At 40.6% G+C, this 71,234-nt stretch overlaps 5 protein-coding genes across 10 annotated transcripts in view; 2 read left to right on the top strand and 3 right to left on the bottom strand.

The window, feature by feature from the left end:
• itsn2a (intersectin 2a) overlaps positions 1-4,693 on the top strand; it is a 78,950-nt gene extending 74,257 nt beyond the window's left edge. For 4 of the 5 annotated variants that reach the window (XM_078173749.1, XM_033649223.2, XM_033649222.2 and 1 more), the window contains 3 exons: positions 2,422-2,505; positions 2,622-2,795; positions 3,163-4,693. In XM_078173749.1, the coding sequence (XP_078029875.1) occupies positions 2,422-2,505; positions 2,622-2,795; positions 3,163-3,314 (410 nt within the window). In that variant the 3' untranslated portion in view covers positions 3,315-4,693. The remainder of the gene's footprint in view (positions 1-2,421; positions 2,506-2,621; positions 2,796-3,162) is intronic. The other variant, XM_033649224.2, reaches the window with a different exon arrangement.
• A 130-nt stretch (positions 4,694-4,823) lies between these two features.
• Positions 4,824-13,771, bottom strand: fam228a (family with sequence similarity 228 member A). The gene is made up of 9 exons (XM_033649227.2): positions 13,639-13,771; positions 13,314-13,396; positions 10,291-10,461; positions 10,137-10,214; positions 9,838-10,032; positions 9,587-9,667; positions 9,379-9,466; positions 6,392-6,563; positions 4,824-4,985 (listed from the first exon to the last, which is right to left on the bottom strand). The coding sequence occupies exons 2-9, from the start codon at positions 13,392-13,394 to the stop codon at positions 4,871-4,873; spliced, it is 981 nt and encodes a 326-aa protein (XP_033505118.1). The 5' UTR covers positions 13,395-13,396; positions 13,639-13,771; the 3' UTR covers positions 4,824-4,870.
• A 2,006-nt stretch (positions 13,772-15,777) lies between these two features.
• On the top strand, positions 15,778-17,378 carry LOC144466522 (uncharacterized). Its single transcript, XM_078173750.1, has 2 exons — positions 15,778-15,936; positions 16,709-17,378. The coding sequence occupies exons 1-2, from the start codon at positions 15,873-15,875 to the stop codon at positions 17,227-17,229; spliced, it is 585 nt and encodes a 194-aa protein (XP_078029876.1). The 5' UTR covers positions 15,778-15,872; the 3' UTR covers positions 17,230-17,378.
• A 1,391-nt stretch (positions 17,379-18,769) lies between these two features.
• On the bottom strand, positions 18,770-36,468 carry gnpat2 (glyceronephosphate O-acyltransferase 2). The gene is made up of 16 exons (XM_033649225.2): positions 36,315-36,468; positions 32,099-32,293; positions 31,828-32,004; positions 28,555-28,684; positions 28,292-28,419; positions 28,066-28,141; positions 26,567-26,718; positions 26,161-26,291; positions 24,226-24,467; positions 23,481-23,738; positions 23,322-23,401; positions 22,898-23,038; positions 20,783-20,882; positions 20,606-20,699; positions 20,412-20,473; positions 18,770-20,235 (listed from the first exon to the last, which is right to left on the bottom strand). Exons 1-16 carry the CDS (start codon positions 36,324-36,326, stop codon positions 20,183-20,185), a joined length of 2,031 nt encoding a protein of 676 aa, XP_033505116.2. The 5' UTR covers positions 36,327-36,468; the 3' UTR covers positions 18,770-20,182.
• Positions 36,469-41,012: 4,544 nt separating this feature from the next.
• lpin1b (lipin 1b) lies at positions 41,013-70,879 on the bottom strand. 2 transcript variants are annotated; one of them, XM_033647802.2, is made up of 20 exons: positions 70,672-70,879; positions 54,529-54,732; positions 54,347-54,442; positions 51,404-51,693; positions 50,357-50,470; positions 49,109-49,232; positions 48,709-49,018; positions 47,868-47,961; positions 47,594-47,778; positions 47,298-47,391; positions 46,968-47,037; positions 44,367-44,459; positions 44,203-44,264; positions 43,976-44,105; positions 43,698-43,846; positions 42,832-42,918; positions 42,530-42,682; positions 42,289-42,403; positions 42,077-42,180; positions 41,013-41,971 (listed from the first exon to the last, which is right to left on the bottom strand). In XM_033647802.2, the coding sequence occupies exons 1-20, from the start codon at positions 70,741-70,743 to the stop codon at positions 41,797-41,799; spliced, it is 2,721 nt and encodes a 906-aa protein (XP_033503693.2). In that variant the 5' UTR covers positions 70,744-70,879; the 3' UTR covers positions 41,013-41,796. The 2 variants fall into 2 exon arrangements, with proteins under 2 accessions (XP_033503693.2, XP_033503694.2); XM_033647803.2 differs by lacking the exon at positions 70,672-70,879 and adding an exon at positions 59,411-59,653.
• Positions 70,880-71,234: the final 355 nt, after the last annotated feature.

The raw sequence follows: 71,234 nt of genomic DNA, 5'->3' as shown, positions 1-71,234 counted from the left end.
TGAAGGGAGGGTTCATTCATTTAATTTTTTCCAAGTCCAGACTGGTAGAGAAGATTTAAGCACACTTACATCTATGCAGTGTTACAAGGGACGGTCCATTGTTGCCTCATGTTTGCTCTGATGAAATTCTAATAGGCTGAAAGCTCAACAATAAAGTGAAACTCTGCATAGATGTAAGTGTGCAGAAATCTTTTCTTCCAGTCTGGACTTATTGATATTCCCAGCATGTTGCCAAGATCAAGCTGGGTGGAGCGGTGGTTGTTCTACATCACTTTTTAAAAAAGGAAAAACCTCCCCTGAGAGCATTATTAATATTATCTCTGGAGCCTCCCCTTCACTTGGAAACACTGCAACGCCCTCCCTTAATAACTCATCATGAGCTGATACAACTTGTCTCATCTTTAATCAAAAGAGGAAAAGTGTAACATGTTAAGATATTGCAATTTAATTAAAACAATGTTAATGGAATTTTCAGAAATTGTAATTATATTGTAGTCTCTCTATGTTAAAAAAACGTTATACTTAATAAAAGGCTAAACTATTATATATTATAACTAGTCCATACTGGCTTCCATGATTATGTACAGCATACCATACCATGACTTAGTCATACCAAAAATTAGGAAAACATTGGTCCACAGGGGGAGCCACAGTGATCGGTTGTTGTTATAGCGCCACCCAGTTGCCAATTAGAGTTAAATTTCTCCAGTCACCTTGAGGCGTCCTGTGCTACATATCTACCAAGTTTAGTAAAAATCAATTTGGCGGTTAGGCCTAGATAAGAAATTAGCTCTCTAGCGCCCCCATTTTGTTTGATGGGGTCAATAATGGAGGGGTCCCCTCAGATTATGTGTGGTCATATGCCTACAAAGTTGTGTGGTGATGGGTGAAACCCTTGAGATGTTATACACCTTTATGTGATGAGCCACGCCCTCAGCAATATTCATTGCCTTATAGAAGCTCAGTTTTAGTAAGTTTTCCAACTTTTGCCAAGAGGGAACTTTAGATATTGGTCCCTAGATTATGTTCATCGAGTTTCATGCAGATCGGTCAAACTTCTGCATAACTGCATAAATCTATATAACCGGAAGTTATGGGTTCTTGAGGCAAATTTGTTCTTCATGAGGAGAGGCATCTCTGTGCAAAGTTTCATGTCTCTACGACATGCAGGGCATGAGATATGTCCATTCAAAGTTTGCAATTTCAATCGGTTGCTATAGCGCCCCCCTTTGGCCAATTGATGTAATATTGCTCCATTCGCATCCTCCCATGACCCTCTACCACTGTGCCAAATTTCACATGGATTGACCAAGTCAGTGAGGAGAAAAACGCAGAACAGACACACAGACAGAGTTTTCATCATTATATAGTAAGATCAATGAAAATCAACAGTTCACTTTGACGGGAAAAGTAGTTATTAGATTGTTTTTATTTTTGTGACAGAGGCATTATGTTTTCGGGTTGTCTATCCCATTCTTGTGAACGTCATCCCTCACCAACGCCTTGAGGGAGTTTCTTCAAATTTGGCACAAACGTCCACTTGGACTCAGAAGTGAACTGATTTGATTTTGGTGGTCAAAGTCAAGATGACTGGGGCCTCACAAAACATTTTTGGCTACAAAGAAAGAATTCATGAGCTAATCATGATAAAATTATACGGAAATGTCTAATTGGATAAAATAATGAAGTGATGGCATTTTACACCCAAAAGGTCAAAGGTCATCTTCACTGTGACATCATAATGTTCTGCAAAAAAACTTTCCCAGCGATTATTCAGTGTCATAACTCAGGAACAGAAGGGGAGACATTTGGTTAGATATGAATTGGTGACACTCACCTTGAAATTGTGCTGATTGTATAGACCTTCTGCGCTGTCGGGGGGAAGATGTGTGTGACGCATCCACGTTTTGCCAAAAAATGCACTTAATATGTTTTATTAAATTCCTGGTGTACAACAACCGCAAGGCTGTAATTCTAGTTTGTTTGTCAGTGTTGTCTGCTACTCAGCCACATAATTGTTTAACCTTTTTTTTGTACCCAATGTTTCCTGTCTGTCAGCTTGTACACTGCCACAGGATGTATCAGATGTGATGTCTTGCCCTCGTTCAAAAAGTAAAACAATAAAAACTACTGATCACAAAAAAAGACCCACTCCAGCTCTATTCAGAAAAAAAATCCATAACAGCACCCAATACCCAAATACATTTCCCTTACTCATAAAAAGGATATTTTTCACGTTAAGCAGAGCACACACAGGCACATAAATGCGCGAGCACACACCAAGCATACACCAAATGTGGTCTGCATTGTATAAGCACCTGTATCTGCGTATTGTTCACACATTATTCAAAAGATCAGCTGTTTCAGCTGGCACACTATGGAGTGTTGTAAGTTTACATTTAACGTCTGTGTTTGTTTCAGCACGTTCCCTGAAGAGCAGCGGTATTGGCCGACTGCTGGTAACAGTCACTGAAGCTCAGGAGCTCAAAGCCTGTAAACCAAACGGTAAGGCCTTGTAAAGGAACACACATCCTGTCACTCTGCTCTCCGTCTATCCATCCATACACTATGTATTGCATAAATGGCTCATTAATTTAAAAACCCATGTCATCTCTCTCCAGGTAAGAGCAACCCGTACTGTGAGCTGACGATGGGAGCTCAGTGCTACACCTCCCGACCCATCAGCGACACTCTAAACCCAAAGTGGAATTTCAACTGCCAGTTCTTCATCAAAGACCTCTACCAGGACGTCCTGTGTATCACTGTGTTTGAGAAAGACCAGTTCTCACCAGATGGTCAGTGAATAAGAGACACACACAGCACAGAGACGCTCACATAAACAGATTGTTAGACTTTTGTCCAATTTGTCCTGCCTGTACAAAACAAAGGGAACACACATACGCACTAGCTGCACGCCAGGTTCTCATGTCTGCTTTTGACTTGTTTTAACAGATTCTTTAAAAGCAATAGACATCCCTCTTTTTACCCTCTGTTCTGTGTACACTGCTGTCGCTTTTTTTCTGTGTTGTAGTCTCAAAATCCAGGCATCTATGAGGCTTTAATAAGAGTTAAAATCCCTTGAAGAAGTGTCCTTCTTTGCCCCAGAACACGCAGGTATTTGTTTCATCAATTTTACTAAGTGACCATTTTCTGCCTCTTTAGACTTCCTGGGTCGCACTGAAGTCCCCGTGGCAACCATAAAGAAAGAGATGGAGAGCAAAGGTGCTGCAAACCGTCGCCTGCTACTGCACGAGGTCCCCACTGGAGAAGTTTGGGTCAAACTGGACCTGCAGCTTTACGAGCCGACCAAATGAGGATGATACACAGCCGAACGCACCCTCAGGCACACACACATGCACACACCACTTAATTGTATGGCAATGAAGAGAAACATTTTGCATAAACAGCCACACACACCTTTAAGTGCCTATTTGTAATGAAAAATTATCAATTTTACTGCCACTGTCTTATTCTGCCTTGAGCCATTCAGACCCATTTAAGTGACCTTTAATATAAAAGGGAAGGAGATCCTGCCAAAAATGTAGAGTGACACACTGATTATCAGATGTAGAAATGTATTTGTGGAAAAAATGTGGTCTCGTTATCGACAAACCAGCTAAAAAGTGCACAATCATGCCTTGAAATGTACCAGTTAGATTTGCTACATGGTCGAGTTTTGTACTACTCATATTCGCAGATTTGTACGCAATACTTTTTTACTCTTAAAGGAATTACTTCAGCCCCCAAATGACCATTTGTATATCAGTTACTCGCCCCGTGTTATGTTGAATTCATGAAGAAAATTTTCTTTTCTGGCATGGCTCCATGGTGACCGAAGAATCCAAAAACTGGGAAAATTCTTGATGAATTGAATTAAAAGGGGTCAGTGTGTTCAACAACAGCAAAACTATATCAAAACATCAATTTACAAACTTGTCTTCAGTTGTTTCTGACGGGGAACTAAAAGTGAAACTTGTCTATGCTCACTTAAAAGCCAATCTCCATTGACAAAAGCAGTGATTTTACTTTGCTGAACACAGGAGCTGCTGCTCTCCCGTACATTTGTTTTTGTTATTGTGTGACTTTGGTGTATTAAAGGGTTAATTTGGATTCACTAAAGTCACACAAATGCACAAACAAATTGACTGATCGAGGCAGCTTTAGACCAGCGACTCCTGTGTTCAGCAAGGTAAAATCACAATTTTTGTCAATGGAGTCTGGCTTTGAAGAGAGCATAGATACATTTTGTTTTCAATTCAGTTTCCTATTGGAAAGGACTGGACCAATGACACTCGGATTATACTGCATGACTTGTTAAACACACGGACCCCATGACTTTAATTCATCACAAATTTTCCGCATTTTTGGATTCTTCGTTCACCTGAAGCATGCAAGACAAACAGTTATCTGCAAGGATTCAGCTTAACACGGGGTGTGTAATTAAAATACAAATGGTCATTTGGGGAGTGAAGTATTATTATTAATGGAGGGATACACCCTGTCCAACATGTCTTCATTTGTTTGAATAAAGACACACACACTCTTTATACAATTGCCTGCACACTGCCACACACATCCTTGTTATACTATCATTTCAAATGTTGCACACTACTGTAAAATATAATGTCAACGTTAACTCTGAGTGTTCCATTAAGTCCCAAAAATGGCATGAATAAAATGTACATACAGTCAACATGTTTCTCTGCTGTGGGTGACTTTCTCAACACGTTCCTGGTTTCCAGTAGTCTTACACAAAAACCCTTTCACATATCATGCCTGGGGAAATTTGAGGTAGCGAGGTTGGGAACAGAGGTGAAGATAAACACGGAAAAGTATGGATTTTATTTAGATGAAGCAACAAGTGAAATTGCTATAAATTTGCTGGTTGTTGGTGACATCCACATCTGGAGATCCAGCAGCCGGTCTGATGGCACCTTCCATCTGGTTGGGCAGTGGCACTGATGTGTTGTGGTATGGTGTTGAGCCTGGATGAGATAAATATGCACGACGTTACTTCTCACATAACTCTACCTTAAAAACTTTGCTGGGATCCCTCAGTGGCATTGTGCTGCAGCTGTAACACACAGTCACTGTGGAGCCTGCAGTGTTATAGAAAATATGGTTTAAAAATAAAACGTAATAAATAATAAAACGACCTTGAGGCGAGGCTGAACTCACACAGAGAGAACAAAGAGATTCAGACTGGAGTTTGGGTTTTTAATTGCTCTTATTTACATACTGGGGCTGTACAAACTGTAAGGAAAGTGCGAACGTGTCAGTCCATGTCAAGGCTGTTACAGGAAGGCTGGGACATGCTCTTGGACCCTATGGGGGCTATGGGCCATGACACAAGCACAAGGTTAATCCCAATATCCCCCCTCGACTCCTCTATCCTCAGTCACTTGATCGCTTGACTCAGAAATTGAGTTCCTGAGTGTCAGGTTGATTTTCAATTTTCCCTGAAACAAATGGCCTAATAAATTAATTCCAGTGTTCAAAAGACACCATGATCATTTTCTGGGTTATTAAATAATGAACTCACAATCAGAATATCAATAAATACAAATGCAAATAATGAATACAGAACACAGGTTGTTATTCATGTGCAGGTGTTTGTTAGACAGAAAACGCTGCTGCTCTGCCACTGATAACTGTATCTTCATCTGTCTGAGTCTCATCCCCGCATCTCTCCCCTGTGTCTTACCTTACTTGATTGTGAACCCACAATTGAAGTGGAACTGCAGTGTTGGACGGTTACAGCAGACAGCACTAGAAATAAATGGACTGTGTCCGCTCAGGCGCTCCTTGAGCGTGTTCTTTTTAGTCTCCTTGGGAGCACGCAGTCTGACAGAACTTTTTGGGTGCGCTCTAATGGATGACGGCCGATATACAGTAGAACATTTGCATATAGAAAGCATTTGTTTATGGTCTTATATTATGGACTTTTTTATGGACAGTGATTACAAATGATATTTCTCACCCATAACTTTATTTCATGGGACGTCTCAGTAAAACAACTCGATCACCCTCCTTGTTCTATGATAGTGCCTTTCAGCAAGTGCAGACCAAAATGTGTGTTGTACCCCATTGGTATGATGGGATATGACCCTGTGACTTCTCCTCTTTTAACCTCCTTGGTCCATGTTGGACTTCCCTCAGTGCAAAATGAGGCGTGCATGTTGAGTCTACTTGTATGCAAGTCACTCCATAAGTGCACCTACTCAGTCATCAAGGCTTGACTGAACACACATGAAGCCAACTGAAAAACATACCAAAACAGCTTTTCCCTGACTACAGCATCACAGAAGAATATAGTTTAGTTTTTAAGGTGTAGCTCAACTCCTGTGAACCAGTGAAAAATGAAACGTATTATAATCCTATATATTTGTACCTGCTGGACTTCCTCCCCGCAGACTGATCGTCTGTTGGAATTCTTCTGGATGCAGTGGCCCGATGATTAAACGAGGCCTGTAGCAGGGAGTCGGCCTGAGACATCACAGACTCACTAAGAGGACGGTCCCTCTGAGGTAGAGTCTCGTCTTGTGCTCTTGTGTATTTAAATCCTAAAATAGAAGCCAAATTAATTAGCTTACATTATCCATCATAAACCACCGTTCATACCAGACAAAGTACAATTACAGCAAAAACCCCTAAGTGTACTGAGTAAAGCAAGTGTGTGTTTTATTGCTTTTCAGTTATAAGAGGAAGAATGTGTTAGCTCTACTCTGTAAAGCCACAGTTTTACTTGAATACCCCCAAATTTAAAGAGCAACTTAACCCTCCAAACTCTGACCCACTGTGTTGTAAGTGTGCATAGCGCTGTCCTCTGCTGGTTGAAACCTGGCTATTGCAATTGAATTTCACTATTGGCTGATCTGGTGGCAGGTTACGTATATGCGAGCAACTTTCATCACCATACGACGGCCCTAACACCACTCCACTCCTCGGTGGCATCAAGAAGTAACTTGGCCTGATTAATGGTTGGGCGCTCAACACTTTTGATGAGTGTCACTCAACTGAGATGTCACAATTTTTGACGGACAAAAAGTTTCACTTGACTTAAGATTCATGTCCCACACCTGGAGAATTGTATAATCTCGCAGACACCGCCATATTTTGTTGTGCAATGTGAATGGGTGGTTTTATTAACATCGCCATGAAGATAGTTTTAAGTCCACACCAACACCGACCTTCCTTTAACGTCTCTGTCCACAGAAGCAGTCGTCTGTCAGCAGCAGCAGCTCCAGCAGCGGCGGCCAGTCACCAGGCTGACTGACAGCAGACATTTACTGAACCAAAAAATTTTCATGTCAGTGCTTTTATGCACTGATTCATCGATTTTATTTTCCTAGCCCACCAGAGCGAGTGAGAGGAGTCTGCTGCTCACAGACAAACTGGGAGCTGACCAGTCAGTGTTGATACAGTAAAGTTAAAAACATACGTACAGCTGGATTTTTGTGTTATTTTAAGCAGCCATCTGTGCAGATTATTCTCCACTAAACGCAACAGAAACAGACTCAGCATCTCTGGTTACCATGGAGATAACTGAAAACCTTTCGCTGATGCATAAATTTAAAACGACACATCACTTTAATTTATATCAAGTGACATATCAAAAGCATTAAGTGCCCAACCATAAATCAGGCTTTAATCAGCACTGTGTGAACTCGTTTGAATGTAACAGATGCTTATTTATAGTACAGGCCAAAAGTTTGGACACACCTTCTCATTCAATGCGTTTTCTTTATTTTCATGACTATTTACATTGTAGATTCTCACTGAAGGCATCAAAACTATGAATGAACACATGTGGAGTTATGTACTTAACAAAAAAAGGTGAAATAACTGAAAACATGTTTTATATTCTAGTTTCTTCAAAATAGCCACCCTTTGCTCTGATTACTGCTTTGCACACTCTTGGCATTCTCTCCATGAGCTTCAAGAGGTAGTCACCTGAAATGGTTTTCCAACAGTCTTGAAGGAGTTCCTTGAGGTGCACCCTTTGCCTTCACTCTGCGGTCCAGCTCACCCCAAACCATCTCGATTGGGTTCGGGTCCGGTGACTGTGGAGGCCAGGTCATCTGCCGCAGCACTCCATCACTCTCCTTCTTGGTCAAATAGCCCTTACACAGCCTGGAGGTGTGTTTGGGGTCATTGTCCTGTTGAAAAATAAATGATCGTCCAACTAAACGCAAACTGGATGGGATGGCATGTCGCTGCAGGATGCTGTGGTAGCCATGCTGGTTCAGTGTGCCTTCAATTTTGAATAAATCCCCAACAGTGTCACCAGCAAAACACCCCCACACCATCACACCTCCTCCTCCATGCTTCACAGTGGGAACCAGGCATGTGGAATCCACCCGTTCACCTTTTCTGCGTCTCACAAAGACACGGCGGTTGGAACCAAAGATCTCAAATTTGGACTCATCAGACCAAAGCACAGATTTCCACTGGTCTAATGTCCATTCCTTGTGTTTCTTGGCCCAAACAAATCTCTTCTGCTTGTTGCCTCTCCTTAGCAGTGGTTTCCTAGCAGCTATTTGACCATGAAGGCCTGATTGGCGCAGTCTCCTCTTAACAGTTGTTCTAAAGATGGGTCTGCTGCTAGAACTCTGTGTGGCATTCATCTGGTCTCTGATCTGAGCTGCTGTTAACTTGCGATTTCTGAGGCTGGTGACTCGGATGAACTTATCCTCAGAAGCAGAGGTGACTCTTGGTCTTCCTTTCCTGGGTCGGTCCTCATGTGTGCCAGTTTGGTTGTAGCGCTTGATGGTTTTTGCGACTCCACTTGGGGACACATTTAAAGTTTTTGCAATTTTCCGGACTGACTGACCTTCATTTCTTAAAGTAATGATGGCCACTCGTTTTTCTTTAGTTAGCTGATTGGTTCTTGCCATAATATGAATTTTAACAGTTGTCCAATAGGGCTGTCGGCTGTGTATTAACCTGACTTCTGCACAACACAACTGATGGTCCCAACCCCATTGATAAAGCAAGAAATTCCACTAATTAACCCTGATAAGGCACACCTGTGAAGTGGAAACCATTTCAGGTGACTACCTCTTGAAGCTCATGGAGAGAATGCCAAGAGTGTGCAAAGCAGTAATCAGAGCAAAGGGTGGCTATTTTGAAGAAACTAGAATATAAAACATGTTTTCAGTTATTTCACCTTTTTTTGTTAAGTACATAACTCCACATGTGTTCATTCATAGTTTTGATGCCTTCAGTGAGAATCTACAATGTAAATAGTCATGAAAATAAAGAAAACGCATTGAATGAGAAGGTGTGTCCAAACTTTTGGCCTGTACTGTATATAGAGAAAACACACACATCAGCTTTAAATTTCCTCCTGGATATAAAAGAAAAATGCTCAGATACCTGCTTCACAAGAACGAGCCATTCTGTTTTCCTTCAGCCTTTCATGTAACTGACGGTCCGATCGGTCCTTCATGTCAGACGCACTGAGCTAAAGAATAAAGCAGTGAATGTTTTGTCAGTAACAGACATATTCAGAGTACTTCGATACATCCACAGCTGTTTTTAATATATTCCGTGAAATATTTAAGTCACATGAAAACACCTTCACCTTGACGTAGTGTGGCTTTTTGATGCGGAGAAGAAACGGATTGTATTCTCTTAGATCATACGTCTCTAGGAACACAAAGCCCTGAAGATGAACAACTACAGCAGTTAGATAATTACACACGTCTTGTTTGTGTTTTGTTTTTGTACTGATAGCACAAAAGAAGCATATGTCCGTGAAGTCTGATGCAGGATTAAAGCATCAGCTGTTTTTTTCCCAAGTATAAGCAGACTAAATGGTGAGGGTAGTATCACCTTGCTGTTGCAGTGTTGGAGGTAGTGAGTGTATAAGCTCTGGCGTCTCTTGAACGCCACAGGGCTGCAGCTGGACGCTCGTTCCTCCACTTTCCTCTGGAGGGGAAACCATACACGCTCAGTCCAGCGCTTGTGCTGCAGCTCCCTCCTCCTCAGCTCTGTTACGTCCCGTTGGTTCAGAAATGTCTCTAACTTCTAAAATGGAGACACATTTCAACCAACATGCTAGTTACAGACACAAAAAATAAAAAGTTGAGATTAAGATCAAACAAAAAGATTGTGCTGTCAAAGCATCTTACTTTCACAAAACCATTTTCAGAGTCCAGTAACGGCTGGATTATTTCTTTCGCCTGCTGATTTTCAGTCTCCATTTTTGCCTACAAAAGTACCGAACACAGTAAGAACACTCCCCTCATCTTCTTGTGCAGGTCCAAGTCTGGTTGAGTGCAATACCTGCAGTCGTCTGAGGGAGGAGTGAGAGAGCCGGTCCTGGTCGTTCCCCTGCTGCGGCCCAGAAGGAGAGGCCTCATCCCTTTTCTCTGCTCTCACACATTTACTGGGGCTCCTCGGCTGAGACGAGCTCCTTCTGCTCTCTGAAGCGTCGTTCACGTCTGCCACGCGCTCCTGAAACACCAGAAGGGTCAAGTCTAGGGTCACACTATCTTCTGTAACTGTGTCGTTAGTAAACACAACATGGGGTTTGCAGCGTACAGTTTCATTTTAAATCACACTGCAAATAAACAGCAGGATCACATATCAGGTTACAAAACAACAAATTGTACCTTAATTTGAGATCTTTTTTAATATTATTAACAGTTGTATTGTTATTTCTTTCTTTTAGATTTAATACACATTCAGCAGGGGAACATCAGGAATACAAAAAAGGGATGTGGAAGATGCAAGGGTGACATTCACGTAGCATTTGTAACAAACATTGATCTCGTGCATCCATTGTGTATTTAAAATGGGCGCTACTGTTTTTAAAGTGTAAGGACAGTGTCCCAGTGGTCTTCCAGCTACTTATCAAAGTCTTTCAAGAAGCAGGCTGCCCATTCCATGTTTATTAAGTCCAGATATTCCTTCAGCCAGGAGTCCCTTGTGAAGCAGAATGCTCTACGCTCCTTCCAGTTTAGAAGAATTAGTCTCATAGTAGAAAGGCAAGCCAGTGTCCATAGGTGCTCGACAGTTACTCCAACATTATTGTCTATCTAGTGATGAGACAACTGAGCATATGTTGAGAAGTGAGAGTCCAAGAGGCCAAATTGATTCTTCTGAATGAAACCACATTAACTTTCTCAAATTAACATTAAATTGATCTGTACATGTGTTACAATATTTTGTAAATATGAAATGTAATACATTTTTTACAATTTCTTCAAGTGCAGAGAAACTTAATGGTATTTTCAATTAAACAGCCTCTTTACTGTGAAATTTTGATATTACTGACTTTTTAGGACACACTGTACTATGAATTTCTAATGACATTTTTAGGACTTTTATGATGTACTATGATCAATTTTAAATAATATTCTATGACACACTATATTCTACTCATATTTTATGGCATACTATATTATGATTTTTTAATAATTTTTAATGATTTTTTATGACAGCCTACACTATAAATTTTTAAAACTGTTTTATGACTTATTATGAGTTTTTCTATTTTTTAGGTTTTTTTATGACATGCTATATTATGAATTTTTCATAATATTTTGTGACATACAATATTATGTTTTTTATATTTTTCCGACTTTTTATGAGATACCATATAATGATTTTTAAATATTTCATGACTTTTTATGATATACTATACTATGAATTTTTAATAACATTTTAATTACTTTTAATAATACACTATACTATGAATTTTTAACTTGACTTTTGTTATGCACTATTATAAATTTTAAATAATATTTCACGACTTACTATATTGTGATTTTTTAAATAATATTTTAATGAGTTTTTATGACACCTTATACTATGAATTTTTAATACTACTTTATGACATACTTTATTTTATAATATTTTTTACTTTTCATAAAATACTATATTATGAACTTTTAATAATATTTTATGACATACATATGATTTTTAATATTTTATGAATTTGTATGATATACTATAATGTGAATTTTTAATACAATTTTAATATTTTTGTGATGTACTATGAATTTTAAATATTTTATGACATACTATATTCTGATTTTTTTATATCATATTTTATGGCATACTATATTATGATTTTTAATACTATTTGATGACTTATTATATTATGAGTTTTATAATATTTCAATGACATTTTTATGACATACTATGATTTTTTTTATATTTTGTGATACTATATTATGTTTTTTATATTTTTCTACCTTTTTATGACATACTATATTATGACTTTTTAATATTTTATGACATACTAGATAATGATTTTTAAATATTGTATGTCTTTATATGATATACTATATTATGAATTTTTAATATTATATTATGGTATACTATACTATGAATTTTTAATGACATTTTTATGACTTTTTTTTTTAAGCAGCTGCACAAGAGACTTTTTAAGAAAACCTTATTATAACATTATCTAGTAGGGGTGGTGGTTTTGGAGAGTACCACAATGATACCAAGGATGTTCTTATTTACAGATATAATATTTCTCTCCAACCACTACCAGCTGCCCACTGCAGCCTCAGATTTATAGGCCCAAGTCAGTGGATATTCTGCACTGGATGAAAGAGAATACTGAAATATATCTGGGACTTTTAGACGCCCACTGGATCTGGGTCTGATTAATTTCTTGTTAGCAATTCTGGGCTTTCTGTTGTTTTCTTTCTGTTGAAGAGAGATTTAATGTCTATGTGGTCTATAAATTCTTAGAAATCCCAGCTGGAGTTCACAGACAGACCAGACACAGTCATGTAGGTTAACAGGAGACCTGCACAACAGGCTGTGACAGATCATGTCACCACCTGGAAACCTGAGCTGCATCTCACTGTTGCGCACATATGGTGGGACATGCATTTCAGAGACCTACGTATTTTATAGTTGTTGTTTTAAATATGATTTTGCAACTTAAGCATCTGTACAAAGATGGCTTTGTCTGTGCTTTTTGTTGTGTTTGTCTACAATAACACTAGTAATTTTAGATTTAGATGCTCGGCTGGTTTGTTCATGTCATCTGACCCCTCACCAGGCATTTCCCCCTATTGTGCCGAGTTAAGAGAGGATAACAGTGGCTACCGTATCTGTCTTTCAATAACCTGAAACCTTTCCATTCATCTTTCCGAGGACACTGAGATTCCAGTGTTGTACATTCAGACATGACACTGTGCAGACACAGAGGAGAGAGAGGGGCAGCCAGGCATTCAGGCGAGCATTGCACAGTCCAAGGTACACACACTGTGCCAACACAGTCACCGTGACATTTAAACACCAGAGATAAATTATCAGTTGACACATATGTTTGTTTTTACCTCTGACTTCAGCAGGCTGAGAGAGAAAGGTGTGTGGAAGGTGATGACACCACTGGCTGTGTTGGTCCTCTTCAGCCTCATCCCTATATCACGAGACAAAATGGTTTGACCCATCAGTGATAATTTAGCGACAGGCTAAAGTTAGCTATATGCTAAATACCTGCCTGTTAGGGACTATGGATGTAAATTAGCATTCTTGCAAATGACTAACTGAGCATCTTGTATTGCTATACTTGTGTTCAAATTAAATAAACAAAAACATAATGTTAGCCACGTAGCATTGCATAAAATTAAGTTAAATCTAAATTAACTTGTGGTTTCTTACCTTTGTTGGCTCGTTTGTGTCAGAACTTCGAGAAAAAAACGTTAATAAATGACCGGAAATAACCAACACTACTTTAGTTTCCGGTCGACTACTTTAGTTTCCGGTCGGCTCGTCAATTAAAACATAAGTTGTAAAGTTTAAAAAGTGATTCGGCTGCGAACTTTCGCTGTCTCCTCTCGGTCTGGCTTCAACAGAGGCAGTAAGTTGGAGAGAGCAGAGGGAGAGGCCTCCTCTTCCTCCTCCTCCTCCTCCTACAGGTGTCCTGCTGGCTGAAGGTTTCCTGTTGCCATGACAGCGGCTCACGGGCAGCAGAAACGCACGCGGCGCGGAGTTCACCGCGAGACAGACTGCAGCTCTGTCAGTGTGTGACAGTCTGCATCAGGGCCGTTGTTATATGACACCACATTAATTTTATTAAACTAATATTAAATGTATCTGTACATATGTGACAGTATTTGGTCAAGTAGGAGAAATAATACAGTTTTACAATTTCTTAAAGTGCAATTTTTTTGTTGTTGACATTTTGTGACACACTTTACTATGACTGTGATAAAATCTTTATGACGTTTAATGATATACTAAAATGTACAATGAATTATTGATATTTTTGACTTGTGATCTAGTATTATGAATTTTTAATCATATTTTATGACACCTTATACTATGAATTTTCAATACTATTTTATTACTCATTATATTTTAAGTTTTTATAATATTTTTATGACTTTATGACATACTATATTATGCATTTTCAATCACATTTTATGACATATTATATTATGATTTTTTTATAATATTTTATGACTTTTATGACATAATATATTATTCATTTTTAATTCTATTTTATGACATATTTTGTTTCTTCAAATATTTTAATGACTATGACATACTTTATCATGAATTTAATCAATATTTTATGACATACTATATTTTTATTTTTAAAATATTTTATGATATACTATGTAATTTTTTTTATATTTTTATGACTTTTTATAATGTACTATATTTTGATTTTTAATAATATTTTATGACATACTATGATTTTTTTATGATATTTTTATGACTTTTTGACATACTATACTATACTATGAATTTTAAATAACATTTTTTATTACTTTTTATGATGTACTATATTATGAATGTTTATATTTTATAACATACTACATTGTGATTTTTTTATATATTTTTATGACTTTATGATATACTATACTATGCATTTTAAATATTTTTATGATTTTTAATAACATACTATAGACTATGAATTTTTAATTACATTTTCTGTAATTTTATGCCATACCAACACTTTACAAAAATTATAACAATCAACAGTGATATAGCCGTGACATAATATTCATATAACATTGAGTTTTCCACTTTTAAGACATTTGGCAGTAATGAAGTAGAGAGTGAGTACCTACACTGTTTGACATTAATTGTACTCAGCAGCTTCTGCTGTATGGCAACACCACAGGCACAAAACACATGCAGAGTTAGATGCTTAGTTATGATTATGCGTACCTAGCCGCCTCTATCACACCACTGCATTATATTTATTTTATTTTTTTTTAGTTGTTTATTTATTTTTCATTAAAATGATAAAAACTACAGTATGTATTTTGGGCAAGGTGAGTGCTCCCATCTTGTCTGGCACTCACGTGTGTCTAGACAAACTTGGTGGCAGACTGCCTTGGTAGTAAACCCAAGGCTAGATTTGCACACACTGGGAGCTAAGGGATCCTCTCTAAGGCATTAGAAACGATCATTTAGGCCTAATACATAATTTTTGTGAAAAATGAATGTGATTGATATATTCAGAGATCAGGAGTGAGGAAGAGGAGAGAGTCAAACACTGGGAAAGCCTATGATTTAGAACTGTGTGGGAGGAAATGCTTTATTTATTTATTTAGTTTTTTAAATAATTACTCTTAAAATGTTTAAAATAATCCCTTAAATCACTGATAGAATCTCTTCTGTTCTCCACTAAAGCAACAAGTGTCCATTTCCGAGACACTATGGGGTGCAGTAGGTTGAAGAGTCGTAGTCTGTTGGTCCTAATGCGCCTGTTGACACCTCAAGTGCACCTTGAAGGTGTCGCTCACAGGCTGCGATGCGACTACTTAATGTTCAGGTATTAGCTGCGTAAAGGCAGGGCAGGGCTTGGCCACATCATAACTTGGGGGGTTCCACTGCTTTCTTTCTTTTCGTTGCCGAGTCCAGGACAGGGGGGAGACCACATGGATTGGTTGACTTGGTTGGCAGCGTGTATTGCCCTGCTCTGGATTTTCTGCTTTATAGACGGTAAGAGGAAAATGTAGTCGGTGGAGATTTGGAGGCTTTTCAAGAACGCTGTGGCACCTTATGGCGGAAACAGCTGTCATAAAATCACAGCAGAGGAAACGAGACTATATTCTCTCTCTGTATTTTATATAAAGTAGTCTATTACTGTATATTTTGCTTGGTAAATGTAGAAATGATCACACCTTGCAGTTAAGAATTTAGTGCGTAAAATCTATCAAAGTACGCATAGCGCACTGGGACGTCTTACCAGGAAATCATGACACTGTTTTCATTTTACGTTTCCCAAACTGAGCTTGATTAGAAGAAAGGTAGTGCATGCCACCCTGTTAGACTTTTAAGAGTTATGTTGCATGGAATAAAGGTAAGAAGGCCTGCTTTTGCGCACGAGCAGCGCAATCTTCCTTAAAGATATCTGTAATGTCTTAAGACAACTTGTTTTAAGATTAACTGGGGCATTTTTGAGACTGTACACTAAAAAGTTCTCATGCTTGCCTGTGTCAGGACATAATCTTGACAAAGCTGAACTTGTACTAGCAGTAGGCATAATTTTAAGGCTTTATGTGGACTAAAAGATGTGTGATATTTGTCAGAGGATGGGTCCCGTGCGTAATGACGCGCCCGGCCCCCTGCTTTGCGTGCTCAGGTGATACCCGCCGTCCACATGGCTGGTGAACACTTTAATCCAGTGGCAGACGCTGTTTGTAATGGTTGCTGACATTAGCCAGGGTGTTAAATTAGACTCCAGCTGACCCCGTTACCCTCTTATCCCCAGGCAACGCCGTGCTTGAGCTGCGGCTGCTCTTCCACGCTCTCACCAAAGCTGCATGTCACCTGTACCTGGCCCTTCTCCCGCTGCGCCGGGCCGCCACCCACTTCGCCGACGGCGCGAGATACCTGTTCAACCATGTCCAGCAAACCCCGTCTCAACACGGCGGCTACCTCCACCAGGGCCAGCCTCTGGCCAGGAAAGGCACGCTGCACTTCCTGGAGGGCTTTTGCGTGGTGTGCGAGACGGTGCCCAACCTGATGGGCGCAGCGCTGAGCGTGGGCGCCGCCTTCTGCCACATGATGCAGGGAGGCTTTTACGTCCTGGCGGCCACGCTGCGCACCATCCAGGTCAACCTGTTCTCCCAAATGAACGGCGAGAAGGATAGATGGGACAAGGAGCGGCACAGGGCCAAAGAGGGCGAGAAAAAGCTAAATTCTAAAGTGTTGGAATACATCTCGGTGTTCTGTCAAGACCCCGTCAGCGCTTTACGCATCAAAGTTGACGTACCACCTGTGTATAGATAATCTTTGTCCATGTAAAACGATACACTGGTTAACTGGCACATCAGTGGCCTTCTTCTAACTGCTGAGGGGTTACAGGTGCAGGCTGATTGGTTTGCAGACAGGCTGAACTTTGACCTCTGGTTTTCACTCACTGTTGTAAAGGGTGATAGTACAAACAGAATCAAAGAAGAAATTATACTTAAGTGTGACAATCAAGAATCTATGGTGCATTTTGTTACATTTGTTTTACATTTATTGAGATGTAAAGTTAAAATAAATGTCTCAAACAAGTGAAGCCTCACATCTTTGATGGGTTATAGCATAGACACTGGTTTTAATTGGTACATTAACGTATATACAATCAAGTGTTTACTATCTTATTGCACTTAGTATGCCTGTAATTATCTTAAAGTGCTCTATTCATTCTCTCATTATCAATCACCAACATATCTTCAGGACAAAATATACTAACAACTGATTAAAACACAGTCACAGTTCAGTATCTTGATCCACAGGCATCACTGGCACATCGGTCATTTCCTTACAGACTAATTCCGACTAAAGCCATCAAACAAAATCAGCAGCACTGTCACCGCATCAGGTGTTTGTAGCTTTATCAGGTCTGTAAGGGATGAGAACAAGGACACAGAGAGGAGGGGGGGGGTAACATTCAAGAGTGGAATGGTGCCAGGTTAAGTCTGGCCGCTGGCGTCCAGGATATTCTGTCTGAGCACTTAGAGCGCAGAGTTAAAGGGACAGTTCATCCCCAAATCAAAAGTACATATTTTCTCTCTTAACTATGGTGGTATTTATCGGTCTAGACTGTTTTGGTGTGAGTTGCAGAGTGTTGGAGATATCAGCTCTAGAGATGTCTGCCTTCTCTCCAGTATAATGGAACTAGATGGCACTCAGCTTGTGGTGCTCAAAGTGCCAAAAAATACATTTGAAAAACTCAACATCAATGTCTCTTTCTAGAAATCATGACCCGGTTACTCAAGATAATCCACAGACCTTGTTGTGAGCAGTTTCATGTAGGAACTATTTTCTATCTACCAAACTACACCCGCAAATCATATCACCATGCAGAAGGAAACGTGCATCTACCGCTAGCTCACCTAGCACCACTGAGCTAGCTAACGTTACAGCTCAGGCAAAGAAGACGTCTTTACTTTTACATCTTGCGCTGTCATGACCTTGAGCCTCTCGTCCATGAGTAGATGCATACTTCCTTCTGTGCATTGATACAGTTGGTGGGTGTAGTTTGGCAGGAAGAAAATAGTTCCTACATGAAGCTGCTCACCGGGGACGGACTGGCAACAACCTGGGAATTTGCTGTCAAGGTGCCCCAAATTATTAGGCTACACCAAATTTTAAACAAATTTTCCAGGCCAGCCATCACTAGCATCTACATAGACAAATTAGCTGATGATAGAGTGCACCCAGACTCATGGTATATGCTTTGAAATGGGAGAGCTAGCCATGCACTTGGTGAAGTTGGCAGAACGATACACATGTGACCAAGTCTGGTTTGTAAATAAGGTGTTAACAAAGGTTAAATAATGCCAGGGTTAGGGAAAAGGGGCCGGTCTTCACTAGGGTTGCAGCAGTATACCAGTTTTAAGGTATATCATGATATGAAAATTAACGCTATTGTAACGTGTACAATTGCTTATCTCCGATATTTGGGAAAAAATTGGAACTACACGGAGAAGCTCACCTTTGTTTTGGTTATTTTCAAAAGGGAAAGTCTTTATACATACTTCCAACTACAAAAAAATGGTTCAGGTTTCAATTATAGTAAGAAAACAACACATTCTCACTCCAACCTCGTCACATATCGACGTTTGGTCGTAGACTTCCGCGTCCACATACGACGTGCAAGGTACCCTGGGTGCGTTGGTTGTTGAGGTCCTGGGACACCGTGTCAAGTTCTGCCTGTCACATGCATTGCCTTCTTTCAAAATACACTTCTGTTTTCACAGGAAATTTACTGTTTACATACAGTCTCTTTCAAAATAAACACACTACGTCTGTACAACACCACAAACTAACTTTTTTTCCCCTCCAACAACAAACGCATGTGGTTATGTTTAGGAAAAAAGAACAGGGTTTGGCTTTAGAATCTCAAACGCCGCTCTCCTGGGTGAAAGTTGGTGTTTTGATGGACCCATCCACCGCCCCAGCTGGTCTTTCGCTGCCTCAAATTTAGTCCTTGTCCTGCCACGTTTCCTCCTGACGCCGCCAGGCCAATTAAATTATGAGGGCGCGCATCATGCCGACATTAAAAGACGGCTTTTTTTCATTGGTTTCTGACGCCACAAGTCACTGCCCAACGACTCTGGTGTTTTGATGACTCAAGAAAACGCTTCTTCAACCAAAGATAACCCTTATGTTTTATTCCTTACGGGTCACTCTGACTGATGATAATATAAATTCTGTGATACCATGAAAGCGCAGCATCATCTAAGATGGTTATCATACAGTGAAAATCTCACATCGTTGCAACCCTAGTCTTCACATGACCGGCCCACTGGGAAAATTCCCAAACTTCACAATTGCCAGTCCACGCCTGCTGCTCACAAGGTCTGTGGATTATCTTGAGTAACCAGGTCATGATTTCTGGAAAGAGACATTGATGTTGAGTTTTTCAAATGTATTTTTTGGCACTTTGAGCACCACAAGCTGAGTGCCATCTAGTTCCATTATATTGGAGAGAAGGCAGACATCTCTACAGCTGATATCTCCAACACTCTGCAACTCACACCAAAACAATCTAGACTGATAAACAGCAATACAGGTAAGAGGAGAAATATGTACTTTTGATTTGAGGATGAACTGTCCCTTTAAGATGCAGCAGTTCTAACGATTGCTGCATAAAGGCACGGAGGGAAGAAAAGGAAGATGGAGGAAAAGGTCACATAAGGGTAAACAGGACTGTGAGCTGATACTGAAGATGGATCTGTTCCAACGGAGGCTAAAGTTTTGCGTCAGGTGTAGTCTGGAGCATCTGGGGAGGAATTTTCCCAGCTACAGTGAGAGAGGAAAAGAAAACATAAATCCCTCAGGGTGCTGTTAGTTGAGGCGATAAACACAAGCAAGGGCAAAAACAAAACCTTACCAACGAGGCGAGGATATTTAAGTAATCTTAAAAGTATTTAAAGGCAGTGAGGTAAACAAGATCAGTCATATTTGAAGTGACTCACAAAGAATGTCATCGATTCTTCTGACAGCTGCTTTATTCACTCTGAATTCATTCTGCTCCGTCCTGTGAGGAGGAAACAGACAGAGAAACTCAACAGGCACAACACTGGCACCAGAAATACAGACAGCTTCTCAACCACCACAGAAAATGAGCTTAAAAGCAAACAGATTTGCAGGGGCTAATCTCGTTACTCACGCCCCCAACTTTGTCACAGTCTCCAGCCTCCGCAGGGCCGACAGGACGTTCTTTTGTGTGTCGGACGAAAGGGCTTCATAGGTGTGAAGCTCACCTGCAACACACAGACATCATTATGGGGAACAGTTTAACAGCATGAGATTAAATCTGCAGGTCAGAGGTCACTTTCTGTTTCACCTGAGAGGATGAGCTTTGTCGCCAGGTTTCGCACAGCAGGCAGGAAGTGTTTCTCAGAGCACACGTTAACTCCGTCCTCACAGAGGTACCTGAACATCACCTGGACAGAAAAACACACCCCATCAAACAGGAGGACATAAACCATCTATTATAATATTTAAAATCCAACATCTTAATTGTAGTTAGAGCCAAAAACACTAGTCGACTAAAGCAAAGATTGACATGGTTGTGTGGAAACCTGCTATAAATAATCAGCATCATGGCATGTCAGCCAGAACAGGTGTGACCTACCGTAACAACCCAAACAGCATTTTTCAGTCACAGAGGGAGTGTCTCTGATCACATCCAAACCTCCACTAATTACATAGGTATGGTTACGATATAATAATTTAACATTTAACAAACATAAACAATAAATATTCCTGATTTAAAGAGCACTGGGATGGGAAAAACATTTCTTTAATTAAATATTTGAAATTTTATATATAATTTATGCCAGTTTCATTTAAACAGAGCGCTTAGTGACTGCTTTTAAATACTACATTTTATCTCTATTTTCTTTATAGTTAGTACAAATAAATATTTATTTCCAAGTAACTTCCTAGAGAAATTACAGCCCTGAATTCTTCTTCCCAATTTTTTTTCAGACAAAAATGTCTCAATCCTTCCAAAGTTGAATGTATTCGCTTGACAAAAAAATAAAAAATAAATAAAAAAATAAAATCTGTTTCTCTGACTTTTATAGCAATGAGACGTTTTTCCTGGAAAATGAATTGGGAGCACTTTATTTTAAAGGGCTGTAATTTCCCAAGAACATTCCAGTTAGTTACCTGGAAGTAAATATTTATTTGTAGTTATTTGTACTTACTAAAGAGAATTAATTATCTTATTAATTCAGAATGGGAATTAAAAACAAGAATTGTCAAGAATTAACAACATTATCTTGCTTTTTATAACTAATAAACTTTATCTCTATTTTATATTAGTAGAAATTAATATTTATTTCTGGGTAACATCCTGGAAAATTATAAAGAAATAACGGCCCTGAAATTGTGCTAAATGTGCTCACTTGACAAAACAAAACAAAAAAACCCTCTGTTTTTCTGACTAATGACATTATGTCTTAAATGAGAATGAACAAGATTATCTCGTTAAGTCAGAAAAAGAGATTATCATCTTCTAAATTCCGAAAACCTTTTTCTCGAATAAAACCTTTTAGCTTCCATAGCATTATGACATTTTTGCTGGAAAATGATTTGGGAGCACTTTTTTTTTTGGAGGGCTGTAATTTCTGAATAATATGTCAAGAAGTTACCTGGAAGTAAATATTTATTTATAATTATTTCAACTTATAAAAGAGAACTGATTATCCCATTAATTTAGAATGAGAATTAAAAGCAAGAATTATAAAGAATTAACAAGATTTTCTTGTTAATACACTTTCTTTTCTAATTTCTTGTGAATTAAAGCAAATCATAAAGATTACTGTCTTGTTAATTCATAAAAACAAGCAGATTTTCCCCCCTTGAAACCTTTACTCAGAATCCTGAAATGATAATCTTGCGAATTCAGAAAAACAGGGCAAGTATTTTTCTAAAGTGAATGCATTAAGCTTCCATACAATTCTGTTTCAGTGCCTGCTCCGACCTACCAGGTATAACACTGAGTTTAAGAAATACTGAATTATTTATTGTGTTTGTTTGTTGACATATAGTACTAAAAAATAAAACTAAAAATACTGAAATTAGCCAAAAAAAATGTAAAAATGCAAACTAGTGGTTCCCAACTGGTCCCGCCACAGGGTCCAGATCTCTCCATAGTCATTAGTTTAAGGTCCACACAGTTTATTATATTCAGCGTCATACTTTGTACTTCAAAATAAAGTGTTTTTTAAAAAGTTAATATGTTCCCGAGTCACTTGTGGTCCATTTAGAAGGCACCTGTGACCCACTTTAGGACCATGACCCACCAGTTGGGAACCACTGATGTGAACTACCCCAGGGTTGCTAAAGACAGAGAGGTCATGGCCTCAGTGTCCTCGATGGCAGCTACAGTCCAGTCTGAAACATGTGCACAGTGCGTTATCTCGATCTGAGGAGGCAAAAGTCAAAGGACCTGATAAGAGTCTATGAAGGGTTGTAGAAGCGCCTGCAGGAAGGATAACACCTCCCTTCCTGCGTCTGACACCGTCACTTCCTGCTGACTGATGTGGACTGCTCCACTCTTCTTCAGGAGGAAGCACGCCTCCTCGAAGTCCTGGTTGAAGGAAAGACAGATATCAGCAGGCAGATACACACAAGCCAACAATAGTCTCGACTCTTAGACGTGCAGTGCTGCACACACGCCTGCACATGCATGTTCCTGACCCGACTCTGCTCTGACTTCACACATTAAGCCTGAACGTGCTCAGTTGTCAGAGCTGTTGTTATGTTTGCGCTAAACATTTTATTACCACGGTTTAACAGGACAATAATCCTCTTTGGGATCTTTGTCCTGAGATGCCCGCAGGAAGCTGAGCCCTGAAAGATGAGGCTGTTACCTGAGATGACTTTCCAGGGACGAAGATGAATTCGTTGGAGAAGACGTCCTGCAGGAAGCAGAAGAAGGCGTCGAGCTCGTCTGGGAAGAGAACGGAGGAGGATATATTAAAAAATCTTTCAGTGTGTGAGTTGAGAAATACACTGTGTTTAACTCTCACCTCTCTGTGTGCTCTTTGTGACGTGCATGGCTGTGGCGAGCAAGGCGGGACGCAGAAAAACGTGCAGGCACTGATTCCTATAGGAGGCCAGCATCAGCACCGCCGCCGCTGTTCTCATCACATCCTCCTCTGGCTTGATTGGACGCCTCCTCTCAGGCTGTTCCTCCTGCACCAGGTAGACACGCCCTGCTTTACGGTGAACTATGGAGCCATGAAGATCCACGGTGGATGACATCACATCAGAGTCAGACGCTTGTCCTGCAGAAAACGGCGTCCACATTATCACTGTTTAAGGAGTAGTTCGGATTTTATGCTTATTGCATCAGCCTCAGAATAGCTTGTATTTTGTGTGTGTGTATTTGCACACACACGAGACCTGTGAAGTGAGATGGTTCAGTAGGGTCCTCTTAGGATGACTTACTTAAATCCACTGAGGAGCTGCTAAGTGAATCTGAACGCTTGTGCCAACTCACATTCATCTAATCTGTCTGATCTACCTCAGACCGGGCTGAAGGAGCCTTCAGTGTCCCCGAGGTGAGACGCAGACAGATTCTACTCAGTTACTTTTCTGCATTAACTTTGTCTGGTTCCCTTGAATGCAATATGCATACGCCACCTACTGGTCATTGAAGGAATGAGAATAAATCTCCTAAAAAGACTCATTAAAGGAAGAGCACTTAAACTAATCATGATACAATATTTACAGCAAGTATATAAAACTCCATTTATCCTCTCCTCCACCCACCAGGCCAGTTCAGACGAGCCCCAAACTCCAGCGCCAGCTTCCTGAGCCAGAGGGTTTTCTCAGTGAGCTGATGCCACAGCAGACCCTCCTTTGTTAAAGCTGTGGTGGGAGCCTGCAGCAACAGGCAGGCCATCAGAGACCAGGGGCTGGTCAGAGAGCCCTCCTCTTGGTTTCGTACCATCAGATGAGCAAGCCAGCTCACACAGGCCTGAGTCTCTGCGCTGGGCTTCAGAGGAAGGTCTCTGTGAATACATGTAAAGGGAGAGATGGGGGAGACAGCAGGAAGAAGAATGGGGGGGATGGAGACACACAGGAAACAGTATGTTGCAGTCAGATAGGAAAATTATGGAAGCTCTGAGAGGCAAATGAGAAAAACAAATTCTGGTGATTCATATTTCTAGGTCTGATCTAAATTGATGTCTCTCCTGTGTTTTTGACTTAAAAATAGGTGAAAAAAAGGTTTTGCCAGGATAATCTTTCTAAATTCCTTAAATGATTTTTAGGTAGGAAAAAGTTTTGCAAAGAATTTTTTCCTAAGTTAAAAATTTTGGCAGGTGATTTTTTTCAACAGGTGGGCCGCCAAATTCTTGTTTAGTAATTTCATAGTATTTTTTAAATGAAATAAAATACAATAAAATATTTTTGATAAATAAAAAAAATAAAAACAAAACAAATTAAAAAATAATTTTTAAAATATTTTTTTATTTTTTTTTTCATCTGTGAAAACAATAAAAATCATGGCAGGTGATTTTTTTTTTTGACAGGGTAATTTTTTTAAGTCCTGGGTCTTCAACAGGGGGTCTGTGACCTCTAGGGGGACCTCAGAGTTACTGCAGGTGGGCCATCAAATTCTTGTTTGGTCATTTTATTCAAGGTCAAATCACATTACATTATTAGGAAAGATAAATTGGCAAATTATTAAAAAATTAAATAAAATAAAATTATTTTAAATACATTCTAAATATACATATATATGTATATATATATGTATATATATATATATATATATATATATATATTAATAATATTTTTTTGTTTTGTTTTGTTTTGTTGTTTTATTTTCATTTAATGAACAGGTGGGAAAAAAGGTTTTTGACAGCATTCATATTTTCTGCTAAGTGTGCTTTAATTTACAAACAAAACATTAACAAAAGGTACATATAATATTGTGTGTTATTGCATTATGCAACTTTACTGTCATGTTGTTATTTTGGCAGATTAGCACAGTTTAAAAAAATTCTAGCCAAAAGCACAACATAACCGTAATAGAGCTGGCTAAAACACAATATATGTACCTTGTGTCAAGAGTACATGGAGAAAAACTCACCTGGCAGAAAATATGAATGCTTTTTCCTGTTAAGAACATGGGGTAGTGGTGGACTTCACTCTCTTGTGGCCAAAATGAGTATTACAACAACAAACATTTGGTGATTAAGACAAATGAAAAATAACCTGCTAAAAATGTTCACAAATGAAAAAAAAGGTACCTTAGAAAATATTTAGAGCATTTTTTTCACCTGTTTTGCAGATGAAAACTAAAATTTAAGAAACTTAAAAAGATTATCCTGGCACAACCTTTTTTTTTTTCTTTTTTTTTAAATTTCACCTGTTCTTACGTCATGAACACAGGAGAGAAAACACTTGAGATCAGACTTAGAAAATGGATCACTAGAATTATATTTTCTGCTTTGCCTCTCAGGTCTCCCACAGAAGATACATGACTACAGGGCTGCAGTGACAGTGGAAAGTGAGTTCATGCAATTTGTGATATTTCTGCACATTCAAAGGATTTCAAATGTCGTAAAGAGGAGTTTAGACTGTATGATTATTACATTTGTTTGTTTATTTAGGCTTATTTGAATGCTTCTTTTCTTTAGATAAAATTTGACAAAGTTTAGACAAATAAAGTGACATAGAAGGACTTGTATTTTCTACCTGGGTATGAGGTTGTACTGGCAGCGGTTTATCTTTCCCTGACACAATTGTCGGACTGACATGGGGCGGCCAAAGTTCACATGCATGCAGCCGTAATCTTCCTGGAGCACTTTGCTCGCCTTCAGCAGACCCTGCAGGGAAAGAGCAAAGCTGGTGGTGAATGACAGGCCACAAATAATCAGCTTTATTCATGCATGAACTCGTCTGACCTGCACTAATGAGTTAGAGAATGAAGTTAGAGACAAAAATACGTTGTTTGCAAATACAATATACAATTTTCCTGTATTTTTACATACTGTGTTGGCAGGGATTCAGAGACAAACTAACACTTAAAAGGTGGTGAAGCTTCTTGAACTGAGGTGATTATGAATTGTTGGCTGAAGTGTGTACTGTGACCAGAACGTACCATGGTGCTTTCTTTAGGTTTGGGGATACCCAGTAACTCGTGGGCGAGCAGCGACTCCTCCAGCACTCGGTCATAGCTGATGCTGATGGGGACCAATGTGACGTCATAAACTTCACCTTTAAAGTAGGGTTCTACCACCATGTGCATCATACCTGCAAACACACGCAGACAGTGTAGAACGTTTTCAAATGGCAATACATGAATGCAACTGTTTCCCCTTGTTGGTCACTACAGGTAAGTTGTGGGGACTTACGGCGAACTGAATGGGGAAAAATATAGACTTCTGTGCACCCTAAATACACTGTACCACCACATAGCTTACATGGCAGAAAATCTCTACACCTGCACACAATGGCACAAAACTAAAATTACAGCCCTGTGGTCATATGCCTCCACGAACCGGTCAAGTTGAACCAACAGTTTACATCATGATAATATTGGTATGTCATCAGTATTGGCCGATATTGGCTTTAAAATCTGCCTGCTGGTGGGCCATCACGATGCATAATATCATGTTAATTCCCCTACAGAAGAGACTTGATGATCACCAAAATTAGGTGGGGAAAATGGATATATTGATATTTGTATTGGTTATCAGTCAAATGATTTGTTACATATCAGCATATCAACAAAAAATCCATATCGTGCATCCCTAATCACTTCATCATTTTATCCTATTAGACATTTGTGTGAAATTTTGTCATAATCAGAGTATGACTTCTTGAGTTATGGCCAAAAACATGTTTTGTGAGGTCACAGTGACCTTGACCTTTGATCATAAAAATCTAATCAGTACATTGTTGAGTCCAAGTGGACGTTTGTGCCAAATCTGAAGAAATTCCCTCAAGGTGTTCTTGAGATATTGCGTACACGAGAATGAGACGGACGCAAGGTCACAGTGCCTTTGACCTTTAACCACGAAATTCTAATCAGTTCATCGCTAAGTCCAACTGGATGTTTGTGCCAAATTTAAGGAAATTCCTTTAAGGTCTTTTTGAGATATGGCGTTCAAGAGAATGAGATAGATGCAAGGCCACAGTGACCTTGATCTTTGACCATCAAATTCTAAAAAGTTCATGTTTTAGTCCACGTGGACTTTTGTGCCAAATTTTTTAAAAATTCCCCGACAGTGTTCTGAAGATATCACATTTACAAAAATGGCACAGACGAGGTCGCAGTGACCTTGACCTTTGAAGAAATTCCCCAAAGGTGCTCTTGAGATATCGCGTTTGTGAGAATGTGACGTATGAACGTACAACCCAAAAAGATAATACCTCTGGCCACGTTTATTTATGGACCAACAAATATGAAACAAAATAACTCAGACTGATGAGTTATGTTTTTTGAGACTGGTGCGGGGAAATGTGTGGAGACAAGACCATCATTGTAAGGTCATCTGTAAGGTCTTTTATCAAGCAACAAAGACCATAAAATAATGCTTTCTTACAAAGACACGTTCCTGCCCTGGGGCACACACAAAGTGCTAACATGGCACTTACCTAATTTGGGTATCAGGGACTTCAGTGTGCGACTCCGCAGGCCTTCCACATAAAACTCCACAGGAGCAAATCCATTCTACAGAAAACACATTTAACTCTTAGAAGCACTCTCTACATGATAGTCTAATATGGATCCACAAATACTTTAACGAACTGAAACCATTTCCAGAAGGGGTATGACAGATTGAGTTTGATGTGGTTGATGAAGCAGATGATTGTGTCCTACCTTCACAATAGTTTTGACATATTCTGACAGCACTGCCCAGTACAGTTTATCAGAGCCAATGGCGCGTCGGATAAAGAAAGCTCCCGAGCGCCGCAGTATCTCTCCGACCATCTTCATCCCTGCGAGAGCTTCATAGTGGAGAGAAATAAAAAATAAACAGAGTAAGTAAGAGAAGTGAGTGTTGTCAACCAAAGAAACAGGTCCTTAAAATGTTTACATAAACCGCACAATATTCTGTTGTTTTAATTCAAGTAGATACTTGCGAATTCCGGCAGCAATAACAGGCAGTGGGATGTCGAAGACGAACAGGATGTAGGAGATAACCAGGAAGTCCACGTAGCTCCGGTGATTGGGCATCAGGATCACAGGACACTCCTGAACGGCTTGTTGGAGCTGCGAGGGACAGAAAACAAATCAAATACTGTATCTGTGTCTCGGGATGGTGATCTTGGAAGAAGCACTTGTTCGATAAAAACTTCTCAAGGGCTAATTTTCGTTCAGCCGTGACAAAACGCAAAATATTTATTCAAACGGAGGCTGTTGTGCATTGAACACTCTGTTATGTTACACAGGCACACTACCTTTTAATATGGTTTAATTTAATTCAATTTAAAAGGGCTTTATTGGCATGGGAAACATAGTTGATGAGAGAAAAAGCTTGTTCAAGATGAGTCAGGCCTGCGCACAATACATGACGGGTAGATTTGTGTCCGACTTCATCCTGACTTGCTCTGACGTCATGCAAAAGCAGACAACGATAACCTCACGAGATCGAGGCGGCTGCAGTTTTTAGAGCCAGGCGCTGCGGTTGCTCTCTACCAACTGCAAGACCCAGGGCATGATGGGAAACGCCTGGCTCTCACTTGATCTAGCAGCTGAATGGTTTAAATGTTCACTCAACAAAATGACGTTTTGGATAAACTTTTAGTTTTTGTTGAACTTCAGAGATTAAGATTGTATTTGTCTGATTTGAAGGTTTATTCTGTCGACAGAAAACATGTTGAGTGACTCATGGAGATGTTTAGTCGTCAGAGACTAAATACATTCACCATAAACTGTACTCATCCTACTGTATATTAACATTAGACTGTTTTAATTATTGAAGTATTGAGTGTCACAGAGACTGGTGATGAGTGGGATGTGAGGATTCTTAAAATAACATCTGTACAGATGTGAAGCCCAGACTGTATCTGGCTGAGCCTTAATGAAAGCTGTTGTCTTGTATTTATTTCCCCTTAAAATATGAACTTTATATTCAGACACAATTTATTCAGCCAGTGTAGTTGAGGTGCAAAAACTTTAAATGTGTCCCCAAGTGGAGTCGCAAAAACCATCAAGCGCTACAACGAAACTGGCACACATGAGGACCGACCCAGGAAAGGAAGACCAAGAGTCACCTCTGCTTCTGAGGATAAGTTCATCCGAGTCACCAGCCTCAGAAATCGCAAGTTAACAGCAGCTCAGATCAGAGACCAGATGAATGCCACACAGAGTTCTAGCAGCAGACCCATCTCTAGAACAACTGTTAAGAGGAGACTGCGCCAATCAGGCCTTCATGGTCAAATAGCTGCTAGGAAACCACTGCTAAGGAGAGGCAACAAGCAGAAGAGATTCGTTTGGGCCAAGAAACACAAGGAATGGACATTAGACCAGTGGAAATCTGTGCTTTGGTCTGATGAGTCCAAATTTGAGATCTTTGGTTCCAACCGCTGTGTCTTTGTGAGACGCAGAAAAGGTGAACGGATGGATTCCACATGCCTGGTTCCCACTGTGAAGCATGGAGGAGGAGGTGTGATGGTGTGGGGGTGTTTTGCTGGTGACACTGTTGGGGATTTATTCAAAATTGAAGGCACACTGAACCAGCATGGCCACCACAGCATCCTGCAGCGACATGCCATCCCATCCGGTTTGCGTTTAGTTGGACGATCATTTATTTTTCAACAGGACAATGACCCCAAACACACCTCCAGGCTGTGTAAGGGCTATTTGACCAAGAAGGAGAGTGATGGAGTGCTGCGGCAGATGACCTGGCCTCCACAGTCACCGGACCTGAACCCAATCGAGATGGTTTGGGGTGAGCTGGACCGCAGAGTGAAGGCAAAGGGGCCAACAAGTGCTAAACACCTCTGGGAACTCCTTCAAGACTGTTGGAAAACCATTTCAGGTGACTACCTCTTGAAGCTCATCAAGAGAATGCCAAGAGTGTGCAAAGCAGTAATCAGAGCAAAGGGTGGCTATTTTGAAGAAACTAGAATATAAAACATGTTTTCAGTTATTTCACCTTTTTTTTGTTAAGTACATAACTCCACATGTGTTCATTCATAGTTTTGATGCCTTCAGTGAGAATCTACAATGTAAATAGTCATGAAAATAAAGAAAATGCATTGAATGAGAAGGTGTGTCCAAACTTTTGGCCTGTACTGTACTTCGGCATTTTGAAGGGAGGAAGTTGGTCATTTTTGGGGGGCAGTTGGATTCTAGCCTGAGTGTCAGACTGAAGCTCCCAGAACCTTCAGTCTGACATGGCTTCCATTGAAGGCGATTTACAAGGGGGAGGGAATTTGATTTTTCCCTAACCAATCAGTAGAGATCAACGACTCACCCAGAATCTGACGTCATTAGTATCCATGCCTCGGGGGTGCCGAAAACAAGTGAGCATTCCCCTTTTAAAATGTCTCCATCGTCGTGCACGCCCAGCTGCATCGCCGTTTAATCCAGTTTAGCAGTTTCCTTAATTTGGTCCTCCATTAACGCGAGTAGTGGCGAAATACCTCGATAGCATCGTGAATGTGGTCTGTAGAATCTGTAGCGGTCGCCATTGTTGCTATCCTCACCAGTTACCCACCAGCGTACAGCTTGACATCAACGTGGCGCTGATTGGCTAATCGCTAGACCCCCGGCGTTCCTTGGTCTGTCCATCGTTTGGACGAGATAAATCGCAAATTCATTGAAGTATGCCAGACCAGAGATGCAAGCCTACTCAGCTGAGAGGGCGGGGTCTATGGTCTGGAACCAGGCTAGTTGGATTCCTCTATCCCGTTAAGGAAGACTGTTTTTAAGTTGGACAAATTAGTAGTCGACATTCTTCCAGTTTTCTTGTACTCTCATTTAAGGAGTGGGGATATTGTCTTAAAAATTGTGTTCAAGCTTACATTCAGGTCTCCTTTTGGTGCTGTCTTTTGGTGGAGACACTGAGGAATTAAAGGCAAGTCCCTCTTTTAACCAAGTCATTAGTACCACAGTTGAATTACACTTGTAACAAGACTTAAAATTCAAGCTGGTTGTTAAACAGTATTTGCTCTTTGCTGGGCTAACATCTAAACTAGTGGTTCTCAAATGGTGTGCCGTGGGATTCTGTGATAACCACACATTATTATTACATTAATCAACCTGGCCTGTACAGAAAGTTATGAATGAATTTTGAATTGAGTGTGTTGTGTGCACCCATTTCCTAATAAAGAGGCAAATATAGCTAAAAAAAATGTAATGTAATTTAAAGTTGTGAACACAGTATTGATCAGTAACGTGGTCCTCACCATGTTGAGTCCCTCCATGTTGACGTAGATGCTGGTGAAGAGTCTCTTTAACACCTTGCTGAGCGTGAAGGCCATCAGCCTGATGAACCCCAGCTGCAGGTTCTGAGACATTTCCTCCAAAATCCCAACAGCTTCCTCTCTCACCTCCTCCACCGACTGCCCCGTCTCCACGGCAATCTGAGGAGGAACGCAGGGAAAACACTGACTCAGTGTTGATGAAGCAACAGTGAGGAAATTCTCTGTTACGTCTTGTCAAATCACACCACCCTACCTCCTTGGCCACGTAGCGTAGGTATTGGGACTCCAGCACGGCTTTGTTGAGTTCAGCTGTGGAGCAGGATGGAGCTCCTTTGTAAGGGCTTGGGCTGAAGGTCTTGAAGGCGAGGCCCAGATCACTGCTGCACCTCCTCTCCTCCAGTATGTCCACAAACTCATTCTCCAGCCCCACTCTGCCTGAGTCCCAATACTGGAGGAGGAAATCATTCTTATATAGAGGCATTAAAATTAAGTTTGATGTTTGACACTTTTTAATAGAAACACAGATAGGTAACAGAAGCATGGCTGATCTGCCACACAGCGTCCTGGTGTGATTCAGGTACGTGAGAAGATAGAATGAGAAAAATAAATATACTTTGGAGGGTTTCTAGCTGCTTGGATTTAAAGTTGCCCTCCACTCCACCTTTGGACGTTTGACCGTAACTGTGCACAGTTATGTCTGTTTTAAGCTGCGGCTGTTTCCACATCATGGATGTATAAAGAGAACTGGATACAGCGTTGGTGGCGGGGTCCAGTTCATCCATGTGAAAGTTGCTCAGTGGCCCATGAAGCCAAAAATGGTCAACTACCGCCTATAAAATTACCTGGGTGATGATTGTCACGGCTTCTGCACATAGATTTTAATAACTAGATACCAGATTCCAAGATGGCGCCTGTTCAGTCCAGTTGCGTTGTTCAAAAAGCTATCTAGGCTCTGGGTTTACTTCCAAGGTATCCGGCCAACTGATTATGTTCAGTAGTGTTTCTCTTGGTGGCCCTGCCCATGCGTTCTGCTCAGCTCATAGACTTTACATTGTGATGACATCATGGATTTTTAATAGATGTTCTTGGCTTGGGGAAAGTTTTACAAATATAAAACCACCATGGCTCAAAAGTTCAGAACAGATTCATGATTGACCTTGTTTGCAGTTTGTCCTGTCAACAGTTTTACAGACGTCTCATTTATATTGATTTTCTATGGGGAAAATGCTTTCTGAACCACAGGGGATTTTTTCACTGCAATACTGCGAGTGGCCACTGGGGGAAATTTCCTAGGCAGTTGGGAGAAATTTTTGTCATGGGATTTTTTATAAGAAAGGGATCTCTTGGTTAAGGTTAGACAAAAAGTCGTGGTTTAGATTAAAGAGAATAGATTTCTGTCAGACAGGGCCTTCTTGGAGAAAGTCTACAAGGACTACTTCTCTCATGTGCCTTTCCTGGGGGCCTGTTCTGCAACGTGAGGACAGAGCTAGCATAAGCCCCTTTTACACTGCCAGATTTTCTGCGAATGTTGGGCCGTTTTGCCTGCAGGCTGCGAACATTTAGACACACAGAGCCGGATTGGCGAGTTGATCCGAGGTGCCCAATCTTCTACCTCGTAGGGTAGTCATATTGATGGAACTTTTTTGGTTTAAAATGAACAAGGCGCCCTTTCACCACAGGAGGAGCTGTTGATGACTTGTGGGAGGAGCTGTTGATGACGCCGCACGTGCGACCAACTGGTGGTGGATAAACAGCAAACAGCTGATAGCAGGAATTAGCGAGCAGCTAGTAGCAAGAGGGAAACGCAAACCTGACAGACACTGTAAAGATGAGCAACTGGGGAGACAAGGAATTGCACGCCCTCCTTGTCCTCGCAAACGAAGAGGCCATTAACCGTCAGATGACGGGGACGATGAAGAACGGGCCGACCGAGAGAATTGCCGAAGGACTGACCAGCCGCGGCTTCCCTCCCACGTCACTGTTTACGTCACACGCTGAGCTACATGTTTTGTTACTTGCTCACGCCCCCATTGCCCCGTAAAAGGAGCATTCTGTATAAACAAAAGTAGGCAGGCGGCATTTTGCTGCACTCCCCGATTTTGCTTTTATACTGCCAATGCTGAAAGAGGACTGATTGGGCTTTCCTGCAAATGTGCACAATTCCTGTTAAAATAGGGCTATAGAGCAAGCACACTAGAGACTTCGACCATAGGAGCCGACTACTTCTGGTTTAGTGCAATGATTTAATTGCGCAGCTCTTCAAGACTTTCCAAATGTTACCAGACCGAATGGACCAAGTTCTGGGAGTCAAACAAGTCATTTATCAAGGGTTGTGAAACTCAAAAAAATATATTTGCTGATTTACAGACGTCTGTCACATTGTAGGTCAATGGGAAAGTCTTTATGGGCCCAGTGGCCTCACTTGATGGAGCAAGATGTTATAATTCCACTATTTGACCATCAGAAAAATTAGCTTCTAAGCCCAGGGCACCTACTCTGGGTCTGTTTCACATGACTGGAACACTTCCCCCACAGAATGACCATTTGTAAATCAGTTAGTCATGCCATGTTACCTTTCAACTGTAAAGAAAACTTTGTTTTTCTTGCATGTCTCCACTGCATTTCAAAACTGAACTGAAAGTGAAACTTACTTACAGTACGTTCCCTTCAAAGCCAGACTCAGATACCAAGGGTTTCTAGTGAAAATGTCTGTGTTTGAGAAGAACTGATGCATATGACAAGGCATGACTGATTATGAAGTACAGATTATGAAGTATTCCTTACAATCTGAGTGTACATACAGGCATGGTTTTGTGACATCACAACAGGAAGCCAAACATCGCAACTAACTGTCATGTGATAGCTTAAAACCTCCAGCCTACGCACAAACAGAGAGTGGAATTTGGGGTTAAGCAGCAAACATGTTGTACTCAGCAGTGAAACAAACAGTTTTTGTATAATACATTCTGAATTCTGTATTTTTAAAAGACAGAGAAGAGGAAAGTGGACCCCCTCCCACTCAAATATCATTTCTTACCATAGGCTAGATGTAATAGATGATATTCTAACATGGTACAGGGGCGTAAGGTAGTTAGGACAGGTCCTAGTGCATGCTATTATGCACATATCATCTCATCACATGATCAAACAGAGACTCAACACTGCACTATGTCAACATATATATATCCCTGCAATCACCACTGCATCTGTGCATGACAAAAATACCACAGATAATAAGGAATTATTCATTTAATTGAATCCTTTTACAGTTTATTTATAGTTTATGTACAATAAAAATATAATTTTGTCATAGATGCTACTATTTTACGTAAAATAAAATAAAAAACTGACACAGATGGGTTTGTGTTTTTCAAGGGCATATATAGCAAATGGCACCTTTTTTATTTAGGGTGCGTTCCGAATCACATACTTTTTATTTTTATTTATTTTTAGTAGGTACATCAGCTGCCCTTAAAAAGTACATACTGTTATTTTTTATTACATTACACCCTGAACTTTGAACCTCTTGCTTTTATATCTGTTACCTTAGAGATAAAACAAACGCCACTTACAGAGTTCGCCAGAGACGGAGATCAACCGGTGAGCTCTGCTGTTGTTACTTTGCAATGTGTGTATGTTTAACTTTAAAGTTATAACTGCACAGATTGTAGATTCTGACATATTATAGTTGTGACAGTGAAGTTACATCCGCAGTTCTTTGTCGTTGTTCTTTTCATAGTTATGTCCTGTTGTTGTTTGTAATTATGATTATTTTGTTCAATTAAACAATTTATATTCCTATTATTGACATTATTGATCAGTGACCTATTGTCCACTGCGCAGAGGATTGTGGGTCAGAATAGCCAGAAAAGCATGCTGGCTTGCATACAGCAAAATCAGACCGGCTGTAATAGAACATCCTGGTGTTTTTGGCATACTGCGTTTGACAGACTATGTATTGGTGCATACTGAATCTTTTTCTGGCATACTGTATGGTATGGTAGTGTGATATTGGAATGCACAGTTAATGAGAGTTCTTTGAACATATCTCTAAGGTGACAAGAGCCCATTCTCCGCCTAATGACACTGTTGGATAGCCTTCTCTCTCTATGGGCCCCACCACCCCACAGGCCCCTGCACTGTCTTTATTTACGCCCCTGACATGGTGATAGAGCTCTATCGTTTATCTGGGTCTTTATCTGCAGTCTGTTCTATACTATGACCTGATAACACCGGTCGGCAGCAACATGTTAAGCAACATTATTAAAACATGTTAAAGTTTCAGCAGCTTAATGGCCTCAGCTTGAAGCCAACGCGTCACTCAGTCTCACTTCCCGCACTTAATAATGCATATACTTTACAATGTTACTTTAAAGCGCACAGAGGCTCATATAGTGTGCGCAACAAGCGGCAGAGGATGCAACAAGTCTGCATGAACACATATCCACAGGTGCTGCCGGGTGTCTTACCGTGCTCGTCATTGTTTCACAGGAACAAAGTGGAGCCCTCGCAGGTGCCTGTCCTCCACATCGACTTTCGTTTTCCCTGCTTGAAAGCTGCCTCGGTTTCACCCTGTGTGCAGCGCAGCACTCTGCAGGGCCGAGCCAATGGGGGCGCTGGGTTTTGGAAACTCCTCCCGCGCATTGTAATGTACAGCCCTGTGATCTTGAATAACCCCGCACACTGTTGTGCACGGTAACATGTGTGGCCAAATCAAACAGCTGAGTTTGGCTGCTCGCAGAGAGACGCATATCTGAGGCAGAGATAAAGTGTTTAGCGCACACTTTGGTCAAGTAAATAATCTCTTTGCATGTAATCAATCATACCGAGGATTCATGGAGGCTGTAAAGATGAAGCATCTGATGCAGCCTGATGCATCACACTGATTACAGACCATTTAAGATTCTATATGGCTGAAGTTTTTGCTGAATGAAAGCTCCACTACATTTACTAAATGCACCCAAACTTTGTACCTCTTGATTAAAATTACAAAGAGATCATTTACAACTCAGGCAATGGTGTAATGTGACTACATTTACTCAAGTACTGTACAAACTTAAGGTACTTATGCTTGAGTATTTCCATTTTATGCAACTGTATGCCTCTCCACTGCGCCACAGAGGCAAATATTCGCTCTACTCCACTACAGTTTTCCTACAGCTTAAAGGGACAGTTCACCCCAAAAGCTTGTTGTGAGCAGTTTCATGTAGGAACTGTTTTCATTATACTAAACTACACCTGCCAACTGTATCACTGCGCAGAAGGAAGCGTGCATCTACTCATGGACTACGGCTGAATCCAAATGTCCACCCTCTGGACTTGCAGACTGAGCCCTTGTGGACTTCAGTCGTACACAGTGTGGCATATTTACTATAATCATGTAAAAAGACTGCAAGCAGCTGATAGACGGCCCTCGATACTGCTTTACTCGTTGCCGTGGAAACTACGTGGAAACAACTTTAACTATTGCTGCTGTCATATTCACATATATGGCATATAAGTCGATGAACAGTGCTGACTCATCTGTTCTTGCAGATAACAAAATATAAATCCCATGTAGAGTCTTTTTTGTGACTGAACAGGTTACACACGTTCAATAACAGAAATGTTTGTAAATAAGGACAGGACTATAACTCAATAAATTGGGTGTTACTGACATTAGAAACCTTCTTTTGTTGCCATTTTTTAGCCTATTTCACTGCCTGATAGACCGCAATAATAAAATTAATTTTCAGTCCCTCTACAGCCTATACTTCTACATATCTCTGTACCATGATGTGGTTGAATATTATTTCGGGCCTACATAATTAAAATAGAATTTTAATCGGCCTAACTATCAATAACTGTTTTTTTGGCAATTGAAAAAGCCATAACTTCACATCTGTATTGCAATTAATTGTGGGTTATTAAATCAGTGAAGTCTGCTGAAGTCTGCACCCCAAGTGGACTCTCTGGAAGTCTGCAGGAAGTCCACTTGAGGCCCCTTGTGGACTGGCTGAATAGAGTGTGCCAGGGCTGACGTCAAAACCCGGAAGTTTAGCATCACGCTGGTTCCCGGAAGAGAAAGTGAATGTGATTTTTGCATTGCGTTTTGGATTATGTCAGAAAATAAGCCCTGTGGCTAACACAAGTTTATGATACTTACAGGTTTTGTTCAGCGAGATAATCTTCACATATGAACACCTTTCAAGCTTAAATGCAATCGCCAGAAGTAAAAAGCTAACATTAGGCTTCAACGGACTACATGACTACTCCACAGTCGCATGACTCTTGACGTCACTACCACTAAGCTTTCAACTGATTTCGGCCGCTTTATTTTAAAAACATTGTATAATGGGAAAATCGGACTGTTTAAGCTAAATAAGAAGCTGTAATGGCGGACTGCCAGCACTTTCGCCTGTTCGGGGGTGATGACATTTATTGTCCCCGACAGGGTTCGTAGTCGTATTGAGCAACTTGTTAGCAACCGCCTTTACGACACGTAAAAGCTTCAGAATTCACAAGTAGAGTATTTACTGACGTGTTTTATGTCGTAGAACAAAACCTGAAACTCGCTTAAGCTTTTGTTAACCACAGACCTTATTTGAGGCATTTTACCAAAATCCCATTCAAAAAAACGTATTGACTTTTAGACGAGAGAACCGGAAGTGCTAAAAGCGCTAACGGAGTTCCGGGATTACTGGCACACTCTATTGTGGATTTTGACAGTCCTTACCACTCCCATATGTCCTGGGAATGCACCCACAAAGTCTGCGCGGTGTCCAGACATTTGGATTCAGTCTACAGGCTTTTGGTGATGACAGCACCTAGTCCTCCTCAGCTGAGCTGTGTGGCAGTAGATGCACTCTTCCTTCTGCGGGGTGATATGTGTGGATTATCTTGAGGAACCAGGTCATGATTTCTGGAAAGAGACATTGCTGTTGAGTTTTTTTAATGTATTTTTTGGCCGCTTTGAGCACCACAAGCTGAGTGCCATCTAGTTCCATTATACTGGAGAGAAGGCAGACATCTCTACAGCTGATATCTCCAACACTCTGCAACTCACACCAAAACAATGTAGACTGATAAACAGCACTACAGGTAAGAGGAAACATATGTAGTTTTGATTTGGAAGGGTACTGCATCTTTAAGTTACTTCTCGGATTACAGATTTCCATACCTTTCCTGTCTAAATAATCCTTTGAGGGTTAAAGGATCTGAATAATTCTTCCATTGCTGTATTCAGGTGAATCATGCTGAAAGTTAAAAAAGGACTCAGTGAATATCGACACACACTTCCTGCTGTACCAATGCATTTATTATTGAGTTTGATTACATCAGTTTAACAGTGACCTGGTCAAGAGACGGAGTGGAGAGTAAATGAACAAGTTATAGATCACGTTGTTCACAGTTAAGGCAAAGATAATACGCTTTCATGCTGTCTGAGCTCTTTCATGGAAAGAATAATAAATCATCTATATACACACGCTCTGTCACAAACTACACGCTTACTCAGGTGGTGATGTTCACAGTAAGACCACTGATACATTAGGCAGGTCAGCTCCTGCTCACATATGGACTCAGGTTATCTGCGGTGGTGTAAGAAATAAGGACCACTTTTCAAATGTCTTAGAAAAAAGGCTGAACATTGCTTTAATACTTCAGCCTCTAAGCTGTGGATGGTCTGATGAGGGTTTCCAGACTGCTTTAAGGGATAGTACAAGGGAATGGCAGTAACGCTACAGTAAAAGTACCAATGAGTAATGAAAAATATAACTTGATGACAGTCAATATGTGATCAGATGAATAAATAAAATACATTTAATGGCATATATGGAAACAAACATGACTCTCAGAGAGTGGAAACAGTCACATAGATTCATCGCATGAAGTGTAACTGATAAATTAAAAGGCGTCTCATGAAGGCCACCACAGATATGACACTCTGATCACGACACATGCACACCGTGTGATTTCGATAGAAAAATAAAAACTATTCAGCGATTCTACTCACAGATACTCTTGATTTCTTTTAGAGCAAACTGATTATTTTGACCGTTAAAAATGTTGTGCTTCTGTTTCTTTTGTCAAAATGTCTCAACAATAAATATTCTAAACTACAATGTACCTCAGTCAGGAGAATATCAAGCTGCGTGGATGTTCATTCATTCGTTGTGCTCTGTAATACAATTTAACTGATTTCTTCCAAACAGAATAAAAGACCACACACACACATGTTGCTATAAAGTAAAATAACCCTGCATGTACGTATATATCAGCTGATCGCGGATCGGTAACAGTCTCGAAGTAAGAAAATAAATTCTACATTAAGTATTTGGCACAAGTTGAAGTAACTTGCTCTCTGACGTGTGCTCACTGCACTTCTGAACAGATGCCATAGGTATACTGTGTATTCATAGAGTATACAGCTGTCTGCATAAACAGCCTATAATGTCTTGCTACTTAAGTAATGTCAACAGTCACTCAAACATAATACATGTGCTAAGCTGCCTGAATAAATAACTATATCTCATATACATATATCTAGTCAGAAGGCTACAGAGGCCGTCTCATCATAAAAGTGCGCTTACATCCATCTTGTGCGTTTTCAGAGTATTCACAGCTGATTTACTGACTTAAAGGGTGAGTTCAGTATTTTTCAACATGGGCCCTATTTTATTTTGTGACTAATGGGAATAATTTTTCAAAAACCTTAAGTGCTTGCTTTTGTCACTGACAGGCTCAGATTGTTATTACAAGTGTCTGACAACGTTATGAAAAGGATCCCTACAGAGGTAGACCTTTTTCACCTCAGCTTATTCAGAATGCTGCTGCAAGGGTCCAGATAAAAACTAGGAAATATGACCACGTTACGCCGCTTCTAAAATCCTTACACTGGTTACCTGTCACTCAGAGAATCGATTTCAAAGTCTTGCTGCTTGTGTATGAATCACGCACACACTCAGCGCACAAATAAATCTCTGACATGCTTGTGACACATTAAACTTCTAGGACCCTGAGGACATCTGGGTCCAGGGTATTGACCGTCCCAAGAGTCAGAGCACTTTTGCTATTTTTAATGGTGATTTTTCAATTGTCATTTTTAATTTATAAATCATTTAGTAATTAATTTAAATTTTAAAATGTAATTTTAAAATGTAATTTTCTTTTCTGTATCCTTTATTATGTTTTATATTTCATTGCTCTGTAACGCACTTTGAAATGCCCTGGTGCATGAAATGTGCTATACAAATAAAGATGCCTTGCCTTTTGTTAAGGAGTAAGATCCTTTTTGTTTAACCAGAAACAGTCCCAAAATCGCCATCGCCAAACCCACCAGACTCCATTTAAATAACAGTAACTTTATCATTGTAAAATACACTTCAGTCAGTGTCGACAGGAACAAAATAAAAAATAACAAAAGCTTCCTTGGTTTGTCTTTCCACTGTTCCAACAATCACCAACTCTGATTTGGTTGAAATAAACCTGAAATTCACCAAGGTAGAAATAAAAATATGTTGCCTCTATACAGGCTTATTTAAATGGAGTCTGGTGGGTTTGATGATAGCAATTTTGGGGTTGTTTCTGATTAAAAAAGGATCTTATTCTTTAACAAAAAGGTCTATCTCTGTAGGGATCCTTTCCATATCGTTGTCAGACACTTTTAATATTCATCGGAGCCTGTCAGTGACAACAAGCACCATTAGTGGACGTAAACTGACAGTGGGAACATGCCCTCTCACTCGGTGCTAAATCATTCTTAAAAATTGTTCTCATCAGTCACGAAGACACAAAAACATGAGAAAATATGGTCCAGGCTGAAAAATACCAAACTTACCCTTTCAGTATCTCTCTGTCTGCTGTGCACTCAAAGTGCTCCATCTGCTACACAAATCTACAAAGTCATATCACACACACACACATGTCACCATCACACCATCAGTCAGTCAGTGCTCAGCAGGCCACAGGTAGTCAGCTGCTGGGAGTGGGAGTCTGTGGAGGTGTAGTTCCCTGATGGTCCACCCGGGGGAGCTGCTGCCTCCAGAAGGTGAAGTGGCTGTAGGTGTCCGAGCAGGGGAAGTCTGAGGAAGAGGCTCGCATCTTCAGGGGGAACACGTGGTCCACCACCTCACCCAGACGGACGTAACTGAGGAGAGGAAGAGAGAGAAATGAGTGAACTTAACTTTTTTTTCTGAAATCTTTACAATGTTTCCTCTTAGAATTTGTCAAGTAAACTGTAAGCAGGACTTACGATGAGATGTTGGTCTTGGCGTGCTCCTGCACCAGCTCGCCTTTAGGGTTCACTGTGAAAATCCTGTTCAGTGGCACTCCGACTTCTTTATAAGAATAGACATCCTACAAGAATGCACAGCACAAATGGCTTTAATTTGACCCAAAACTCCAGATGAACCAAATGTTATTCACTGGAAACCATCAACTGTACTTTATATAATGTGTGTGTACCGTTGGTCTGTTGCCGAACGCTGCGTAGAACGGCTGTGCGTTTGGGTAGAAGAGGTTCTTGATATCGTTGAGACACTCCACCTTGAATTTCTCTGGTTTCTTCTCAATCACCTCCCTGTCAAACACGAACATACCGCAGAGATGTAACAATCAGCACTGCAGAACAATGCTCTTCTTCTTCTTGAACATGGAGTACTACTCTAGAGAAATATGTGTGTGTGTGTTGGTGTGGATGAGAGACCTGTGAAGAGCTGAAAAGAGGCTGCTCGGGCTGAGCAGGACGGGGCCCATAGGCAGCATGGTGCCTCTCTCGTTGACCCAGTGGAGGTAACCTCTGGTCATGTCAGCCATGCCGATAGCTCGAGCTGAACAGTACAGGAACTTGTAGCCGTTTCTGGGGTAACGAGAAAGAAGAAAGGAAGATCACTTGATGGTGCTAATAACAGAGCTTGTTTTTGGCCTGTTTGGTGTCACATTCGTGCTTTGATAGGAACAATTCAAAGGAATTCACACGTGACAGTGTGGTAGTAAATGAGTGCTTACTGGCTGACTTTGTGGTAGAGGTGTGCGATGCCCTGGTGGGTCCAGTCTTTCCCCAGTGTGGGCAGGATGTGACCCAGTGTGTCCGACCTGGAGACAGACACACAGAAATGACATCGGGACATGTGAGCACAGGCTTTTCCTCATTAATAAAAAATACAACAATGTAGGGCTGCCCTCTAATAGTCAACCAAACGTTAGTCGACCAGAAAGGTCAATAGTCGGTAAGGTTGAATAGGTTGCTTAGCTGAAACTCTATTAGGAGCTGCGCCTTGTCAGAATAAATCAAAATCTATATGACTGGACCATGTGGGAATTTAATTTGAAAGGACAGACACAGGAAGTGACCACGCTCAGTAGTCAGACAGGAGTCAGGTTAATTTCCAGGGCTGGTAGCTGCGGTTATTCCACAGGCTAGTTAATAACATGTCAGGCAGGAAATCCAAAGTGTGGGATCATTTTGAGAAGGTGAAGGACGAACCCAAGGTGATATGTAAACTCATCTTCATTGGTCGACTACAAACATGACGTATCATCTGAAACATGGAAGTAGCTACATGCCCATTAGCCCACAGCGTCATTAACAGGCGGCTCGCTCAGTGTGTGACGTGCACTTGTAGATAAAATATAGGCCTATATTAATGAAGGTTCATTAGTACGGTTTTGTATTTCTCTGTAATGTAGCACAGTGTTAACAGTGTTACTGATACTATTCTTTCTCACACCTTCAACTCAAACCACCAAAATACATCATTTAATAATTAAATTAATATCGTAAACATGCGGGCGACTAGTCGACTGATGACGACTATTGGTCGACCAGGAAAATTCTTAGTCTGAGGCAGCCCTAATTCACATGTATCACACACCTGGTGATGGTTCCATCTATGTCAGAGATGATGATCTTGTCGTCCCAGTTCCAGAGGTAGATGGTGCCCTGACAGCGACAGGTTCCCTGGTACTGAGTGGTCACACTGAACACAGCATCGTTAGGACCGTCCTGCAGCTGGAGAGAAAGCTGTGTGTGTGTGTGTGTGTGAGAGAGAGAGAGAGAGAGAGAGGGAGAGAGAGAGAATGAGATATAATATATGGAGGTAAAAACAATGACAATGAAATAACTTTACAATATTTCAGAGTCTGCACTCACCAGCTGCTCTGATGTGAGCCGAAGTGTTTTCTTATAAGACACGCCCCCTGATGGCTCTGATTGGATGGAGGAAGAGCTCTGTAGTGTTGCCCTGTGGTCTTCATCACTAGAGGACGATTCTTCTTTATGTCTGGCGTCAGACAGGTTAACAGAGTGTTAAAAGATGTTCAGCCCCGACAGGAAGTTCAATAGCTTGGAGGTTACTTGAACGTTTGAGAGTTCCTCACCTGCTGGACATTTTCCCAGCCTGCTCAGCGTAGCCACAGGCCCCACGCTCAGACACTGAATCCTGCAGGAGAAACACTGTTAATTTGCTTTGCTCACTCATTTAGTGGTAATTTACATGAGCAACACCTTGGGGAGTGTTATCAAACAGATGAGGAGTAATTACCGATTTGGTGCTGCTGTTTCTGCCTCGCCACGAGAACCACCACCGCCCTCCTTTCTTGGGCATCTTCTCCTTCATGATGTTCTCCACTGCAGCCTGGAGCGGAGCACACACAACCCCAACACAACCACAACAAAACACCGTAAAAAAACACACTCAAAAAACTGAAGCCAAACCAGACTGTAAATCAACAAACAGTAACAAAGATGCAACAATGTGTCTGCGGCTGAAGGAAACAAAGCATGATGGGAGTCTGAGAGGGGGCAAAGAACAAGGAGGGTAAAGAAAGGGTAGAAAACATGAGAAAGAGGAAAAAGAGTGTGGTCTCTGACGTACAGAGCTGTAGCCCAGCACACCAGTCACACAACAGAGGAGAAACTCTAAGGCTGAGTGGACATAACTGAGGCAAGAGGACTGATGGATGGATGGATCAATGGGAGGGAGGGGAGGAGGGGAACAGAGGGGGAGACAAAGTTTAAGGAGAAAATATTCAGTGGAGGTTTATCACACAACATAAAGTCTTTCTGAAGCTGCAATAACAGAATGCTTAGATAGCACATGAGGCATTATGCAACGTAATCATGGGTAGAAGTATACGGTAGGGCTGCACAATATATCGTTTTAGCACTGAAACTGTGATGTGTGCATGAACAATAGGCGCATCGCAGGGCGTGCAATTAGGGATACATGAGATTGGATTTTTTTGACGATATGTAACAACTCATTTGACCGATAACTAATATCAATTTATTTTGCCTCTGTGCAGGTGACAGCTGTGGCCAACGGCATTATGTTTTCTGGTTGTCCATACGTCCCATTGTTGTGAACGCCATATCTCAAGAACGACATTGGGGAATTTTTTCAAATTTGGCACAAATGTCCACTTGGACTCAAGGATGAACTATTTAAAATTTCGTTATCAAAGGTCTAAGGCATTGTGGCCTTGCATCCGTCTCATTCTCATGAAAGCGATATCTCAATAAGGCCTTGAGGGAATTTCCTCGACTTTGGCACAAACGTCCACTTGGACTCAACAATGAGCTGATTGAATTTTTATGATCAAAAGTCAAGGTCACTGTGACCATAATCATGAATTCAAACTCTGATTATGAGAAATTTCACACAAATGTCTAATAGGATAAGATGATGAAGTGATTAGGGATGCATGAGATTGGATTTTTTTGACGATATGTAACAACTCATTTGACCAATAACTGCTACCGATATTGATTTATTATGCCTCTGTGCAGGTGACAGCTGCGGCCGACGGCATTATGTTTTCTGGTTGTCTGTCCATATGTCCCGTTCTTGTGAACGCAATATCTCAAGAACAACATTGGGCAATTTCTTCAAATTTGGCACAAATGTCCACTTGGACTTAAGGGTGAACCACTTAAAATTTCTTGGTCAAAGGTCAAGGGCACTGTGGCCTTGTATCCGTCTCATTCTCGTGAACGTGATATCTCAATGAGGCCTTGAGGGATTTTTTTCAAATTTGGCACAAACGTCCACTTGGAAAAAAACGCTGAGCTGATTTAATTTTTATGATCGAAGGTCAAGGTCACTGTGACCTCACAAAACATGTTTTTGGCCATAACTCAAGAATTCATATCTGATTATGACAAAATTTAACAAAATGTCTACTAGGATGAGATGATGAAGTGATTAGGGATGCACGATGTTGGATTTTTTGGGGATATTTGATAACCAATATCGGTATGTCCACTTTTTTCCCCCATCTAATTTTATTGATCATCAAGTCTCTTCTGTAGTGGAATTAACATCATATTATGCATGTATGCTCTTATCGTGATGGCCTATCAGCAGATGGAGGCATGAAATACTTTTCAGCGTATATAATAATTATTAATTGTGTAAATTAAGAAAAATCATGTTGGCCGATATTGATAGTTCATTTTAATGCCAATATCGACCGATAACGATGACGTGCCGATATCATTGTTCATCCCTACATGCAACATCAAGTAAGGAAAATTAACCGAAACATGTCACGCTACAACTTTTTTTGCTGCTTGATACAAAAATAAAAGAATGTTACAAGTGTATGATAATGCTACTTACCAGCTACAAGCTAAGCTCAAGCTAACTGAATAAGCTTACAGACACCAAAGGTCTCCTAACTATGGTTCAGAGCTGCAAGGTTGGAAAAGTAACACTAGCAGGTTGTCTACCTGTGTGTTAGATCATTTGTCTTACTTGAATAAAATGGTGTCATGGAGAGCCAACTAGTGTATTAATCTACTTAATTTCTCCCTCCTCCCAATCAAAAAATTCTTAAGAGAAAAAGGTAAGTTTCAGCTTTTATCATTTTTATCGTCTCTGCAGATACACTCCCCTACACATACCAATAATTTTAGAATGATCAGTTCCTGTGTTTTTTCATATTGAACTATGTATTACAGAAACAAAAATATCACACTGTTAGTTTTTTAGAGTTTCATGCAGCCCTAGTACAACTTGAATGTGAGACACACAAACAGGATGCAGTACCAGTTTCACTCAAAAGGGGGAGTGATACTCATATAACGCCACCACCCTCCAGTCTTGAGTCATTAGTATCCATGCTGTGTATCAATTTCTTACCTTTGGCAGTGGTTTCTGGAAGGCCTGCATAGCCAGCATAAGTGGAGCCGCAGAGCTCCAATTATAGTATCTGAGGGAGAAAACAAAATGTATTTTTATCAATTTCATAACTGCAGCAGAAAACACTTTGTCAGCCAAATGTCTCTGCAAAAAACCTCCTTATGAGCCCTTACGATCCTGCACACTCTGCAGTGTTTGCTGCAGTGTGTGGCAGCTAAATCCATACAGCACACAGTAGACTGTAAACTCCTTATAGCCTGCTGTTTGACTATATTTAGACATAAACATGATCTCACTCTGCTGTGAGTGTGATGAGTGTGGAAGTCTTACTTGGAGCCAATTTTCACGACCAAGTTGGGGTCGTCGATGATGGAGGGGTTTTCCGCAAACTGCTGGTATGTGATGATCTTCTCGTGGAACTGATCTGTAAGGACACACGTTTCATGTTCAATGTCTTGTCCCATAGCTGTCAACACAGTGCACGATACAGTGGCTGACACTGGCCAATGACAGGCTACACTTCCATTTGGTGAGATGTGCTGCAGCTTCAGAGACGATGCCAATTCAAATCCAAAACAATTACAATAACTGAAACGTGAGAATATTCATCAGTATGAGTGTCTTACCTTTCGTGATCTCCCTGTTTTCATTGAGTCCACCACACAAGGAGATGGCGATAGATGGCATGTCACCCATGGGGTCGCAGTAGCTGTCCACTCCGCTGTCTCCTCCAGAGCTGACAGACTGTGGGGACAGACTGGTGCTGTGGAGGCCTGGGTCTGATATGCTCCTCACTGTCGAACCACTGTCACTACAGAGGAGAGGTGTTTATAAGAATGGATGGACGCCCAAATGTTGTAAAGCTGTGTCAAAAGCACATAAGTTATGACTCAGTCATACCTCTTAGGGAAATAAAGAGCCGCCACTTCAGGCTCGAGTTCTGTGATGTCATCCAGGTAAATCCCATCTGAGCCAAGATGGCGGCTTCTCTTGTCTGCAACAGAGAAACGACTCCATTAAAATAAGTATTTGCTTTTCTTTTGGATTTATCCATGAGGAAATCATTTGAATGCAATATTTTTTGAGGAATAAATCAATGAAAAACACATTCTCACATCTTTAGTGAAGTAGTTCTATATCTTAATAATCTGCTTCAAAGTTTATGTTTATGTCTAAAATGCCTCTAAAAGCATGAAAGGCAGTACAGTGGACTTTTATTGCAAAGTGCGCGTCTTCAAAAAACATAGGCGAAGATTTCGAGGGGAAGCAGGACACATGTCCCTCTTAATATTTACAACATGTGCATTTGTCCTTACCCCCCTAAATAAAAATATAAAAGTAGCAGAGCACTTTTATTTTGAGGAAATTGCAGACATTTCCACCTAAAATTGATGCATTAAAATTCACCAGAATGCAGGAAATTTACTCTTAAAACTCTGTAGGAAAGGACCACAAACTCAAAGTTTCATACCCCTCCCTGCCCTTCCATGCGCCTACATGGAAAACAGCAGCAAAGACCCCCCAGGAACAGAACAGAGCAGCATCAGTGACAAACAGAAATGACACTGATGAGTCAGACACGAAATGAAAAGGAGGAGCTGGGGTGGAGGCGGCTTGCAGAGGAAGCAGCAACAGTAGGCAGGCCAGAGCAGTTTAAATAGGGCGCCCTGAATGAGATTCACCAATTGGTTGCATAGAAAGGAATCATGTAGTAACTGTGTAGTTGCACTTTGAACGTTACCTTTTCTCTTGGACGGAGAGTCCGTTTTGCCCTGTGGCCGAGGAGTCGTCTCCTCCATGTCAGCTATTGTATGAGCTGCGACACCTCCAGTTGTCTGCGTCTCCACCCTCATGGACTCTGACTCCATCCCCACTGTCTCCTCCCTGGTCTCCCCTGGCATCAGCAGCCTGAGCGCCGATATTTCAGAGCAGGGTCCGCACTGTTCTGACGATGTCTCTTGAGTTATCACACGGAAGTGTGTGCTCTCAGACACTGGGATGGACACTGGGCAAACTGGTGGAGGGTCGGGTTTCACTGGGAGGAAGGACGGCTGGAAAAGAAGGGGAAGAGGATGAAACAAAACCACAACAAATAGAGTTGATGTGTCTGTGTGTGGATGCGAAATGGACAGTTTGGTTACCGTGGCAGCCTGTGGCAGCTCTCCCCACGCCCAGTGCATGGCTTGATCCTGATTGTCTGCGTCTGACAGCTTGGTCATTAGCTCAGAGTCGCTCTTGGGAGAGGTAGGACGAGAGTTTCCAGGGCTGAAAGAGGACAAGAGGATAAACAATGATTACTAGTCCATACCCATTGGTAGCTTTGTCACCTTCTACCTATGCCAATCCTCAATGCCTATGTGCAGTATCACATAGATTGACCACGTCAGTGAGTAGAAAAACATGGGACTGACAGAATGACTGACTGACAGAATGACACTCATTAAGTGATTATGTACAGCATACCATACCATGACTTAGTCATACCAAAAATTAGGAAAAAAAAAAACCAACAAACATTGGGCCACAGGGGGAGCCACAGCGATCGGTCGCATTTTAGCCATTTTTAAGCATTTTTCTGTTGTTATAGCGCCACCCAGTTGCCAATTAGAGTTCAATTTCTCCAGTCACCTTGAGGCGTCCTGTTCTACATATCTACCAAGTTTAGTAAAAATCGGTTTGGCGGTTAGGCCTAGATAAGAAATAGGCTCTCTAGCACCCCCATTTTGTTTGATGGGGTCAATAATGGAGGGGTCCCCTCAGATTATGTGTGGTCATATGCCTACAAAGTTGCGTGGTGATGGGTGAAACCCTTGAGATGTTATACACCTTTATGTGATGAGCCACGCCCTCCGCAATATTCATTGCCTTATAGAAGCTCAGTTTTAGTAAGTTTTCCAACTTTTGCCAAGAGGGAACTTTAGATATTGGTCCCTAGATTATGTTCATCGAGTTTCATGCAGATTGTTCAAACTTCCTAGGAAGAGATCTATTTTAAGTGTTTTTCAAAAAATTCAAAATGGCGGAAAATCTCTATAACCGGAAGTTATGGGTTCTTGAGGCAAATTTGTTCCTCATGAGGAGAGGCATCTCTGTGCAAAGTTTCATGTCTCTATGACATACAGCATGAGATATGACCATTCAAAGTTTGCAATTTCAATCGGTTGCTATAGCACCCCCCTTTGGCCAATTGATGTAATATTGCTTCATTCGCATCCTCCCGTGACCCTCTACCACTGTGCCAAATTTCACATGGATTGACCAAGTCAGTGAGGAGAAAAACATGGAACAGACACACACACGGACAGAGTTTTCATCATTATATAGTAAGATAGAGCTGTTTGTGATGCATAATTACACAAAGGCCTTTGTCATATGTGTGAATGAGTCACCTCTGAATGGGGCTCCACTCTCCATCTGAACGAGTGTAGATGCCCGTCTGTTTGAATGAGCCGCTGGTTGAAGTGGTTGTGGTCTCCTCTCTTAGAACATCCCGAGACGAACTCCTGCAACACACACAAATACTGTATATGCACACCATGCAACATCGTCATCTGCATTTTTTATACTATAGAGTAAGTAAGTACCCCATACAACCCCGCTTCAAAAAATCCGAACTGTTCCTTTAAGATTAGAGCAGACTGTTTCCTTCAGTAACAAAACCTGATTTCAAAGCAAAACTTTGCTTACATGACATAAACATCCATCTTTTCTTATATAGGTCATCAACTGTATTCTCTGTAAGCTTATCTGAATGAAGAACCACCCTGGTGTTGTTTTACAGTAGAGTACAGTAGAGATGAGCCAGGATTAAACGTAATGTATCTCCTACACACGTGCAGAGGAGTAAATAAATCTTCCACGTGGCAGTTATTTACAGCAGCTGCTTTGTTCATTCATGATAAATGGACTTAAAAACACCCAGTACAGTAAGGGAGGGACATGGCTCCTATAGCTGCACGCCTGACCGACATACTGTATATACATACTCGACTGATTTAGACTAAACACTGCGCATAAGAGGCAAAGTCACGTGTCGGCAGTTACAAACTGTGTGCACAGGGAGTATGTGCCCCTTATCTTAAACATACAGGGAGGATATTTCCTCTGTTCACATGCAGAGCTTCGTCTTTTCTATTCAGTCAAAATCACACATGTGGTTTTCATATGGTCTTGAGTGTGTGTGTGTGTGTGCCAGTCCCACAGCTGGAGGCCTCTCCACTACAGACGCTCATCTGTTTATTCTCCACTTCCATTACAGCTGCTCTCAGAGCTCATTTCAGTGATGTATTATACTTTTTATCTCCCTGTCCACCCCTCCTCTCCCTCACTGTCACGTGTATCGCTTCCCCTCATTGCTTCCTTCTTTTTCACTTTCTCCATTCCTCTTTTCTCACATATCCTTCCTCCTTTTCCTGTATCGTCTCCACGTTTCTCACCTGTTGCTCTCGATCTCCGCCATTTCATCCGAGCTGATGTCTATAGTGAACATGTCTTCGTCCTCCGAGTATTCCCCGCTCTCCTCCCTCCGTACGCTGTCCGCCCTGGCCTTCCTCCTCCTTTTCCTCCTCTTCTTCATCATCATGGAACTGCCCGTCTCTCCCAAGGTCCCCGCGGAGCCCAGGGTCTGTATCGGTGGCCCGGAGCTCTTCCCCATCAGGGAGGAGCTCATCATGATGGCTCCGTCTGACAAGATGGGAGAGGTGGCCAGGTAGGAGGGAACCACTTCCTGTTTAGACGAGAAGACGCAGAAGTGAAACCATGAATGCTGTCTTTGAAACTCACAAGTGTCATGTGGGTGATGTTAAAGGGGAAGGGAGGTTTTCAAGTAAATGTGTGAGTAATTAAAACTTTTTTTATGTAGCACTTCTTATAAACAGGATTAAAAAGTGAAATAAGAAGCATCAGTAAAATGCTTCCTCTACAGAGCCATAAAACTGTTAGATTTTGAATAAATATGCATTTTTAATCCATAAATCCTGAAGTATTCAAATTAGAGGGTATTTTTTAACCATATTTTCCAGTGTTTTTGTGTGTAAGTGATTAATGGAGACGATAATTTTTAAAACTGTTCCAGTATTGAGCGACAGGGCTGCAGCCAGCAGCTGCAAAATAGGCTGCAATGCACCCTCAATTTACATCCACTAAAAGTGTTTGTTTTGCCAATGACAGGCTCAGATTTTAGTTTTAAGTGTGTGACAACATTATGGAAAGGATCCCTACAGAGATAGACCTTTTATTATAGAGTACGATCCTTATTGTTTAACCAGAAACAGCCCTGAAATCACTCTCGCCAAACCCACCAGACTCCATTTAAATAAACAGTGATTTTATCATCATAAAACATACTTAATTCAAAGTCGACAGAAACAAAATAAAACTCACAAAAGCTGTCTTGGTTCCTCTTTTCGCTGTTTCAACAATCGCCAAGTCTGGTTTGGTTGAAATAAACTCTTAATTCACCCAGTTAGATGTGAAAATATGCTGCCTCTATACACGCTTAAATTGCTGTTTATTTAAATGGAGTCTGTTGGGTTTGGTGACGGCGATTTCGGGGCTGTTTCTGGTTAAAGAAAAAGGATCTTAGTCTTTGACGAAAGGTCTATCTCTGTCGGGATCCTTTTCATAATGTTGTCAGACACTGATGATGGTGATGATGATGATGCTGATATTGATGTATTTGGTTCCCCTCACCTCCCCCTGATTGTTAAGTATCTATATGCTTATGTGTTCTCTAGTGTCTTTTTATGAGTGTTTTTATTTGCTGTGTGACTAATTGCCCTCTAGTGACAAGATAAAGTTGAAGTTGACTTATGATAACACTCTGAGCCTGTCAGTGGCAAAAACAAACACTTAAGTGGACATACATTAACGGTGCAAACACCCCTCGAGTGGTTGCACTGTAGCCTGTTTTGCGGCTGCTGGCTGCAGCGCTCTTGCTTAACACTGGACCATTTCCAAAAATTGTTGTCCTCATTAGTCACTTAGATACACAAACATGGGCAAATAGTTTCCAAGCTGAAGAATACCAAAGTCACCCTTTTTAATTGTTGCATTATGTGCATCTGCCTGCGACACAAAGACCCATTTGTGCTGCTGTGTGCAGCTTGTTCAGTGGAACACTTCCAGACCAGCACTAATATTATCTCTGCTATGAATGTGAAACACTGAAAAACTAAATCCAAAATATCTTCTCTAGCATCCGCCCTGACAATTTCCGCAACCGAGCTAAAACTAGATTTTGAAATCTGGATCAGCTCCCACTAGAACAGGACTCTAACTGTGAGTGTTTTGCACAATTTTGTTCCGAGGCAATCGCTGCCAAACTGTTTGCAGCCACCTCTGCTGTAAGGAGACCCTCAGCTGCCAAACAGCCAATCCACAACAGTCTGTTCCTCAATTCTGTGAAAGGAGGCGACTCTACTTCCTTCTAGGAAAAGAAAAGGCTTTCCAGGAGGGTCTCCTGCTGTCGGCGTGGGGGAGTATAAATGTGTATGTGTGTGTGTGCAGACATACGGGGAAAAAAAGACAGAGAGGGAGGGAGAGGGAGGAAAATGTGAGGTTTAACCATATGATTTGTGGTTTGGACAATGCTCCCTCACGTTTTCCTTCTCTTTGCCAAGAAAAAAAAAAAAAAGGGCTCAGAGAGACAGTCTCCCCGCCTCCTGCTTTCTCTGTGAGGCCTGGGAATGTGACACCACTCTGGGGAGAATAAATCACCCTCTTCCCTTGTTGGTGCCGCCCCACTGTCTCAGTAGTTCCCCGCTTGTTTGTGTCGTTCAGCTGCGCACGTAGCAAAGACACATATTACAATAACAGTACACGGGATTTGGACACTTCAACCTGCAGTTCGAAAATCAAAAAGTAAAAAGAGTTTTAGAAGGAGGAGGGTGTTTTTCTTACTTTATCTTTCTAACTAAAAACCAAATTCACGTTCTTAAAAGCATAGTTCTTTGCCATGAAACTCAAGTGCAGGTTTGTCCTCAGTCATAAGGCCACTGCATTTAATATAGGTCAGAAAGGCTGAGTTAGTAAAAGCTGCATTCAGGACTCATTCACTCACTGATGAACACAGGAATGCTGTTCAGCCAAAAAGGGAAAGGGAAAAAAAAAAAAAAAATCCTGGCCGCTGTGCCAACTCTGCACACAGCGTGACCTTGTTCGAGCTACTACACTATGACTGCGCGTAAGGAGGAAAATACTTTGGATAAACGTTCTCGCTTGTAAACATGGGTGTGTCTGGGTGTCAGGGACGTCAGCAGGGAGGAGACTGGTGTGTTTTCATTTGAATGTTGTTTTATTTGAATCAATGTCCGTTATTTAACAGATGTTGTGTGACACTTTCGCCTGGAGTATGTAAAGCTGCTCATGGTCATACGTACCTGATCATTTTCTGTTTCCTGCACAAAGAATGCTTCTCCATTGTCCCCGAGCTTCATGTGTAGATCCACTGGCTCGCCGTTGATCTCCATGTCCACCTGGAGGAGAGGAGAAAAGGGCAAAGCATTAAGTATCTGAGAGGCTAGAACTCTCTGTGACGGAGGAGAGAGGCGGTTGCCCTTACCACTTTCTCTCGGGAGCGGAGGACTCCCATCTTGCCGAAACGGACGTGGAAAGGTGAGCACTGCAGGGATCCATCGGGCTGTCTCACTACGATGACGTCAATGCAGCCAGAGAGCGTGGCGGGATTGAGGCCTCGGTAGAGCTCTTTGACCTGGACGAACACCTGGCCCGCCAACTGGCCCACGTAGTTCATGGTCTGGCGGGTCTGGAGGAGGGACAAGAGGGGACAAAATGATCAGCATTGAAACTGTAAACTACATACATACCAAGAGGTCAAAATTGGGATCTTTTTAGGTGGGGTTGTATGAGGTACTTATCCATAGTCAGTGTATTACCCACAGTAGATGGCTCACCCCAACTTTGGAGAAGCAGACTGGAGTACTGACACGGAAGCTGAGCAATGTACTGCTATTGACGGGGGCAGCAACAAAATGTAATTTAGCCACCTTAAAAAATCAATAATAGTATAAGTGTATGCTATTTTAAGAATATTTTCAGGGCCGCAGAAAGCCCTTGTCAGTCCACATTGATGCTCTCGTCAAAGCCACCAGACTCCATTGAAAAAACAAGTAATTTTAGCTTGCAGAACACAGGAGCTGCCAGTCTACTACTGCCTTGATTAGTTAGTTCGTTTCTGTTATTGTGTGACTTTGGTGAATCTGAACTAAGCCTTTTGAATGCTGAAGTCACACAATGAGACAAATAAACCAACTGATTGAGGCAGCGGTAGGCGAGCAGCTCCTGTCTTCAGAGATGTTAAAATTACTGTTTTTCTCAATGGAGTTTGGCTGTGAAGAGACCAGCATTATGGCATCAGCTACTGGTTGGAAATCACTGTCTAACAGCAAGGTAAAGCCGTGAAAATACTTTGAATAGAGTGTATGCATATTGTTTGTTTAGGTGGGACTATTTTAGGTTGCTACAATATGTTGTGTTGCTGCCTCATCCACAGCAGTACATTGCTAAGCTTCCACGTCAGCGTTCCTGTCTGCTTCTCCAAACTGGGTGCGTGCCGACTGACATTTAACTACCACATGTAACACACTAACTATGTATAAGTACCTCATACAACCCCACTTCACACGATGTGAACCATCCACTGAATAGTCGAGATCATTGAGCTCCACATCACTGTCTCGAACTCAGACAACCTTCAGAAAAGGAGGTGTTTATGAACCAGCATCTACTGTGAAATTCTTGCACTTGTCAATCAAACCACCGATGACGTACAACGCTCCCTCAGGGGGCATGAGGTGGAGTTATTCTAATACTATGATCTGAAGTCAGTGTTCAAGCAGCACTGTGACTGGTATGTCTGAGGAAAAAGGACACGGTGGCTGGTTCCTGTTCTGTACTCTTCTCCCAGGACAGTCTGCAGCCTACATACAGCAGAAAGAACCTGTTGCTACTCTGACCTTCCCACCTGCTTCTCCCCTTCCTGATAAGTCTGGGAAACCTGACTGTTTTCCATTCAGCGACCCCTCGAAAGCAGAGGTCAAGGGAAGTTAAACCAGTCTGTGCTCATATAGTGTAGTGACCTTGTGTGGCATTTATGGGCTGAGATGGGAACTACAGCAGAGCACCTGGGCGCTCACAGACATGTCAGAATGTGCAAATGTCTTTTGAAGGTAAAGAATACTGTCACGCGATAACTAGATTAAATGCATGAGTCATTGTTCTTTAACAGCTACAGACGCCTCAGTCAGTCATACACTGTACACTGTAATTACTGTTTCTGGTTTGATGATAGCAACATAGTGACATTAGAGAAGGAGGGGGCACAAGGTTTGGTATTTAAAGGAATAGTTCACCCAACAAATGACAACTTGTATATCAATTACTCAACCTGTGTCATGATGAATTTGTTAAGAAGACTTTTTCTCACATGCATCCAAAGTGAACGAAGAATCCAAAAATGGAGAAAAGTCTTAATGAATTGAAGCCATAGGGGTCCACGTTAACAGCAAGACTACTGTAAAACTTCAATCAGTAGCCCAGACTATTATTTACCTACATTTGGGACAGGCCTTTAATTCCTTTCACACAAAACTAAACTTGTATGAATATTGTATATAAATTAGGCTTCGGATAATATATCAGTTATGAATCATTAATTTGATCCAACTGACAGCACATCAGAAAAAGGGCGAGTTACAGCACCTGGTGTACCGACACAACACCACTTTATCCCGTTGGATCAATTTTCATGAAAACCCCTTTTTGATTCTTATGATCTGAGGACCCTTACGGACTAAAGGAATATGAATAACTTACAGGGCAATCGAGGAATGGACACATCATTTGAGGTAGCCAACAACCTGGTTTTATACATCCAAAGAACTGCTTGGCATCCAGACCAGGCCTCTAACTGAGACAGGCCTTTACTTGTCAAAATGTGTAGCCACACCAGGCTAGTAAAGGGGACTTGGTGTTTAACTAGGACCAGGCTTTTAATTTGAGTTTTACGGTATATCGAACATCTGTTTACAAACTCTCACACAACTCGCTCAGTATAATCCAAGCCTCATTTATCCAGTTGTACGCTTAGCACTTCCCAAACAGACACTCCTTTGCGACGGGGAAAAGAACTAAAGTGCAACTTATCTACGCTCTCTTTAAAGCCAGACTCCATTGACAAAAACAGTCATTTTACCTCACTGAACACAGGAGCTGCTGGTCTACTGCTGCCTCGATCAGGTAGTTTGTTTACGTTATTGTGTGACTTTGGTGAGTTCAACCTAACCCTTAAAAACAACAAAATGTGTGAGAGTTTATAAATGGATGTTGCAGAGCTGAAAAAAGAGGAACCACTAGACTCGGAGACAGTTTCTTTCCCACAGCCATCAGCACACTAAATAAAACAAAAGCAAATAATGTGCAGCCAGTCTGCCACCCACTAAGCCCTTCGCTTAATAAATACTTTTATAGTTATTTCTGTATTGCATTTGTATCCTCACTTAATGTCCTATGTCTTGTGTTTTTATGTTCTTTGTTGGGATGCATCACCTGAATGTCACAACTAATTTCACTGTATTCCTATTCAATGACAATAAAGACTTTCTAGTTCTAGTATGATATAGTTTTGCTGTTGTTAAACATGGACCCCTATGACTTCAATTCATCAAGACCTCTCTCCACTTTTTGGATTCTTCGTTCACCATAGAGGCATGCAAGAAAAACAAAGTTCTCTTCAATGCAACACAACATGATTAACTGATGTACAAATGGTCATTTGTGGGGTGAAGTGTTCCTCTAAAACCCTTAAAACTTGTTTCTCAATCCACTACTTACTATGAGTACTGGGATCTAACACGAACACACAATTTCCTGCCAACCTTTATTCACTTTTGGTTGCTTCCCGATACAGATTTCTATAATTGTCTAATCTGATCAAACCACACAGTCCTGGTCCTGGTGAAGCAGATTACCTAAGTTTTTTGGGTGCAGTTGTTGTGAAATACTTCAGATTTGAAGCCAGGTTTTCATCCATGCACGCACACTTCCCTGAATTTGTAACATTAGGTCCTGTCACTAGTTACATAATTATTATTATTATTATTATTATGGATTTCTGATAATTAATTACGGGAACAAGCTAAACTGGCGTCTTTTTCTGTCTTTACAACACTTATGCACATGCATTTCTACTTCTCCATTGTGGTATTGATCCTGTTATGTACCTCTGTTTCTGTTCCAATTAATCCCATTTTCCCCACTAGCCGTTACAGCTCAACTCTAAAACAAATAAATGCAAATGAAGGCAAATATGACATCTCTCTCTGCAAGTAGCCTCAGGATTAACAATATACGCTAAGGTAAAGAACTAAAGCCATTTCAAGAGCATCTATTAAACCTCATCCCTGCTAGCACCATGATATGACTGAATTATTTACATTTCTATGATGCAAACACCATGACCACACGTGATAAGTCCCACATGCATAGCTATCAAGACTCCTTGAGGACTGCAGTTGTCTCACAACAGGATGGAGGGGGTCTGACCTTGACTCAGTTGGCAGTCGGGCCCCTAAATGATTGCAGCAACAGGGAAGATTTGGCTCAATGCCAGCATATCCCCCCTCTTTGAACATGTGACCACAAGCTCAGGCCCCTTATAGAGGAACATGAGGCCTAAATTTAGAGCAGCAGACCAGCCATAACAAAGTCTTATAGACGACCTCAGCCATCTTTAATTATTAATTTCCCCCTTTCATCACTGGAGCATTGGGTTACAGAGCTGCAGCTGATTCTCAGAAGCACTTTTAATGTGAACACTGCTATGAGCTGCAGAGACGCATCCAAAAATAGATGTTCTTGAGGTGCAGATGAGATGTGAGAGAAAAGAGGAACAGTCTCAACACACTGACAGCACTGTTTGGTGTCAAAAAGGAGTAGTTGTGGATACAAACTTACCAGAGCCTGTGTGAAATGCTGTTTTTAAAGCAAGTGGCTTGTATGGTCATTAGTTAAATGGGTTTACAAGCTGCAGTTGTGATTTCCTTGCAGGCTGGAAACTGGCTGGGCCACTCAGCAGATAATGTGCAAGTATACATTATGCCTCACATACTATTATCCGCACTGATGAGCATTTAAGAGAATAAAAGTCCCAGCAAGTAGATGTTACATGACTTATTAGTGTTATTTAAAAGAAAACATATGTGCCTGTGTTTTTTCATGCACACATTTCAAGGGGAATAAAAGCTGACTCATAACATCCTGACACTGCAAATCGAAAATGTTGTAATAAATGATTGATGATGAGTGTATGCTGAGTTTAAGGTCAGAGTAGTGATGGTAACAAACATGTAAAACTGTATTAAAATCACACATATCATCAGACACACACAGGTGCAGTCATACACATCATAAAAACAGCTTCATACCTTCTACAGCTGCTGAGTCTTTACCAACACACGGAGACTGGCGTTTCCTCAGCGGTGAATGACAGCTCGACACCACCCTAAAGAAGCCTCATATCCCGGTGGAGGTGATGTCTGAGTGTCTGGTAAAACCCAAACCTGCTGTCACGGACAAACAGCGACAATAAACGGACTATCTAAGTCAACGCGATACTCGTTTGTCCCTCTGTCCGCCCCTGACTCCCCGTCTCTCTCTCTGTGTATCTCAGCGAGCCTCGTCAGTGGGTGACATCACCTGCATCGAATCCCGCCCGCTGGCCAATCAGCGTTGAGATGCTGCGTTGCGAAACTCATCGGTTGAGCTGCCACAGTGGCAACACAATTACAGTTAATAGCTTATATTGTCGCAAACAAACGTCAAAATCTGTATTTTCGACCTGAACGTAGCGTTGTATGTGTATTTTAGCTAATTTATTGATTTAGCTAATAATTTTAGCTGACTTTTAACTGGATATTTAGGCTAAAACTTCCTAAAACAGGCTAATTTGTACTCTGCAGTGATAAAAATATATATTAGTCCGTGTTTTTTATTTAAAGACTGTGTAATTGGAACGAGCCTACAGCGCCATACTGTCTCAGTTTAAAGGGCACTTCAGGAAACTGTAACCAGCAGCAGCCGTGCTGTGACGGCGGGAAATAGCGGCGCTACGTCAGCGCTTGAAGTTACCCATTCAGTATGATGCAGTGAGGTGATCCTCTCAGCCAATCACAGGCCTGCATGAGAGCACATGCGATGTTGGCAGACGAGCCTCTGTGTGCTGAGGCCCTGTAGAGTTACTGTGTGTCAGGAGGATGTGGTGGTGGACCTGACTGCTGGAGTCATCATGGGGAACCCAGCACCAGCTACATTTAATGACTGTATGAGAGAAGGGTGGTGCTGTGGCTGCACACGGGAGAAGTTTTCCTCATTGTTTTTTGTTCAGAAAGTTATTTATGACAGATTAACCCAAACCAGGACTTTCCCCCATAAGCTTTACTAAAAAAAAATCACTCTCTGGTTAAACAAACAAAAAAAAAAGCTCAAGGCAAACCTTCCCCCACTGCAAGCCCAGCAAAAAAGGATCCAGGAAGTCATTGTAATGAAAAAGCTTTTTTAAGTAATAAATTACTTATCTCAAAATAATGGCTTAGCATCTCAAAATAATGATTTAGTATTACAAAAAGAATCAGTACCTCAAAATAAGTACTCACATCTCAAAAAATGAGTTAAAAATAATGATTCATTATCTCAAAATTATCAGTTGGTGTCTCTTAATAACAACAAACTATCTAAAAAATAATGACTTAGTATCTCAAAACAATAACTTGGTATCTCAACACAGTGACTTAGTATCTCAACACAGTGACTTAGTATCTCAACAGTGACTTAGTATCTCAAAATGATGACTTAGTATCTCAAAACAATGACTTAGTATATCAAAATAATGACTTAGTATCTCAAAATTGTGACTTAGTTTCTCAAAATAATGACTCAGTATCTCAAAATAATGACTTAGTATATCAAAATAATGACTTAGTATCTCAAAATTGTGACTTAGTTTCTCAAAATAATGACTCAGTATCTCAAAATTGTGACTTGGTGTCTAAATAATGACTTAGTATCTCAAAATAATGACTTAATATCTCAAAATAATGACTTAGTGTCTCAAAATATTGACTTAGTATGTCAAAATTGTGATTTGGTGTCTAAATAATGACTTAGTATCTCAAAACAATTACTTAATATCTCAAAATAATGACTTAGTATCTCAAAAATAATGACTTAGTGTCTCAAAATATTGACTTAGTAATTTCAAAATTGTGATTTGGTGTCTAAATACTGACTTAGTATCTCAAAACAATGACTTAGTATCTCAAAATAATGACTTGGTATCTCAAAACAATGACTTAATATCTCAAAAATAATGACTTAGTATCTCAACATACTGACTTAGTATCTTGAAACAATGACTTAGTATCTCAAAATAATGACTTGGTATCTCAAAACAATGACTTAATATCTCAAAATAATGACTTAGTATCTCAAAATAATGACTTAGTGTCTCAAAATATTGACTTAGTATCTCAAAATTGTGATTTGGTGTCTAAATACTGACTTAGTATCTCAAAATAATGACTTAGTATCTCAAAATAATGACTTAGTATTTCAAAAATAATGACTTAGTGTCTCAAAATAATGACTTAGTATCTTAAAATCATGACGTAGTATCTGAAACCAGTGACTTAGTATCTCAAAATAATGACTTTGTGTCTCAAAACAGTGACTTAGTATCTTAAAATCATGACATAGTATCTGAAACCAATGACTTAGTATCTCAAAATAATGACTTAGTATCTCAAAACAGTGACTTAGTGTCTCAATATAATGACTCAGTATCTCAAAATAATGACAAACTCTAAAAATAATGACTTAGTGAGTTTGTATCTCAAAATATTGACTTTGTGTTATTTTTCATTATTTTGAGATACTAAGTCATTGTTACTAACTCATTGTTTGAGACGGTTTTACTTTTTTTTAGATACTAACACTAACAAAAGAAAGTTTCTCATAATGACTTATAGTTTGTTTTTTTATCTCACACAGGGAGAAATGTGCTTCCATACATTTGCACACTTAACAGATAATAACATAGTCTAAATCAAATTTAAAAAAAAAAAAACTTTGTTGGCATGGATGTTAAAGTTATTGCCAAAGCTACTCTTTTTGTGTGTGCGTCTGTGTGCGTGCGTGTGTGCGTGCGTTTGTGTGTACGTGAAAGTGGGAACACAGCTAAAACTTAGACAGTGAAATATCTTTCTTCATGGAAACCTCCCTGTGGCAGCCCAAATATTTGATGGGCTACATGCTACAGCAGCCTCACGTGCAGCTCTTCTCCGACAAGAGCTAGTTCAGTGTGTGTGTGTGTGTGTGTGTGTGTGTGTCTGTGTCTGTGTCTGTGTGTATGTGTGTGTGTGTGTGTGTGTAAGGGAACTAATTGTTTTTCCAGACTGTGAACAGACTTTCTGGGCTAAACCAGAAAAGGAAGAATGTGTGTCTTTGTGAGCGGTTTTCCACCACAGCCTACCAACACTGAGGCCTGTGTGTTGTTATCTTGGGGGACTGTTTTGTACTTTTGAAATGTTCGTACTGTCATGTCGAATGACTCTGTTGTGAAAGTAGGGGAATCAAATTAAAGATAAAACCAATCAGATTTAAAACAAAGAATGTTCCACTCATAAATTTGAGCTAGTTGATAATTTCTTGAGTAGCAGGCAGTACATGTCACCATGTCACCATGTCAGAGCTGTGGTCTCATCTTGCACTACTCCAGCTGTGTGTGTGTGTGTGTGTGTGTGTAATTGTGCAGTTTTAGCATGTTTAGTTTCACTAACAGTTTGTTTCCTGAGAACTTTAATCTGCTGACCCTGCACCAACCTGCAGCCTCAGCTGACATGAGGCAGTTTTATGAATGGATAGATACTTGGAATTATTATTCCTTTGACTGTATAATTAATGATGTAAAATGCACTTTAATGTGGCAGCATTTTTTCCCTCATTGCAAATTTAAAAAAATAAGCAATGGACAAATTCTAGTAAGGAAGCTCTTCTCTGCTGTGCAGCTACAGTTCAGCTAGTGTGACACTTGTTACACCCTGAATGTGCCGTGTGTTGTTGCATTATATTAAATAACCACATGTGAAAGATATTAACCCTGAGCATTAATCTGTTATGATATGTTACAGTAATCCTCCATGTGTCTTTATATAGTTATGGTAGTTATACTGTGCTGTGTAAGACAGGACTTGGATTCTTCTTTCAAACACAGTTGTCACTTTGGCATGGAGGCATAAAGCATAAGCATTATCAAAGTATTACGTCATACATTATATCTACCACTTGTAATGCTTTATGAACTATGTTGTAGGTTGTGATGCATGAAAATAAACATTTACAAAGAGTTTTATGAAGCCATATAAATGCATTACAGTGTTTGAAAGAGGAGTCCCTAAGTATCTCAAAATGATAAGTTAATATCTCAAAATATTGACGTAGTATATCAAAATATTGATGTAGTGTTTCAGAAAATATTGATGTAATATCTCCAAATAATGACTTGGTATCTCAACATGATGTAGTATCTCAAAATAAAGACACTATCTTGAAACAATGTTGTAGTATGTTGAGATAATGAATTAGTATCTTAGCATCTCAAAATTGATGACTTAGTACATAAAAACAATGACTTAGTATCTTAAAATAGTGACTTGGTGTCTCAAAAATAATGACTTAGTATCTTAAAATAGTGACTTGGTATCTCAAAAATAATGACTTAGTATCTTAAAATATCGACTTGGTATCTCAAAATAATGACTTGGTATATAAAAACAATGACTTAGTATCTTAAAATAGTGACTTGGTATCTCAAAAATAATGACTTACTATCTTAAAATATCGACTTAGTATCTCAAAATAATGACCTAGTATCTAAAAAAATGACTTGGTATCTCAAAATATTGACTTATTATCTCAAAATAATGACTTAGTAGCTCAAAAATATTGACGTAGTATCTCAAAATATTGACTTGGTAGCTCAAAAATAATGACTTAGTATCTCAAAATAACGACTTAGTATCTCAAAATAATGACTTGGTAGCTCAAAAATAATGACTTGGTATCTCAAAAATAATGACTTAGTAGCTCAAAATAGTGACTTAGTATTTAAAAATAATGACTTAGTATCTCAAAAATAATGACTTAGTAGCTCAAAATAGTGACTTAGTATCTAAAAATAATGACTTAGTAGCTCAAAAGAAATGACTTAGTAGCTCAAAATAGTGACGTAGTATCTAAAAATAATGACTTAGTAGCTCAAAATAGTGACTTAGTATCTAAAAATAATGACCTAGTACCTAAAAAATGACTTGGTATCTCAAAATATTGACTTATTATCTCAAAATAATGACTTAGTAGCTCAAAAATATTGACGTAGTATCTCAAAATATTGACTTGGTAGCTCAAAAATAATGACTTGGTATCTCAAAATAATGACTCAGTATCTCAAAATAATGACTTGGTAGCTCAAAAATAATGACTTGGTATCTCAAAAATAATGACTTAGTAGCTCAAAATAGTGACTTAGTATCTAAAAATAATGACATAGTATCTCAAAAATAATGACTTAGTATCTCAAAATAGTGACTTGGTATCTAAAAATAATGACATAGTATCTCAAAAATAATGACTTAGTATCTCAAAATAGTGACTTAGTATCTCAAAATAATGACATAGTATCTCAAAAATAATGACTTAGTATCTCAAAATAGTGACTTGGTATCTCGAAATAATGACTTATTATCTCAAAAATAGTGACTTGGTATCTCAAAATAGTGACTTTGTATATCAAAAATAATGACTTATTATCTCAAAATAGTGACTTGGTATCTCAAAAATAATGACTTAGTATCTCAAAATATTGACATAGTATCTCAAAAATAATGACTTAGTATCTCAAAATAGTGACTTTGTATCTCAAAATAATGACTTAGTATCTCAAAATATTGACATAGTATCTCAAAAATAACGACTTAGTATCTCAAAATAGTGACTTGGTATCTCAAAACAATGACTCAGTATCCAAAAAGTATTATGTAAAACCTCTAAATACTGATTTAGTGTCCCAAAATAATTACTTTGTAACTCAAAACAATGACTTAGTGTACTAAAAAATTATAGCATTTCTCAAAGTAATGAGATAGATAGATAGATCAATAGATTGACAGACAGACAGACAGACACTTTATTGATCCCGAAGGAAATGAGTTACTATCTCAAAAATAATGAATTAGTATTTTGGAATAATGTATTAACTCAGAATTATTATTAGAATCTTAAAATGATGAGAAACAAGACTAAGTTTTTATTTTTTAGAAAGTTCCTCATTGAACTGAAAGTTCCTTAATGCATCATAATGTCTTATATGACTGTGTGTACGATGCTCTGCAGACATGACCTCTACAGAAAGTGTAACAGTGAGCCAGAACCAGACCCAGGCATGACACATACCATTATACTGTATTTCAACACCAGCAGTGAACAGCCCATACTGGCACCACATCAGCCTCACATCAGTCTTTTTGTCAGTGTCACAGAGATTCTCTGAGGATATTTGAGCTGTCCAGCTGCCCTCAGACATGCCTCTAAGAACGAGCTGCTTTGCCAGGAAGAGCTCAGTTCAGTCAATGTACTCTGGACACCAAACGGCATATGGTAACAATTTCACATTCATCACGTATGGTCAGTGGCGTGACCGGTATCAAGCTCCGACGAACAAGTTGACATATGACTCTGAACCACACTGCAACATTTATCAGCTGAGTGAAAACAAAACCACATGTTGTCACACAGACTTACAGCAGGCCTTATTCGGTACCTGAGGCTGACCTAATTTAGAAATGCAACAAAAATTCCCCCTCTGCTCAGAGGAGTGTCTTGGCTGGTGTGGTTGTCTCACACTCAGTTCAGCCAATCACAGCTTTGTATATACAGATCTGTAGCTATGAGCTGACTGCTTCCTGTGCACCAATCACATTATAGTAGGGCAATCATTTGTTTACTCTGCATTCATATAGAAGAGTGCAGGGATTTTTAACCCTCTGAGGCCCACCATGGACCCATATTTTAGGGGAGCAGGGGACATTTAGCAGGGGGTAGCAGGTCAGCGGTATATGACACATTGAAGTGGTACACATCATCTGAAAGCTAGGAACCTGAAGATTAATTTGAGATGCAACTCAGCACTGTGTGGGAAGTTTTATTGAGTCATAACTCTATAACCATTGTGTTTTGTTTAGGTGCCTATTTAAACTTTTAAGAGTGTGTAGGGGCTTAGAGCATTGCGATGGAAGTATATCCTCCAGAGACCAAAACTTTTGTTAGGTATGCTTTTGTAATTTCTCCTAGCTATTTGGGATCAATAGGACCGGATAAGTATAAAAAACTAAACACTGTCAATGATAATTAAGTCCCAATGTCCTTCAACGAGACGATAATAAAGTTCTGTCTTCAAACAAGTACTTCCTAATTAACAGTGTCTTAACTTGTTGCTGTTGCTAGAATTGGTCAACTTTGTTGCCATATCAAACTACAAACATCATTAATCATAAATAAACAAGTTTCAACCATAAAATGTGATCAGGTTTTGGACCTTGTCCACTTTTGTATCGGGGTCAACTGCAGACTTGCTTTTCCATGGATTAGTGTATTGTGCTTGTACTGCCACTAGATGGCACAAAAAAGGTCCATGAACAAGGACAACAAGTCTAAGTTAAGTAGAATGAAGTCAAGTAGGTCAAGTAAACCCAAAATGTGATGTCCTCATATGAGGACACAGGGTCTCAGGAGGATATGATGCCCGTTCTCATGGGAATCCTACTGACGTTTTGGGTTTTAAGCAGGGGGCATTAGAAGAGTTACCACAGGGATGACTGGCTTGTGGCAACCAAGCGTTCATCGTGACATTGCTTTTTGATCCTTCAGTGTCAGCTCTTCCTATCATTGTGAAGCTGAATCCACTAATAGGAATGTGAGCTGGGTTTAGACTGTCTTGAGACATAGCTGAATATGTCACAATTATGTCTCATAAGTTGTTGCTGCAATTTTTGGGTTGATACCAGTTTTAGTGCTTAATTTCAGTATGTTTTACCACCCAAGACTTGATAAAAGTGATCAAAAATCCCTCCAAAATTCCACATTAACACACAAAGACCTAGAGGAACACCATAGAAAAATCCATGCTGTGATTTGATTTAAAAAATATATCCAGAGATTTCTCTATAAATTGAATTTTTCAGCAATTGAATGGCGAGCACTTCTGGAAACTGCTGAGAAACCTCCTTATTATCAGCATATCTATGACTACCCAAGCTCTCTAGTTTGTGGCTATAAGTTTCACAAGGCTGTGATTATCCCAATGGTCACAATCTGTCATTTTGTACTGTCAGGTCCTTTTCCAAAAGGGGCTAACATCATCACACATGAAAAAAACTGAACCCACAAGAGTCTCAGCTTTCCAGTCATACCCAATTCATGCAATTCCAAGACTGTTTTGGGACTCCAGTATGCTGAAATATTCAAAGAGAAAAAAGACAAAAGAATGCATTTATACTGCATGCGAAAAAACTGTATGGGACTAGCATAAAGTGGGCATATCTGTAAGAGGGAGACTTGTGGGTACCCACAGAACTTATTTTCATTCAGATATCTGAGGTGAGAGGTCAAGGGACTCCTGTGAAAATGGGCATACCCGTTTTCACTTGCCAAAATGTAGCCTAACTGTGGAGTGTTATTTAGCCCCCTTCCTGAGAAGCTAACATGACACTGGATTCCTTGGGTCCTCTAGTTTCATATGATACCAGTATCTTCTAACTAGCTTTAAAACTCAGCCCACTACAGCCTCTTTAAGACGGGGATGCCGGCTGGGATTGCCAGCAGCCTGCAGGTCTCTTAAAGTTCTTATTTTGAATCTGTGGGAGAGCGTGTTCAACAACACATTCAAGTACTAGTCATGGTGTTTAGACGTCATTTCAGCTGAGTCAGCGAGGGCACGGTGCTTTGACAAAGTTATTGCATAATCTTTTAACACACTTGGTTGATATCAAGGCCTCTGATTGGCTCAGGCTACTCTGGCCTGAGAGTCATGAGACTGACAGAAACATGAGCTGGAGCTGTTAAACTCTGATACAGTGATTAAAGGAAAAAAACTCTTTGTCCTTAATGCGTGAGATTATGAGTGTACAACAGCCTCTCAGGCAAAACATTGTTGAGTTACAGCTGGGGACTGTGAGAGGAGGAGAAATGAGGTCAACAATGTTTATCCACTCAGGACAAATAACTTTTATGGTGTTTTGGTCAGTGGTGCTCCCAAGGGGGGGGGGGGGGGGGGGGGGGCGAGGGAGCCATGGCTCCCCTGACACAATTGCTGGCACCCCACTGGCAAAAATAATTGGAAGCTGACATTACTGTTTTTAAGAGGCACAAGGGTACCCTCCTTTTTGGTAAGGAGGCTAAGTAATGCTCCAAGATTAGACTAAATTTTGGCAAGGAAAAAACTGGCATGGCCATTTTCAAAGGGGTCCCTCAAACTCTCACCTCAAGACATCTGAATGACAGTGGGTTCTATGGGTACACACCAGTCTCCCCTATGTTTTGTTCCTTACAATCGATATACTCCTTCAGATTAAAGTTTTATATTTGTCTTTTTAAGAAAAGGAAACACAAGCCTGTTTTAAGAACAATGAATCGCCTAACATGTACAGATACACAACACATTAAGTAAGTTTACACGCACAGTTAAGTCGAGTTACAGTTATAGCTTGACTAGGCCGTTTAATTGGACTATTGTCCTTGTACCAGTATACATGCAAAGAAGGGGAACCAGTTAATTGACCAAAGAATGTCCGACTCCACTACGATAGGTGATATGCCCCTTTCAGCTTGTTAGTATTGGATTTTTCCAGTTGACCTATTCCGTCACAGATCAAACAACAGACAAATTGGTAAGCTAGCAGCAAACCCGTACCATGGTGGACAACTTTACAGCTCTGTACATTTTGTCTGTCCAAAAATACACAGCTATCCCAGCTGACATTGGACAAGAGGCGGGGTACAGCCTGGACAGGTCACCAGACTATCACAGGGCTGACACATAGAGACAGACAATCATTCACACTCACATTCACACCTACGGACAGTTTAGAGTCACCAATTAACCTGCATGTCTTTGGACTGTGGGAGGAAGCTGGAGTACCTGGAGAAATCCCACAGACACAGGGAGAACATGTAAACTCCACATAATAGGGCTCCCCAACGCCCGGTTTGAACCAGGAACCGTCCAGCAATAAGGCAACAATGCTAACCACTCTACCACAGCGCTGCCAGAGCATAAAAGAATTCCTGAAATTGAGTTGTGGTTTTCGGTGTTGGTTCCACCCCAAGGTTTTCACCAACCCCATCTTACCACCCCTATGAAAAATTTCTGGGGATGCTACTGGTTTTCATCAAAACAAAATGGCACATGATTAAGAACCTAATCGTCAATACCTGTTGAAACTGATATATTGTGACAGATTCGACAATGTTTGGAAACAATTGCCAGAGAGTTGCAAGAGTTGCAAACTATCATTTTGTATGACAAACCCGGTCTCACTGTGAAGTCATCGAAATGTGGTGCTTGGGTAGTAACTCGTGGTGTCAGAAACCAATGAAAAAGGCGTCTTTTAATGCGGCATGATACGCGGCTGATTGCCGATATAGTGTAACGGCATCTAGCGGCATAAAGGGGAAATGCAGCGGGACAAGGACAAAAGTTAAGGTGGTGAAAGTCCGACTGGGGGCGGGAAGGAGGGGTAGTGGATGGGTCCAACAACCCACAACTTTCACCCGAGAGAGCAGTGTTTGTGTCCCGTAAGATTCTAAAGCCAATCCCTGTTCTTTTTTCCTAAACCCAACCACGTGTTTTTGTTGCTGCAGGTAAAAAAGTTCAATTTGCAGTGATGTACCAACGCAGTGCGTAACGTTACATTTCCTGCGTATTTTGAATGAAGACAATGTATGTAAAAGGCAGAACTTGACACGGTGTCCCAGAACATCAACAACCAACCTTTCACGTTGTATCTGGACGTGGAAAGTCCATGACCGAACATCAATATCTGACAAGGTCGGAGTGAAAATGTGTTGGTATGACACATGTAGCGTTCCTTTTTACCAAATAACCCAAACTCAGAAAACCACAGATGGGGTGAGAAGATCAGCTCACCCATCAGGCTACCCCTCCACCCTGCATTACCCCTGTCCTCTCTCGTCCCCCTTTCACACACTTTTCCTTCTGCCCAAGTTTCAGTCGGAGCAGATCGCCTTACAGGGGGATTACTGAAACACACGGCCCTGGTGTCACTGTCTCTGCTGGCCTACAAACCAGCTTCAGGAGTTGGGACCTGCTTTAAAACACTATTTCTGATCTTTAATTTATCAAAGCAGAACATTATTCGGAACGTCTTCAAATTATGTCTTTAGTCCTGCTCTGTCCTGATACATGAACACATTGCTTTTCATCTTTGCATTTTTCTCCCTTCCTGCTGTCAACTAGATGCATGTAAAATCATAATCCTTCACCTTTACCTCCACTGATTGTGTGCATTTTATTCATGCTCTTCTTCCACACATGCATGTGATATACGGATCACTTTACCCAGCTCCAGGTGGTGTCAGAGACATACTGCTCCACAGCCTCAAACTCTTCATCATCCTCTTCTGATATCATGATTCCATAATGTGTTTGATCCCAGCTGCAGCTCTCCGGTCTTTGCTACCTCTGAACCGATGTGTATGTATAAGAACGCCCCAAGTTTGGTCCACTCTACAACTCGTGTCCTCACTCTGCGAGCATGTCAAGTGTCTGACTGCCGGGTAGAAGTGGACAGCGTCTTACTAAATTTACCTGGGCCCCATGTTCAGAAACCTGAGACTGTCCTGGGATGGTCATCCTCCACCAGACCCCCTGACTTCTTAGGCATTTGGGAAGGGGGACACCTGTTAGGATTGTTTGTCAGAATTCTAGTCTAAGTGGACACACACACACACACACACACACACACACACACGTAATCACACACACCAGCCAGACAACAAATTACCTTGGCACAGCTCCCCGTCCTAATGCATGCCTGACAGTGTTTTCAATGTGTAAAATTTCTCATTAGTTAACACGGCCACTGTGACACCTGTTGTTGCCCATGGCCCCGTGTTGACCAC

This window comes from Epinephelus lanceolatus, chromosome 13 (genome assembly GCF_041903045.1).
Source record: "Epinephelus lanceolatus isolate andai-2023 chromosome 13, ASM4190304v1, whole genome shotgun sequence".
NCBI lineage: Eukaryota > Metazoa > Chordata > Actinopteri > Perciformes > Serranidae > Epinephelus > Epinephelus lanceolatus.
This window is presented reverse-complemented; position numbering and strand designations above follow the sequence as displayed.

What these genes read in the sequence shown, in the direction of transcription:
- fam228a (XM_033649227.2), bottom strand. Translation starts at nt 13,394, where the DNA reads ATGAGGCTGAAGAGGACCAACACAGCCAGTGGTGTCATCACCTTCCAC. An exon ending in TCCAACACTGCAACAGCAAG is followed by an intron (nt 9,668 to 9,837) that starts GTGATACTACCC and finishes GTTCATCTTCAG; the next exon opens with GGCTTTGTGTTCCTAGAGAC. An exon ending in GGCTCGTTCTTGTGAAGCAG is followed by an intron (nt 6,564 to 9,378) that starts GTATCTGAGCAT and finishes CTTCTATTTTAG; the next exon opens with GATTTAAATACACAAGAGCA.
- LOC144466522 (XM_078173750.1), top strand. Translation starts at nt 15,873, where the DNA reads ATGGATTGGTTGACTTGGTTGGCAGCGTGTATTGCCCTGCTCTGGATT. An exon ending in GATTTTCTGCTTTATAGACG is followed by an intron (nt 15,937 to 16,708) that starts GTAAGAGGAAAA and finishes TCTTATCCCCAG; the next exon opens with GCAACGCCGTGCTTGAGCTG.
- gnpat2 (XM_033649225.2), bottom strand. An exon ending in CAGTACAACCTCATACCCAG is followed by an intron (nt 24,468 to 26,160) that starts GTAGAAAATACA and finishes ATGTATTCACAG; the next exon opens with AGACCTTCCTCTGAAGCCCA. An exon ending in ACTGTGACAAAGTTGGGGGC is followed by an intron (nt 20,474 to 20,605) that starts GTGAGTAACGAG and finishes TCCTCCTCACAG; the next exon opens with GACGGAGCAGAATGAATTCA.
- lpin1b (XM_033647802.2), bottom strand. Translation starts at nt 70,743, where the DNA reads ATGATATCAGAAGAGGATGATGAAGAGTTTGAGGCTGTGGAGCAGTAT. An exon ending in TCCGCTCCCGAGAGAAAGTG is followed by an intron (nt 54,443 to 54,528) that starts GTAAGGGCAACC and finishes CCTCTCCTCCAG; the next exon opens with GTGGACATGGAGATCAACGG. An exon ending in GAGTGGAGCCCCATTCAGAG is followed by an intron (nt 49,233 to 50,356) that starts GTGACTCATTCA and finishes GTCCTCTTTCAG; the next exon opens with CCCTGGAAACTCTCGTCCTA.